At 40.8% G+C, this 72089-nt stretch overlaps 2 protein-coding genes and 1 pseudogene across 3 annotated transcripts; 1 reads left to right on the plus strand and 2 right to left on the minus strand.

Moving 5' to 3' along the window:
* Positions 1-3452: 3452 nt before the first annotated feature.
* Positions 3453-5988, minus strand: LOC120241438 (annotated as a pseudogene).
* On the plus strand, positions 5768-30896 carry WRNIP1 (WRN helicase interacting protein 1). Its single transcript, XM_039246549.1, has 7 exons — positions 5768-6802; positions 8857-9048; positions 10309-10550; positions 24449-24678; positions 28641-28796; positions 29491-29570; positions 30165-30896. The coding sequence occupies exons 1-7, from the start codon at positions 5987-5989 to the stop codon at positions 30438-30440; spliced, it is 1992 nt and encodes a 663-aa protein (XP_039102480.1). The 5' UTR covers positions 5768-5986; the 3' UTR covers positions 30441-30896.
* A 32426-nt stretch (positions 30897-63322) lies between these two features.
* On the minus strand, positions 63323-71884 carry SERPINB1 (serpin family B member 1). 2 transcript variants are annotated; one of them, XM_039246552.1, is made up of 7 exons: positions 71774-71884; positions 70411-70586; positions 68512-68649; positions 67401-67518; positions 66534-66676; positions 66279-66446; positions 63323-64585 (listed from the first exon to the last, which is right to left on the minus strand). In XM_039246552.1, the coding sequence occupies exons 2-7, from the start codon at positions 70576-70578 to the stop codon at positions 64184-64186; spliced, it is 1137 nt and encodes a 378-aa protein (XP_039102483.1). In that variant the 5' UTR covers positions 70579-70586; positions 71774-71884; the 3' UTR covers positions 63323-64183. The 2 variants fall into 2 exon arrangements, with proteins under 2 accessions (XP_039102483.1, XP_039102484.1); XM_039246553.1 differs by lacking the exon at positions 71774-71884 and adding an exon at positions 71453-71528.
* Positions 71885-72089: the final 205 nt, after the last annotated feature.

Raw genomic sequence — 72089 nt, forward strand, 5'->3', positions numbered from 1 at the left:
GGTTCAATAATACTTGTGGCTACTGAATAGAGGGCTTATTTGAGTCCCATACTGTCTCTGGGGAAGGGGGACAGGGAAAGATGTTTACACTGCTTAAAGTAAACTGTCAGCACCAGTTGAAAACAATTAAGCAGTGGATTATTCAAAGAGAAAAATCTAAGCCTTGATTTTATTGCTTTACAATGCTCTCATTTCCTGCAACCTTATAATACAGTTCAAATCTACTTGTATCTATGCTGATTTTAAAAGAAAGTTTAAATTCAGTTAGAAAAGTTGGTATGGTATATTTCATTTTATTTTTCTACCATCACCATCTAGTGGAGAAAACTTTGAACTTCAGACAGAATGAGCTAGGGTTCAGGTAAAAAAACAATAGAGGCATTGTGTGTCAGGCACTACACTACTCACTTTACATTTATAAGGTCATCTAATTCTCAGAGCAGGTCATGTTAGCCTCACGGAGGTAGGCATTGTTGATCCTCTTTTAGATTTGGAAACTCAGTCTGAGAAGTTGAGCATCTTGCCCAATATCACACTGTGGCCAGCTCAAATCCACATTCCTGAAGTCCAAGTCAAGTGCCATTGTCACCTCACAGTACATCCAAATAGCATGGTTTTATTCATGGCTAGGACCATGGAAGTAAAATATACATACACATATAGAGAATTTTGCCTTTTCTTTATATTTTTCCCTCTTTATTTCTTATATACATATATATGTCAATATATTATATATATGAGAAATGTAAATATATTTAAAGAAAATTAAATTATACTGTAGAGTTTTGTATCTTCTAATTTTTAATCCATACTACAGATTTTCCCATTGCAATAAATACTTTTGATTTACATACATATTATTAGGTAACAATAAAGACAGATATAGAATTATATTTATATGTAAATATAAGTGTAATCTTGAAATGTATTTCAAAGGCTGGTAGAAGCTGCTAAAATATTAATAATGCTGATCTATGAGTAGATTTTTCTATAATAACATGTATTATTTCTTAAAAAAAATTTTAAGCCTTACAGTTACCAAAAGGAAAGAGATTCAAGAAACTTCACAGTTGTCGTTTATTGTCATTAAGAATAATTTGCCTGTGTTAGGGGTGACCATATGTCCCTATCTTTCTGTGATTGTTTAAAATTAATGTACCATATTGCATTTTCATATTTAGTAATACTTTTCTCACAGTCTGTTTTGAGGGCAGCCCTAGAACCTGAAAGTAGCAGAATTTGCCACACTAAAATATACCACTTTAGCATAAGGTTTACAGTTGACCCTTGAACAACAAGGTTTGAACTGGGCAAGTCCATTTACACACGAATTTTTATTAAAAAAAAAAACAGTACTGGCATGTGGAATTTAAGAAGCAAAACAAACAAACAAGGAGGGGGGAGAGAGAGAGAGAAGCAAACCAAGAAACAGAGCCTTAACTCTAGAGAACAAACTGATGGTTACCAGAGTGGAGGTGGGTGAAAGATATGTTAAATAAGGTGATTGGGATTAATAAGGGCACTTGTGATAAGCACAGGGTGTTGTATGGAAGTGTTGAATCACAATATTGTACACTTGAAACATTCCACTGTATGTTTTTTTTAAGAAAGATGTTAATTTACTTATTTTAATGTTTTATTTATTTCTGAGACAGAGAGAGTATGAGTAGGGGACGGTCAGAAAGAGAGGGAGACACAGATTCTGAAATATGCTCCAGGCTCTGAGTTAGCTGTCAGCACAAAGCCCGACGTGGGGCTGGAACCCAAAAGCCGTGAGATCATGACCTGAGCCGAAGTCGGATGCTTAACCAACTGAGCCAACTAGGCGCCCCGTATTCCACTGTATGTTAACTGAAATTTAAATAAAAACTTTAAAATATTAGAAATGGCTAAAAAATAAAAACTACTATACTATAAATGAATTTTCTCTTCCTTATGATTTTCTCAATAACATTTTCTTTCCTCTAGCTAACTTTATTGCAAGAATACAGTATGTAATATATACCACATATAAAATGTATGCAAATCCACTGTTTATGTTATTGGTAAGGCTTCCTGTCAACAGTAGGACAACAGGAGTCAAATCTTATAAACATGGATTTTAGACTGAGGCGGGGGTGGAGGGCTCCACTGCCCCTAACACCGCAATTGTTCAAGGGTCAACTAACTATATTTTGAGGTGAAGGCAACTAAGAAGCAGCAGATACAAGAAAAGCTCTCTACTCTCCCCACTATTTGTCTAACAGCAGAACATAAATTTGTAAAGGTGCCCCTCCTTCCCTCTTTATGTATGGTAACATACAGTTACCATAGATAACTCTAGACCCTTATCAGCCCACAGATGGCATGAGAGGAATCTACATACCAAACCTTACTTACTGGTCCTTATCTTCCATTAGTTTCCCTTATATTGACCTCCCCACAATTTGCCACTCTCGAAACTCAATCCTTTTGCTTTGTCTTGTCACTCTTCTACAAATTTATTATTCTTTTGTTAAGATGCTACATAAGCCCAAGTTCATCACTAAGTACTTCCATGTGTATGAGCGCTGTACATGTTAATACATTTGTTTTTCTCTCTTTTTTAAACTGGAATATGAACGTGTTTCTTATTTAGGATGCTCACAAGAATGGCACACTAGCACTGTCCTTCTGATGTGATAAAGAATACATACATCTGACCCATATTGTGGCAGGGAACAGGGGTAAGGGTTCTCAGAGCTGGTGCCAACTATCCACTGAGGACATCTCCATTCACCAGAGAAGATGTTTCCTTGACTCCCAACACCTCTGCTGTAGCTTCCAGTCAGGTCTCCATGACTTGCCCAGACTTCAGTCCAGCATCAGCTGACCCTCTTTATTCTTGCCACCCTGGACTTCTTCAAGACCTAGGTCAACTGCTCCATGTCTAACTGCCCCAGGCACAGCCTCTGGAATACTGCAGCACATCTTTGGTATGCTGCTGCCTTGGCGCCCTCAGAGACATGTTTAGGAGGGAAAACACATTACCAAAGCAAACAGGGCAGATTAGCAAATGACACTTGGACATACCCCTAACAACCTCACAGGATACATGCTTTGTCCCCCAAATGATACATAATCCCCATAGAGAGCCAATGTGTATGGAATGATTTTATAATTCAGGTACAAGGGATTCAAGTGAATGGTGTTTACATTCGTCATGTCCTACACACATGGGAAATTAGTGCCTGAAAGCTGGAACCAGATCTCTATCCTGGCTCTTCCCTGCCTTTGAATGTTGTCACCACTATGTTTCCACCTGTTCTTGGCACTAGTTCATTTTTCAAAAGGGAGGGTAAGATGGCAGATGGAGTAGAATGGGAGATTGGGCTGGGGTGGGCGATTAATACATGGATAACAACCCGTAAAACAAAAATAATACAGAAATGCAAAAACCAGATTTAGTACTATAATGCACAAGAGAAGGTAGCTAGAGGTACTACATGCTAACACAGACAATATGACACACAACCCCAGGGGGAAGACTCAGTGTAGAGGGGGCAGAGGCCACCAGTTTAGACTAAGAGGCTTTCAATGGATAGCTGAATGGACTAGATCTGCTGCTTCAGCTGTGAGCCTTCTTTGATGGTGACAGAACAGACGCCAGGCCTGGAGATCCCACAGGCCTACCCCAGGACACGATTAGAGCGCACAAACACGTATGGCACATTCTTATCCTCACAAAGCAGCGGAAGGTGCAGAATCATCTCCGGTGGCTCAGTGTCTGCAGCCGGCACGATGAACCAAGATGCCTCTGCTGAGGGTTCTGGTGGCTTCATTAGCTCCTTTCGGAAGCTGCTTGTAGTTACATGACTGCTGAACAAAGTCCAGTAGTTTCTTGGTGATGTGGGCGTCTGTGAGGGGGTAGGCCCTTGGATTTACTTCAGCCTTAGTCACAGCTGCAACTCCCAGGTCCTGCCACCCTTCTGGGAGACCAGCCATGTCAGAGCCGGGAGCACGAGCTTGGTGCTGTTTTTCTCTTTTTAATCTGCTTTTTGTAAATTTAATTTACAGGGGCCAATAAACATAGATGGGTAAGGGGAAAGACGTTTTCTCTCCCCTAGAATCTTCTTCTCTAAGTACTTGGCTTGTGATGTTCCTCTTATGGTTGCTCTGAGGGATAGGTAAATTTCAGATTATGATCACCAAAGAATAAAGCTTCTTAACTCATTTTTGCATACCTTTTCTTTTAATGTTACTTTTGAGTCTAATCTAGTTGGAAAAACCATGAAAAATCAGATTTCACACCTTTTCACAATTACCAGGAGGTTGGGCCACTACACCCTTTACATCCAGAATCAACTGAAACAATGCTTCCTTTACTCTCTTTTTTGATTACTATCCTCTAATTCTGGTTCTTTTCTTTTTTTAATTTCTTTTAATGTTTATTTATTTCTGAGAGAGAGAGAGAGAGTGCTGAGCAGGGGAGAGTCAGAGAGAAAGGGAGACAAAGAGGAGGGTCAGAGAGAGAGGGAGACAGAATCCAGAATCAGAAGCAAGCTCCAGGCTCTGAGCTGTCAGCACAGAGCCCAACGCGGGGCTTGAACCCACGAACCGCGAGATCATGACCTGAGCTGAAGTCGGACGCTCAACCCACTGAGCCACCCAGGTGCCCCCTAATTCTGGTTCTTTGTGAGTCATTCCTCTTTTTGTAAAATCGTCTTATATAAAAGACTTTTAAAATCCTTAGGTGTTTGCTTTGAGACAAGTTTCATGGGGATGTTCTTGTGCAGATTAAATAAAAATCTCATATTTGTCAACTCTTGGAAAAGTTCCTTTCCTACAATTCATTGATTTTTCATTTTCCCTCAATTTATTCTTTCAAAATACAAAAAAAAAAAAAGGATGCTTATGATACATTTTTGAAAGAGAGCTTTACAGAAAGTAGAAAATAAAATCACAGAAAGTGGTAATCCTATCATTCAAAGATATACAATACCACACTTGGATGTTTTAATCTCTTTTTTTCATTTATGGTGGGCATTTTCTGTCACTGCCTATAACGTAACTTTAATCGGTTGCCTAACATTTTATTGCTGTGGGGGTAAATATGCCTAACTTGACTAACCCTCATTTAGAACTAAGTCTAATTCTTAACTATTAAATAGAAGACTGGAGACAAGCATCTAAGTATGTGCTTCAACTAAAAGGCTAGTGGGTAAAAAGGTCAAAAATCTAAAAGGGTGGAGGATGTTCACCTTATTTTCATTTCTCTGAGGTAAACTTTTTTTTTCCAGACGTGTAGTTGTTGCGTTGTTTTCTTTTGTTCAGATCCTTTGTCCAGTTTTCTTCTAGAGCGGTTTGGGATTTTCTCCATTTCCCTTTAATTACCAACAACCTGAGGGGCCTCCTCTTCTACCCGCGCCCGCCCCATACGCCCGCTCAGTTTTCTGGGTGTGAAAAGCCGCTTTCCCAGGCGCAATCTCTGCGCGTTTTCACCGACTCCTCCCCGATTTCACCCGCCTCGAAAGGCGCGGAGGGGTGCCGTTTTCGCCACCGCACACTTCTGCGCAGGCGCAGTCCTCCAGCCCCCCCGGCCCCTCACAAAGGTGGCCCTCGCGGCCGGCCGGAAGTGGACGCTCAGCTCCCGGGGAGGGGCGCTGAGTACTACATTTCCCGAAAGGCTGCGGAATACGATGCCAGCGGCGGCTTGGTTGAACTGCCGCGGACTACACTTCCCGACGCGCCGCGCGAGACGTTTCCAGCGGCAGCTGAGGTAAACGACTGCGGACTACTCTTCCCGACGCGCCGCGCGAGGTACCGCCGGCGGGCTGCCGAGGGCGGGTCGACGCGGGAAGCTCCGGACGTGAGGCATGAGCGGCGCCCTCCCTCGGCCCGCGCGCGTCCTGCTACCTCCCCGAGCGAGGGTCGCGCGGCGCGGGGCCTAGCGGCGGGCATCTCGAGCCCTCGGCGTGCGCAGGGGCTGCTGCGGGCGCGCCGGGTGCCGGCGAGGGCGGCGGCCACCATGGAGGTGAGCGGGCCGGAAGACGACCCCTTCCTGTCGCAGCTGCACCAGGTGCAGTGCCCCGTGTGCCAGCAGATGATGCCCGCCGCGCACATCAACTCGCACCTGGACCGCTGTCTGCTGCTCAACCCCGCCGGGCACGCGGAGCCCACGGCCGGGCCGCACCGCGCCGGGGAGCGGGCCAAGGGGCTCTCGCCGCCCAGCGCCAAGAGGCGGCGGCTCTCTGAGAGCTCCGCGCTGAAGCAGCCGGCCACCCCGACGGCGGCCGAGAGCAGCGAGGGCGAAGGCGAGGAGGGCGACGACGGAGGCGAGACCGAGAGTCGGGAGAGCTACGACGCGCCGCCCACGCCCAGCGGTGCCCGCCTCATTCCCGACTTCCCGGTGGCCCGCTCCAGCAGTCCCGGGAGGAAGGGCTCGGGAAAGAGGCCGGCGGCAGCGGCCGCCGCGGCGGGCAGCGCATCTCCGCGGAGCTGGGACGAGGCGGAGGCGCAAGAAGAGGAAGAGGCGGTGGGCGATGGCGACGGGGACGCCGATGCAGATGGCGAGGACGACCCGGGCCACTGGGATGCGGACGCAGCCGACGCCGCTGCCTTCGGGGCCAGCGGTGCTGGCCGCCCGCACGCCCGGTCTCTGGCGGCGGAGGAGATTCGGCAGATGCTGGAGGGCAAGCCTCTGGCGGACAAGATGCGTCCCGACACGCTGCTGGACTACATCGGGCAGAGCAGAGCCGTGGGGCAGGAGACCCTGCTCCGGTCCCTCCTGGAGACCAACGAAATCCCCTCTCTCATCCTGTGGGGACCGCCGGGCTGCGGCAAGGTGAGTGCCGCCTTAACAGAAGGGTTCCGAGTATTGATCTTTATGGGGTCTGGCGTGGATCTGAGGGTCAGAGAGCCCTGGCGGAAGCCGTCGCCGAAGAATCCGCCCGTCCGTCCTGCATATGGAGGCCTGAGTGCAGGGCCTCAGGTACCATCTGAGCCCGGGCAGTGCCTGGCCCACAGGTGGAGTCAGTGATCGGTACAAAAAACGACACACCCCGCCAGATTTATGAGACACATTTTCTGGTCATTTTCAAAATGAAGATTTCTGAATCCGTAGTTTTACAAAAATATTTGGACTCTTAGATTTGATCTTTGTGTTCAGCGTGCACACCCACCCTCCCATTAATGATCCAGTTCTCAAGGAAACGACATGTTACAAATTGCAGGTTGTATATTCAGTTTGTAGGTATATGGGTTCAACTTTGGGTGGGGGGGAGTCAAAATTTGTTTTTGTTTGTTTCAGTTGTGTTTCCTTCCCCTCTTTGTAGCTATTGGTTTATTTTAACTTTTTTTTTTATCTTTGAGGATATATTTATTTAACAAGACTAATATGAAGACTCTTTTCCTTTTGCAAATTGTTTTCATCTACTATTTCCATAACTGTCTTCACAATGCTTTCTACCTTAGAGAAGAAACATCAATACATTTCTGTGTCCACCTTGTTAGGAATTAGCACATGTCCAGAGGAAGGCAGTTAGGATATTTGGGGTCTGGAAGACATGTCATTAAAAGAATACTTAAGAACAGTGGCAGAGTTAAGCAAGATAGAGAAGTCTAAGAGATGTTTAAGTATTTTTTTTTCTATCCACAGAGAGAGGAGGATGGTTTTTTCCCAGTTTTTCTTTCCAGCTTCATCTCCAACTCAATCACACCTTCCTTTGCCCTAGTTCCTAGAATGCATCTTGCTCATTTTGTGTATTCTTCACACTAATACTTTCCATTTGTCCAGGAATAAATCAGGTCTATCACAGATAACATTTTATCATGGTGGTATATTTAGTTGTTAACCCCATTTAGGAGATTGAGCAGGAGTATTATTAGTAGTTGTTCATGAACTCTATACATAAGATCATGAGAATGGCTAATCAGCCATTGGTGGACCAGATGGCAAGAAAAAACTCCCTAGAAAATGAGTAGGGTGAACTAATAGAAGATGCCAGGCAAGAGATGTAATGGGCTACCCAGTGTAGTGGTTGGTGATCAGTCACAAGCCTAGGCATATGTGATGTGAGCCCATAGGCTAGGGTTTGATGAAGAAAGAGCCACAGTATCTAATGGTACTATATAAGTTTTAAAAAATAAAGTGCCACCTTTCCATTCCTTCAAGACCAAATTTGTTCTCATTAAACACAGTTTTTCTTTATTCCCATTCTTAACTCTTACACTTTACTGTTAACAATAATAATAATGTTAATAACAGCATATGCACATTTATGGGGCACCTGGTTAAGTGCCAGTCACTGATCTCACCATCATTTTCTCATGACTGCTAACATGATCAAAGTGCTATTGTTTCATCTACTTCCAAAGTAGACATTCAGAGGTGGCAGCATGCAGTCCTCTTAAATGCTAGGGAGTTTTCATTGGTCTTTCAGTGCAAAGCCTCACTCCTTTTCTAGGCTGCACTGATAAGCTTCCAGTTGTAGAACTGATTGATTCTGTGGTTCTGCACTCCATTTCTATACCTAGTCCTTCAGCAGTAACGCTTTCTTGGCTGCAAGAGGTCACAGCTGTCACTCAGGCTCTGCTAAATCAAGACAGCCACTCTTTATGAGATTTCCAGAGATCTTAGAGTCCCCAAAAACAGAATTAAACAGGGTTAGGTATAAAGGAGAAAAGGTCAGGATTAGCCTAAGTTTTAGCTACTTCCCTCTTTTATTTTTAACATTTAAAAAATTTTTTTGAAAATGTGGTATGGTATTTTGGATTGTATCTGTGCTGCTGAGCATTCTTTAGAGTTCAAGTTGCTTGGTAAATAGTGCTGATGCTGCTTGTGTTAGTACCCATGGGTGTCTGATCAGCTTTCCAAACTCTGTGTGTCATATTTTCTAGACTACTCTGGCTCACATCATAGCCAACAACAGCAAGAAACATAGCATAAGATTTGTGACATTGTCTGCAACAAATGCCAAGACAAATGATGTGCGAGATGTCATAAAACAAGCTCAAAATGAAAAGAGCTTTTTCAAAAGGAAAACCATCCTTTTTATTGATGAGATTCATCGGTTCAATAAATCTCAGCAGGTATATTAACTCCTTTTCTACCTTTGGTCATTGTGAACATTAAAGTGAACTTAAAGTACGTGAGATCACTTTGAAAAGCGTAAAAATGCAAATGCTAAGGACTATTGCTATCATTAAGTTTTCTGTCTATAGATAGGTTTAGACTATCAGTCCATCTCCTTTAAGCCTGTTTCCCACTTTTTCTTAGTGTTTTTTTGGTGACAAGAAAATGCTTTCTCTATATGATAAATGAAAGTATTAGTATGGCCCTGAGCTATACATATCAGAAAAGCAGCTTGGGATCAAGTTTCTCATTTTTACAGATTTTGAATCTAAATACTAGGAGTCATAGTAAGCAGTTTACCATGATTGTAAGATCATTATTTTAAAATATTTAAACTTGTCTCCTATACAGTGTTACTTTTTCATTTTCAAAATGAAGAAGAGTGGTTTTCTGTGACCTCAGGTTCTCATCAAGGTGAATGTTAACAAAATCTAATCATTACTATCATTTAAATGGCTTTCTGAAAAAAGTAGAAAGACAATTTATTTATTTTTATAAACAAAGCCAAGCCATTTTTGTATTTTTCCTAAGTAAGCATTAACTTTTTTCTTCAAATATACTTTTTTCTTTGATAGATTTATTACAGCTTTTAATCAGAGAAAGAAATATTTTACAAAACCCTACTAAGCTTTTGTTCCTGATCTGAATCTCTTTTTAAGTGGATCCTTCAGAGTTCTGATAGGATGTTATTGCTCTAGGTTTCATTAGAACATTGACTCATCTTAGCATTTCTTCCCTGTAAAGCAACATCCAGTGTTTACATAGTCACCAATATATATTTACCAGGTTTGTTAGGAAGAGTAACTATTATGATTAAGTACTCATAAAAGAATAAGGTTTTAGAAACCCTAATGTTTTTTGTGTTTTCTTAGACTTCTACAAATAAATAGCTGCTATATTTAAGCTGTCTGTCAGTTAGGATAGAAGATAACTTTTCTAAGTTAAAAAAAAAGAAATGATTTATGTGAAAACTACAATAGAATTCTACCTTGAGTTATTAGTGTACCAGCAAATGGCCAGGCTTAGTCATTCACATTCCAAAAGATATGTTTTCAGCTTAAAACTGAGTTGCATTCTCCAAACAGTGCATCCATATCCAATGAGTATAAAGCTGTTCCAGAATTCAAAATTAGGAGAAGGAAAGAATAGCCAACTTACGTAGGATTCTGCAAGTTGTTGACTGGAATCAATTTCTTCTGTTTTCCTCCCATGATTAGGACACTTTCCTTCCTCACGTGGAATGTGGGACGATCACTCTGATTGGGGCAACCACGGAAAACCCTTCCTTCCAGGTCAATGCTGCTCTCCTAAGCCGCTGTCGGGTTATTGTTCTTGAGAAGCTTCCCGTAGAGGCAATGGTGACTATTCTAATGCGAGCAATCAACTCACTGGGAATCCACGTCTTAGACTCCAGTCGTCCTACTGACCCTCTGAGCCACGGCAGCAACAGCAGTTCAGAGTAAGTTGACTGTGGACAGTATCTTGGGGGCACACACCTCTCAAAGAATCCCCTGGCAAAGGGCCAGAAAGGGCCTGACAGCAGTAAGGAGAAGGTGGGAACAGAGAAGAAATGGTGATCTAGTAGTGAAAACAAAAGTAGGGGGAAGTAGTCAATTATACCAACAAGTATATCTCTGCAAGCCTTTCTTTTAAGATGCACCCTATATGGGGTGCATCTAATTTTTCAAACTTTAACATCATTTTGCCTGTTGTTTTAGTTTTTGGGTATTTGCTTTTGTGCTTAAGGATTTTGTTGTTTTCCTAACACTATTTTTAAAAGCCTTGGAACACTATGAGAAGGCTTACTCATTAGTTTGTTTCATGAAATAGATATAACTTACAAATGTTTTGAAATTTGTATTCAGATTCCAGTTTCTTTTTTTCTTCAGTTCACTCCTCTTTTTTAGAAATACTAAATAAAAATTAATGTGTTATCAAAAAAATTTAAATATTTTTAGAATTTTTTGTACACTTTAAAAGCCAAGCTCAATGCTATGAAAGTAAAGAAATTTTAACTGAAAATAACACATTAAAAGCCCTCTCTTCCCTTTTGGCAATCTATTCCTGTATCATGAGCACTGCATAAGTTCATTAATACACAGAGTATATATGGTGAATAATCAATTAGATTACTTGGGTCAGAGGTTTTCTTTATATTCCAATATATTCTTCAGATGTTATTCATGTGTCAACTGAAATAACACAGTGGAACATAATCTGGTCTGATGAGAGACTAATGCCTGCCTCTTCATGCTCTGGACCCCACAGCTGCTGGTGCCTGCCCTGAGGCCAAGTTCTGGAGCCACCCTTCTGTGAGGATTAAAGTACAAGACATAGTTTTAGGTTCAGGGTTTAGGTTTCAAAAGTCTCTCCCTGTGTGTCTGGCCTCTCCCATTTGCCCCTGTCTCTTGGATGAAGAATTATGTCGTGCCTCATGAAAGCCTTGAAACATGGCCAAGGACCCCCAGGCGCAACAAAGTCACATCATTTTAGGGTGGAATTGTGATGGCATAGCCATCAAAATTGTGGCTAAAAAGACATATGGAATCTGCTGGTATCAGTTAAATGTATTCATACTTAGGAGCCCTTTGTATGCTGGGCACTTATCAGGGTCAAAAGGGGCTACACACAGTCAACTTCTCACATCTAGTATAGCTTTCCTTTAAAACAACATCTTCATGGGCTGCCTGGATGGTTCAGTCCGTTAGGTGTCCGACTTCAGCTCAGGTCATGATCTCAACAGTTCGTGGGTTTAAGCCCCACGTCGGGCTCTGTGCTGACAGCTCAGAGCCTGGAGCCTGCTTCTAATTCTGTGTCTCCCCCTCTCTCTGACCCTCCCCTGCTTGCACGGTCTCTATCTCTCTCTCAAAAATAAATAAAACATTTAAAAAAAAACATCTTTACTATAAAACACATATAACCAAGTGATAAACATGGAAAGAAAGCGGGGGGAGGGATATCCCTACATATTTCTGTGTATTTTTCTTTCTGTATACTGGTTATCGTAATATATCTACAACTTTTTATCCTGCATTTTTATTAATCTAGGATAATTTTATTGATTTCATTCATGTCATGATTTCATGGAATTGTTACTCAGATACCCTCAGGTTTTTTCTCTCTCCAATCACTGCCATGCCATAATTAGGTGAGATGAGAAGGACAGTGGAAGAACCATGCAGCTCATTTTAAAAAGGATTTTTGCATCTTAACAGGATCTCCGAATCATTTGCATGCACATTAAAATTTGAGAGGATCAAGTGAAGGAATTAAAATTTCTCTTATTATTGAAACTGGGAGAATGATACAAAAGTGAGCCAATGATTCTTAATCTGCTAAAATTGCATTTCAGTCAGAGAAGACCTACTATGTCCTGTAGGTTGTTTACTTTTTTTTGCAGAGTGTAGCATAAGGGACGATTGCTCTGTTGCCCAGGTATCAAGAACCTTTTTCTTTAATACTATTGTCTAAGCAAACAGTGAAGTTAAAGATTATTAAATTTAAATGATGGGTCTACTTGTTAGCAGTTCTGACAAGTTAGAAGATGTCATAGGCCATAGAAAACTCTCTTAAGTGACTTTGTAACAGAAGCACCTGACCACCTCAGTTACCATGGAGAATTAAAAATGGATTTTTTTTCTTTCAATTTTAAGTGAAATTATACTTTCATATCTGTTGACTGGCTTTAAATATATATACATTCTCTTGGACATAAATTAAATTTGATTACACTAATCTAGCTAGAAAAACTTTTAACCCCAAATAATTACTTTCTCTGGGAAGCCATGAGTGCATTTGTAGTCTTATATTTTGGTGTCCTAGTTTAGAGCGAAATCTAGACTGTTTAAGGTTGTGCATGAGATGAGATGAGCAGGTACCAGTCTGAAAAATGAATCGTGCTGATGCTTAACACCATTCTTGATTTTTCTTGAGGAATTGTGAATTCTCATCTAGTATACCTTTGTACATGACAGATTCCCATTAGAGTGAAATAAGTGTTCTTTTTAAGCTTTTCCCTCTGTATTTATTTATGCAGCATAAACTGAAGGCCCTGCATATGCTAGGCATTGGCTGAGTGTTGAAAAGCATATTCCTGTGCCTTTAGAAAGTGTAGTATGTGATAAGGAGATAGACGAGTAAATTGGTTTCCTGGGGACATACTACGATTGCGATATGACCAAAGAGCAGTGGGGGATAGAGAAGAGGCCTCTAGAGTATGTGAAATCAAATATTTCACCTGCTGGATGAGGGAAATGCTGAGTTGAAGTTTGGACGATAAGCAGAACTTAACTAGATGAAATGGAAAACTCATTTTGGCAAGGGATAACAGTATGTGAAAGGCAAGGTGGTAGTAAATTGTATGATACATTCGTTATGGCTGAGTGGAAGAGTGGGTGTGAGGAAGTGATGGTCAGTGAAGCCAGAGAGGGAGGCAGAGCCAGATTATGAAAGATCTGTATTCTAAGGTCAGGTGAGCGATGTGGAGAGCTGTGGGAACCATAGAAAGTTTTTGAGCAAGAGAGTAAGTGACATGCTTAGCTCTATATTTTAGGAAGATAAGTATAGCATTAGAGAGGGTGGGTTGAAGGGAGTCAAGTCCCATCTTCCCCACCCCTCACCAGGCACCAGGAAGACCAGTTAGGAAGCTCTTGCAGTGATGCTAAAGACAAATGACAAATGCAGGTGACTTGAACAATGACGGCAGGGTCTACTCTGTAAAATTGCAAAATGAGGTCTGTATAGGCTTCAGTGTGAGGAGGGAGGAAAAAGGAGTGTCCAGGATGACTTTGATACCCAGTGACTGGGAAAGTAGTTGCATGCTTGAAAAGAAAGATAAAAGGAAGATGAGGTGTGGAGTTCAGTTTAGGACTTGTTCAGTTTGTGGGGCCTCAGGATGATTCATATGGAGAGGTTTGCAGTTAGATAAAGAAATCAGGAGAGCAGGAGAGATGTGTGATCCCAGAGATTTGGGAGCCACCAACACTTCAAGGATCATATATCCCACGTGTTTGAATAGGAGAACTGAAGAGGGCCAGGAAATAAGGATAGTGAGTTGAGGACTTGTCAGCATTTATTTTGTGAGGAGACAAAGTCCAGAAAGAGGAAAACCATAAGGATGCTTCAGCAAGAAGGAAGTACTCAACATTACTGAACCACTTAGGATTAGGTTAAGTTGCATATAACAGGGAAAAGGTCACATTAACTGGCATAACGAAGATAGAACTTTCCTTTTCATGTAAAAGAGTCTGAAGATAGACAGGTATAAAAAATGCAGTTCCTAGTCAGCGTCATGGTATCCTTAGGGACCTGGGCCCTTATCTTTTTGCTCTACTACCTTCAGCACATGACTTCAACCTCATGCCCCAAGGAGCTCTAGCCATCATACCTGCATTCCAGGCAACAAGGTGGAAGAAGGGCCAAAGAACAGCATCTTCCCTATACTCCCCCATGTTTACCACCTCACAGCTTTTGTGAGACATCTGCAAAATGGTACTCTGTATTCAGTCGTGATTTGATCGTGAAGAGAAAGATAGAGGCTGGTGATTTATGTTGAATTATCTGTACTGTAGCTCTTTTGGTTTGTATGGGTAATCAGTAGTGTTCATGTATTTTGCTAAGCATTTTGGTCACGTGATACAGTCAAGCATGTTATCTGTTTACTGGGTTGATTTTGGAGACCAGGAGAAAAAAAAATCCATGGTCTATCATCTGTTGAGCTTGTGATGCTGAAGATGAGAAAGTGAACGATAGTTTAGTCACTCCGAGAACTTGCAGCTTTGAAGGATTATAGATTCCACATAGTAGGACACATGCATATTCAAAAACACCCCTAAAGAATCCATTGTTTGTAGGCCAGATAACATGCATTCGTTTGTGGATATGAAGAGAGTAAAGTGAGGAGCCTTGATTGCCTTGTCACTAAGTAGGCAAAGTTCCAACAGTTGGTTGGAAGGATTAATGTAGCTCTGTCCTTCTGACATGAGGGTGCTGTGACATGAGACTGAGCCTTTTCTCTGATCACAAAGATGGCTGTAGGTTCATTTGGTTTGTTTTTATTAATTAATATACTATTAATATTATTGGCTGCCTTTCAGAAATAGCCTTTTCTAACACTTCAGTTAGAGAGAAAAAGAAAAGTAATGGATCACTAGAATAGGAAGTATCAATCAGGAGTTACAGGTTTAGTTAGAGTGGATTTTAATAATTCTCCTTAAAAATGATTTTATATAAAGAAAGAAAGGTACATTAGCATAAGTTATGAAAATTCTGACAAAAATAATGGCAACCAGGAACATCAGCCAGTCTCGTTGACATTCTTTCCTATTCCTGCCATCACAAATTATGGGTATCCCTTACTTTTTGGAAGTTCACATTATACCACTTCACATTCATAAAAGACCTACGTTAATACCTATTGCCACTAAATGGAAGAAATTTGAAGAGGATTTTTACTCTTACCTCAAAAAAAGGCAAAAGGCAAAAACAGCATTCAGCACTTGTTTTGCAATGAGTCATAGAGGCAGTACCCACCTAGCAGGATGAGTGGCAACACCAGGCTGCTTCCTTGGCAACTACACTTAGCATCTTGGCATCCTGCCACCATAGTTTTGTACTATGTCTGTGAGCATCTGCTTTATCTCAGTCTGTTTTGTACATCTGTTAGCTAGATGTGTCCTAAGATATCAGAAAAGCCTAAGAAAGGTCACTTTTTAGGTCTGAGAACACTAAAAACAATTTAATTGTAAATTAATGGTATTTGCCTCTTCAGTGCCATTTTGCCTTGCAAAAGGTTTCAAGGGAACACTATTCCTTTGGATAGTGGAGAAAACCTGTACCACAAACTGGGTGGGGTGGCCTACAACAATATTTTTATTGTTTTATTCTCTCACTGTTATAAAGACTGTCTGAAATCCAGCTGTTGGTAGGCCACATTCCCTCTGAAGGCTCTAGGATAGTCTTTCCTTCTAGCTTCTGGTGGCTTCTGGCATTCCTTGGCTTGTGGCAGGATCACTCCAGTTCTGTCTCCATCTTCACATGGCAGTCTTTGTCCCTCTGCCTTCTCTTTTATTGTCTCCTTTGAGGACATTTGCGACTTAGGGCCCATGCTAAATCCAGGATGATCTCATCTTGAGATCCTTAATATAGTTAAATTCACAGGTTCAGGGATTTGGATTTAGCCACATCTTTGGAGGTCACTATTCACCTCACTATTCCCTACCAGATATAAGGTATAGTGTAATTAGGAAAGATGTGTGCCTCCATGGATTTAAACACAAAAGAGATTTATATCTGTAAAGTTTATGTTCTCTCTTTTTGGAGAAAGTAGTTTTGTTTTGTTTTGTTTTGTTTTGTTTTATTTTTAGTCTTGTTTTCCTGGAAGCAGTAGAGTTGAGGGCTCTGCCTTGAAGATTTGCAATTCTAGAGAGAATGCTACTGAACAGGTTAAAATGATTCTTAAAATTCTAGTTAAAATGATTCTTAAAATAAAAATAGCTAACATATTGAGTGTTCGTGATATGTTAGGTATCGCTCTAAGATTTAATGTCTTATTTAATCCTATTTGATGTAGATGTTATCTCCTTTTATTAGAGGAGGAAGCTGAGGCACATTGCTTGAATGCGATGGAGCCAGCTTCTGAAGGCATGTTTCTAACTACAGGTGTGCCTCAGACATAACTAGAGTTTGGTTTCAGACCACTTCAGTAAAGCTAGTGAGATGAATTTTTGGCTCTCCATTGAATACAAAAGCTATGTTTACACTACACTAGAATGTGCTAAATGTGCAACAGCATTATGTCTAAAAAAGCAACATACCTTCCTTAATTTAAAAATTACTGCTGAGGGGCATCTGGGTGGCTTAGTCGGTTAAGCGTCCAACTTTCGCTTAGGTCATGATCTCGCGGTTCGTGGGTTCGAGCCCCGCATCGGTCTCTGTGCTGACTGCCAACTCAGAGCCTGGAGCCTATTTCAGAGTCTGTGTCTCCCTCTCTCTCTGACCCTCCCCTGCTCACGCTGTCTCTCTCTCTCTCTCTCTCTCTCCTAGAAATAAATAAAAATATTTTAAAAAATAAAATAAATAAAATAAAATAAAAATTACTGCTGAAAAATGCTGTCCATCATTTGAAATTTCAGCATGTCTTAATCTTTTTGCTGGTAGAAGATTTTGCCTTGATGTTGATGGCTCATAACTAACTGATCAGGGTGATGGTTGCTTAAGGTGGGATGACTGTGGCAGTTTGATAAAATAAGACAACAGTGAAGTTTGTTTCATTTGCATCAGTTGACTGTTCCTTTCACAGTTTCTTGGTAGCTTGTGATGTTGTTTGATAGCATTTTACCCATAGTAGAACTTCTTCTAAAGTGGGAGTCCATCCTCTCAAATTTGCCACTGCTTTACCAACTAAATTATCTAATATTCTAAATCCTTGTCATTTCAACAGTCTTCACAGCATCATCACCAGGAGTAGATGCCATCTCAGGAAACTATTTTCTTTGCTCATCTCTAGGAAGCAGTTCCTCATCCACTCAAATTTTGTCATCAGATGGCAGCAGCTCAGTCACATCTTCAGGTTCCACTTCTAGATCTAGTTTTCTGGCTATTTCCAGCCCATCTGCAATTACTTCCTTCTCTGAAGTCCTGAACCCATCAAAGTCATCCATGAGGATTGGAATCAACTTTTTCCAAACTCCTGCTCATGTTGATATTTTGACCTCTTCCCATGAATCACAAATGTTCTTAAAGGACATCTGGAATGGTGAATCCTTTCCAGAAAGTTTTCAATTGACTTTGATCCATCAGACGAATCTCTATGACAGTTCTAGCCTTACAGAATATTCCCTGAATAGTAAGACTTGAAAGTTGAAATCACTCCTTGATCCATTAGCCACAGAATGGATGTTGTGTTAGTAGGCATGGAAACAACATCTCCATCAGAGCTTTAGGATGACTAGGTGCATTGTCAATGAACAGTAGTAATATTTTGAAAGGAACCTTTATTTTCTGAGCAGTAGGTCTCCACAGTGGGCTTAAAATATTCGGTAAGCCATGTTGTCAGCAGATGTGCTGTCATCTAAGCTTTGTTGTTCCACGTATAAAGCACAAGCAGAGTAGATTTAGTATAATTCTTAAAGGCCTAGGATTTTCAGAATAATAAATGAGCATTGGCTTCTATTTCAAGTCACCAGCAGCATTAGCCCCTACCAGGAGAGTCAGACTGTCCTTTTAGGCTTTGAAGGCAGCCTTTGGCTTCTCCTTTCTAGCTAGGAAAGTCCCTAGGTGGCATCTTCTTTTATTAGAAGACTGTTTTGTCTACAATGAAAATCTGTTATTTAGTGCGACCACCTTCATTAGCTAGGTCTTTTGGATAACTTGCTGCAGTTTCTACATCAGCACTTGCTGCTTCACATTGAACTTACGAAGATGGCTTCTTGCCTTAAACCTCATGAATCAACCTCTGCTAGTTTCAGACTTTCTCTTGCCAACTTCCTCACCTCTCTTAGCTGTCACAGAATTGAAGAGAGGGCCTCCCTCTGTTAATTTCCTTCAAGAACTTCTCCTTTGCATTCATAAATTGGCTGTTTGGGTCAAGAGGCCTAGCTTTTGGCCTGTGTTGGCTTTCACCATGCCTTCCTCACTAACCTCAATTGTTTCTAGTTGGTTGTTTTTTTTTTTTTTTTTTAATGTTTTGTTTATTTCTAGGAGAGAGAGAGAGAGAGACAGCGTGAGCAGGGGAGGGTCAGAGAGAGAGGAAGTCACAGACTCTGAAACAGGCTCCAGGCTCTGAGCTGGCAGTCAGCACAGAGCCTGACGCGGGGCTCAAACCCACGAACCGCGAGATCATGACCTAAGCGAAAGTCGGACGCTTAACCGACTAAGCCACCCAGGCGCCCCAATCGTTTCTAGTTTTTAAAGTGAGAGGCATGCAACTCTTCCTTTCACTTGAACACTAAGTCGCCACTATAGGGTTATTAACTGGCCTGATTTCATTATCGTGAACCTGAGGAGGAGACATACAGGAATGACAGGTTGATGGAGCAGTCAGAACTCAAATATTTATCAGTAATAAATTCTCTGTCTTATGTGGGTGTGGTTTGTGGCACCCCAAAACAGTTATAGAATAGTAATATCACAGATCACTGATCACATATCATCATAACAAATAATAATGAAAAAGTTGAAATATTGCAAGGATTATCAGAATCTGACCTAGAGACATGAAGTGATCAATTGCTGTTGGAAAAATGACACTAATAGATGTGCTTAATGCAGGCTGGCCACAAACCTTCAATTTGTAAAAATAAAAAAAAAATGTCTGAAGTGCGGCCAGAAGCACTGTAAGGGAGCTGTGCCTGTACTCAGTTTAGAAGGATCTAGGAATAAGTGAAGCGAGTTACTTTTACTTAGTACCACGTTAAAATGCTCCTGGTGAGAGGCACCTGGGTGGCTCAGTCAATTAAGCATTCAACATCAGCTTAGGTATGATCTCATGGTTCATGAGTTCGAGCCCCGCCTCGATCTCTATGCTGACAGCTCACAGCCTGGACCCTGCTTCAGATTCTGTGTCTCCCTCCCTCTCCCTCTCTCTCTCTATCCCTCCTTTGCTCACTCTCACTCTCTCTATCATTCTCTCAAGAATAAATAAACATGAAAAAAACTTTTAATGCTTCTGGTGAGTATTAACATTCTAATCTTTCTCTGTGTTCCTTTGTATGATAACAGTTTTAATTTGTAAAGGATTAGGAAAAAAAAGATTCTCATCTATAATTTAGCAGTAGTGCCTTTAAAATTTTTTTTTTATTGTTTATTTATTTTTGAGAGAAAGAGAACACAAGCTGAGCTGTCAGCACAGAGCCTGACATGGAGCTTGAAGTCATGAGCCGTGAGATCATGACCTGAACCAAAGTTGGATGCTTAACTGACTGAGCCACCCAGGCGCCCCAGCAGTAGTGCCTTTTAACCAGATATACATACCACATTTATCAGGAATACATTTTGAAAATATAGTTGACCCGTGAACAACATGAGTTGGAACTACATGGGCCCACTTATACACAGATTTCTTAAAGTACAGTACTGCAAATGGATTTTCTGAATAACCTTTCCTCTAACTTACCTTATTGTAAGAATACAGTATATAATACCCATAACATAAAATATGTGTTAATTGATTGTTTTTGTTATTGGTAAGGCTTTTGTCAACAGAAGGCTATCAGTAGTTATATTTTGGGAGAGTCCAAAGTCTTATGTGAATTTTTTTTTGTTTTGGGGGTCATTGCCCCCTAACCCCCACATTGTTGAAAGGTCGGCTATTTCTGTGCTGGGGGTTGGGGGGTCTGTCCCTGGAGATTTTAGAATCAGCAAATCTGTGATTATATATACTACATCTTATTTTAGGATAGTTCTGTATAATCTGATGCACATCCCTGGTTGAGGACCACTGTTAGGTAATTGTTACCCTGACCATGGAATGTTCTTTTTCTTTAGTGAAAGAGATTCACACAGTATTGTTTTGTAACTTAGGAAGAGAGTTTAACTGAGCAATACTTTTTTGTTGTTGTTCTGCCATGAAATAACAGCTACATTTTCACTTATTTCACTCCTCCTCGAACTTAAACATCCTGCCATCTAAAAAGAATTCTCTGGGGTACCTGGATGGCTCAGTCGTTAAGTGTCCAACTTCGACTTGGGTCATGATCTCACAGTTTGCGAGTTTAAGCCAGGAGTCGGAATCTGTGCTAACAGCTCAGAGCCTCAAGCTGCTTCACATTCTGTGTGTGTGTCTCTCTCTCTGCCCCTCCCCTGCTCATGCTCTTGTCTCTCTCAAAAATAAATAATAAAACATTAAAAAACTTAAAAAAAAATAAAATAAAAAGAATTCTCCAAATCCCAGTATCAACCACCAGAAAAACAGTGTGCAGAAAGGTTCAGGCCCTTGGAAGGAAAAATGAAAGGGGGAAGTCATCCTTGGCGGTGTGCTTCCCATGTTCCTCCTAAGACTGAAGCATTTTTCTTCAGTTAGCGAAATGAGGCAAAGTCTTTATTTCTACATCTGTAAACTGGAGATACGATCTTTTCCAGTGCACCTATTTTAACCATTTTTTAAATTATGGAACAGTTTTTTACAATATAATTTATTATCTATTTCTTAGGAGGATATGATGCAAGTTCAAATGCTCTATCCCCAAAGTAGATATCCCCAAAGATTTTGCCTTATTAATTCTGTTCTAACTTGGAAAGTTACTTCCAAAATTTTAAGTTTATGCTTAAGTTTTAAAATAATGTCTCTGGACTAGGAGCACTCTTTCATAATAATTTATGCAATAGTTAACTGTTGTCTGAAGAGTTTTGCAAATCTCAATATAAATATTGCTTAGTTCATTGTTCTTGGCATGAGTACTCATGTGTTTCCTCTTCTAGGATCACAAGATATTTTAACACATTTTATTACTCTTCATAATCAAGGTGGTGTAAATTGGGGTTCAGGATATATTGGAAGATAGATAGAACTTTTTGAACATCTGTAGTGTTCTTAATAGCAAATTTCCATTAGGTAATTTGCTTCTGTGACCATTGTGAGTGCTGTCAGCAGTTGCCTTTTATTACTTGAACAGAGTTGCTGACAGATTCATTTGTGTTTAAAAATACTCATCGTTTTGGACAGGGGTGAACTTTGGAATGTAGAAAGTAACAAGGGAGAGAAAGAATAGAGCAGTAGGAGCCTGGGTGAAAGCTCTTAGCTCTGGTTTTATTGTGGCAGCTCTCTCACTCCCCGTGATGCCAAGCCTGATTTTAAAAAATAGCAATAATATAACTCAGACTTTAGTTAAGAGTTTAAAAATTTAAGGAAGGATCCTGTTTTCCAACCACATAAAATACCCATTTAAAGGCCTGTTCACATTATGCTATTTATAAATCTATGGAGCAGTCTGCTAGTTGGCTTCTTTCGTAAATAAGGCCTACTTGCTGACTGTATGAGGATCAGTGGAAATGGGGCAGTATAGTCAATACTAGAGAATATAAGGATACCCATCTTTTTTCTGTTCCCCAAAGCACTTTGTGCTGCTAAATATATACAGTGGATAAATTCATAGAAAGAGGATATATACCAAAATATTAATACTAAGGTAGTACAGCAATAGGTGACTTTTACTCTTTGTCTCTCTTTTTCAATACATTTTGTAAAAAAATAAAATAATATTCAGAGTTCTGAATGCTTGATTTTCAAAATATTTAATTGTTAAAGATGTAAACTATAGTATGATCTCAATTTTGTTTCAAAATTTAGTTGTAAAGTTGATGGTTGCATGGGTGGATGGATCATAAAGGAAATACAACATAATACCTAGTAGCTATTATCTCTAGGTGGCACAGAAAAGGGTTTTGTTGTTGATGTTTTAATGTTTTTTCATATGTTATTATTTTTAAAAAATAAACATTTCACTTTGAGATTGTGGGAAAAAATTGAAATTAGTCCATTCATCGTGCAGATATTGAATGCCTATTCTCTACCAAGCACTAGGAATGTAAAAAAAGAATAAAACATAATTCCTGTCCTTGAGGCCTCAACGTTTAGTGGATATGGAGAGATGACAAATGTGATCAACAAATGGCCTGACTTCTGGTGATGGCTCAGTCAGGATTGATTAGGGCTCCTGCTGTACTCTTTTTCCTTCCTACAAATGATCCTGTGGGCTCTTTGTTGCTAGGAAACTTTCCAGAGGTGGAAGGCTTTGCTTTTATTAGTTCTGAGGCTGAAATGAGATGTTCAGGCAATTTTGGTTTTCCCTTCCCACCTCTCTCCCCTCCCCCCTCACATGCACACATGTGTGCACACACACAAAAACTGTGTGCTGTAACCAGGCCCCAAGGGTGCCCTTCCCTTTAAGGCACTTCGAATGCTACCACACTCCCTTTAATGTTAGTCCCTCATAACACATTTTCTTTAGTATGTAATGTCTGTTGCCTTCTTCCAAATCATCTAGAGTCTGCTAAACAATGTCTGTCTGAGAAATGTTTCCTTGGCTTTACAAAGTGCCAGTGATGTAGGCCTTGAGTATGTTTTGAGTATCTGTCTGGTCAGGAAGGGAGGGAGTTGGGCTTCTAACTGTAACCATCTCTCTGGGGCCTAGGCAACTAGCTGTCAGGAGTCTGATGAGAGAGTCATTCATTATCAAGCTAAGACAAAACAGGTGCCTTATGGGTGGTGAGAGATGAGAAAGTTAGTCTTGGCTTTGATAAATAAAGGGTGAGATGAGGCAGTCTTTAAGATGTTAGAAACATCTTTTAGTGAATGAAATGCAAATTGCTGTTATTTAGGCTATTCACCAAAGTGAAGTAGTAGGTGAGGGGGTGTATGGTAAGGAATTATGCATGGACCTTCATAGATAAGCTGGGTCCTCTTTCACGGACTGAACCTCCCCTCCCCACCATCCCTCGTTGGCTCAGCTCAGTTGATGCCTGTGCGTGGTTTTCCAAGTAGCTGATTTGGACAGTCCTAATTGGCTTATTAATTACTAAAAACATTTTCAGCTGAAAGTTGGCAATGACATGGGTGAGCTGTAACTGAAAAATTATTTTTGCTTTGCAAATGTGCAGCTAACAGCTAGCCAAGAATTAGTTAGGACTCCTTTAAGTAACTAAATACGTGAAATATTTTGTCTCACTAGAATAGAAATAGAAAAGTTTACTGAATTAGACTTGGGAACAAATCCTAATTAGAACTGTATGAAGGTCCACATTTAGAAATGTGATGGTAGGTGCCTGACCTAAGGTCTTACAGCCAAGTTCTGTCAGTCTTTTGTTAGATACACAGGCTAGTGACCTCTCTGCTACTCTGTGCAGGCTTTAGGTGATTAATACCTACCCTCTTGGAAGCATGCCCCAGGCCAAAATCCCAGAGGCCTGCTTCTAGTTCTTGTGGTTTGTTTGTAAAATTGAGGGAATTGAACTGCATGATATGATTCTGACCCTGCCCTGTTTGGGAAGTAGTCTGAGCACACCTGTCTCGTCAGGATGGGGACTGTTTGAAGTATGTTTTCTGTACACTATAGTGAAGTCTTGGTGTTCCTGTGGTTTTTACTCTTCTCAAGGATAGAACCACATATCTTTTCATGTCTCCATCATACATGGCTTCTGCATGTGTGCTTACACAGTAAAATAATCTCGTGACTCAAGGTCAGTTCTCCATCTAGATAATGCTTAACAATGTTGACAACATGAATTAGGGAGAGAGGGCAGAAGCCTTGAACCTAAGGTAGCTTTTAGTGACCTTGCTAAGACATAGCAGTTCTGTAAGAAGTGCTACAGAATAAGTGCAGAGCATGAAAGTGGTAGTAACTAACCTTGCTTGTGTTGCAGACCGTCCGTGTTCATAGAGGATAAAGCAGTAGACACTCTGGCTTATCTTAGCGACGGCGACGCCCGAGCTGGATTGAACGGACTGCAGCTGGCAGTGCTGGCCAGGTTAAGCTCTAGGAAGATGTTTTGTAAGAAGAGTGGGCAGACCTATTCTCCTAGTAGAGTTCTGATCACTGAAAATGATGTGAAGGAAGGCCTCCAGCGATCTCATATTTTATATGACCGAGCAGGTAAGTAAACGAAATGTGAAAAGAGGGTAACTTTAATGAAGTAAGGTGTGTCCTTATACTCACATCCCAAGCTTCTGACTTTCAGCTGAGTTCAAAACATGAACTTGATTCTCAGCTGGATCTCCATATTGGTAATTGAATTAGACCTCCAACTCAGAGCCTGATTTCAAAGACCTAGCTTCCTAACCTTTCTTTTGAGAGGCACAGAGCAGAAGCTGTCCTGATAAGAATTGAGAGCTATCATGTTTGAAATTGCAGGCTTTAAACTTTCCTTGTAAGATAGGTTTGTATTTTTCCGTTACTCTCTGATATAGTGCTTTTTAGAATATAAGTATTTTTGAAAGCCCCTCTGTTTACAATTGATAGTAATTTTTGTGATCATTTGTAATGGCAGTAAATAACAGGACTTTTGCAATAAGTGACTTATTTCTCTGAGTTTAATGAGAATTAAAATGCTTAATTTCTAGCTAAAAATGAAGTTTACATGGATCATGATGTGATGCTTTTAGTTTAATAGCTTTTTAAAAATATTAATTTTGCTGTGTATACTTATCTGTTTTTTGTAGCACTGCATTTACAGATATCAGATTTGAAACAATATTAAATGTCATAAGCACAGCACAGTCGTATCTTTTTATAAGATAAAGATAGCATACGGTAGATTAGGCTGGACTCTGGGGCTTGGATATTTGTGTGATTCTGGATAGAGTCATTGTAGTAACTGGAATAATTACCTTTAAAAGCTATGCCAGAAGAGGAAGCTGATCATTGAATATTCCAGATATCATGTAGGCAGTAGTACCTTGCCTAGAGTATTTCCAAATGTTTTTTGATGATGGAGAATACTTCTTACTGGTTAGAGAAGGAGGGTGGAAGAGCTTAAGAATGACTTTGGGTTCCAGGCACTGCCCCCTGATGAGTTGAACAGAAAACTGTGTGACTTTGGGGAAATGACAGAAGCTCTTTCAGCCTTAGTGTGCCTCAGTGATTGGGGTCAGAAATGGGGGTTGCTAATCGGCACTATGGATGCATTAGTAAGGACTTCTTAGAGACATTTAACAAAAGCCCTTTCTACTTTCTAATGCGGACATGCCTCTCAGCAGGACCTCTCCTAGCAGAGCCCAGAGATCCTAGGTGGCCAGCTATCTGTGCTCCTGAATGTCATATGAATGCTTGGAAAATCTGAAAAGTAAAGCATTCTGGTCTTGGAACTTTGCTTTACTTTTGACCAAATATAGGAATTGGAGATATGAATAAAAGTTTAAATTTTAAGAGGTAAAAAAAGTATTTCCACATACTGGACTCTCCATTGTTTCTGGGGGTTCCAACAACGGGGTCCCTCTCCTTCTTGTACGTGTCCTAAAGGAAGTTCTTCACTTTGACTGGATGGATTGGAACTGTTTTTTCACATTTTGTCAGACTCTGATTTAAAAACCAAAAAGCTACCATTTAACATAACATTAGCATTGAATACTTGAGTATCTTATACACATTGATTTTTTTTTAATTCTCAAAATTACCATAGGAGGTAGTTATTATATTCCCATTTTGCAGTTAACAAAGCTTGCCCTAGTTCCCAAACAAGTAGTAAAGCATCCTCAACTCAAGGTGCCAGACTGTTTCCTAGGACTGTGTCCTTCCCCACTATTGGTGCTGCCTCCATACCAGCCCATCCTGAGGTCCCCAGTTTCCCACTAGAGCACGCTCACTCACACACAATAACACACACTCACGTGAGTACACACACACACACACCCATACACACACAGTGGATGTCAGACATGTCTAGTCATAGGGTTTCTACTTCTTAGGGCTCATATTCCGTCCAGGGGAGCCATACACAATGGGGACAACTTTCTCTGTGGCTCTTGTGTTGCCCCCGGAAGGTCTGGGGACAATAGGAGGCTGCCTGGGGTCAGGTCTCGAGAAACCACACATTCTACAAGTCTTACACTTAATGTGACCCCCACCCCACCCCCCGCCGCTGTCTCCAGCATACCCCACTGTAGAGTAGCAGCACAATCGTCGATCTGTAGACGCTCATGAATATAGTTCGGATCCTAGAGAATTGTCCTCTTCCAAGCTGTGTTCCATAAATAGGGATGATCGAAGCATTGCCCTGGAAACCTGCTAGCTTATACTCTTAGGCCTTTTTATAACTCTGGTGAGACAAAAATCCCCACCCCCACAATTTTAATTATTTCTTTTAATGTTATCTAGTGTATAGCTACTCACTTGTAGGTTCCAGTAACTAGCTCAGATATTTCTGCATCAGAGTAAAGACATTTCTAAATGAGAACAAATTCTCTGCCTTGCATTAAGGTCAGGATTCTACATAAATAATGTGAAATTTTAGGTTAAAAAGTGGTATATGATGAAGCAAAACTGAAAGCTAGCATAGAGTAGTATCTAATGCTTATATGTTTCTACAGTGCTTACTCCATACCAGGCATACATTAAGACTCAGTCCAGTGAGCCTTGTAGTCTTCTAATCCCCACATTACAACTGAGAAGCCCAAGGCATAGAGATGATAGTAACTTGCTCATGGTCATGGCTAGTAAGTGTGGCACTCAAACCCAGACTGCCTGGCTTAAGAGCTCATGTTCTTAACTGTATTTACTTTCAACGTTGACCTGCAGTAAAGGTATGAGAAAGTGAGTAATGCTTGTGTCAGGGAGATTCATTGCCATCTTCTCATTTACATTTGACAGAAAGAGAGGCAGAGGTGGCTTCTTTCATGGCCAGGCCTGTGAATATGGGGTGTGCCAGAACCTTGTGGAGTTCACCCAGAACACTCTCCTAACCAGCCACCGTGACATTGTGACTTAGCTTAGGAAGCCGTGAACTAGAGGACAACTCCACTTGTCCACAGAAATCTGGTGGCTGAGCTGAAGCCATTGATCTCCCTTCTTCCTGAACAGGAGATGCTCAGGTCCCTGCAGTTAGCCTCCTGGGTCTTTCCTCCTTGGCAGGCCAGCATCTTGTCCCATGAAGGCCAAGTATTGTCTTACCAGCATTGTCAGCTGCTGGGACTTGTTCCCAGAGCCCAAATGGTATGCAGAGCAGGTCATGGTCTCACCGTCCACATTGGTGCTTGCATGGAAGGAATATAAGAATAGCTCCCCTGCTCTTGGCTCAGGAAGAGGCTTCCCTCTCCTGGAACTTAAGGAAGATAGGATGGTCAGAAAATCGTGAAATGTGTGCAAATACAAATGTTTAATTATAATTTTCTCTTCTTATATGTTTTTTAAAAGCACATTTCACTGATTTTTTTACATGTGAATCCTGGGTGGAAAGTGGGAGGAGACCAAGTGGTGAGGGCGAGGGGCTACAGTGCTTTCCTTGTGAGAGCTGTCAGTCCATGTGTCTGCCCTTCTCGGATCCGGCCACGTGGGTGTCCTACACCAGATTTAAGTGACCACAGCCTTGAGATACTGGAAAGGACACTGAGGAACAGAGGGGCTATAACAACTGTCCTTGCCACTTGACTCTCCATCCTAATGGCTACAAACAGACCCAGGGTCAGTTTTCCTTAGGGGGGCATACAGTAGAACCTGAACATCAGAATCCCTCTCCTTCCTCACTTGGCTATGGCAGTCCAGCAGGGCCCCAGAGAACTGCTTCTCCTCATCTGGTCTGTGTTCATTCGCCGCATGGGCAGCACAGGTTCTGTGGCAGCCTCCTTCTCTGAAGGGAACCAGGTTACCAGACACCCCCACGGGCCGCATGGAGAACTGCATAGGTCTGCTCCACGCTCATGGCATTGTGCCCTCCCGCTGAGCAGCTGAGGACAGCTGTTAGACCCCACTCTCCCCAGGCTTTCCTGGGTCCCTTATCTAAATCTAAGCCTCCTTAAAATCAACCAAGTGAAGCAAACCTATGGCTCGGATGACCCTCCTGTGAGCTTTGTGTGTTCCCACTTCTGACCCACAGTTGAGCAAGTACTTTTTGTGGTGTCTAGGAGAAGAGCATTACAACTGCATCTCTGCACTTCATAAGTCAATGAGGGGCTCAGACCAGAGTGCCTCTCTCTACTGGCTTGCACGCATGCTTGAAGGAGGAGAGGACCCGCTATACGTGGCAAGGAGGCTTGTGAGGTTTGCCAGTGAGGACATAGGTGAGTGTTCTCGGAAGGACCCGAACCTTGGTGTTCACGGAGGATGGGGTTGCGTGGTGTTGGGGGCAGGAATGCTGCTGCTTTTTGGCCTAAGAATTTCTTGGTGGCATGTGGACAGGTAAGGAGAAGATAAGACAAGTGTAGACTCACTGGTTTATTTTTTGGCATTGAATGTGTACTTTTGAGTGTCTGTGTTCCTAAAGTCATCACTGTTTACTCTTCAGTAGTGATTTTCCTAACGTGAGTATTGAAATAAAATATTTTAAATGCTTTGCAGTCATGGGTTCAGGTTTTCAGTGGGACAGCTCCTGAAATAGAAATGGAAGATTCTAGACACTAAAGAAGATTAGAAAAACTTTACTTTTCTTTGGTGTTAATAGATGTTTTGTTTTTCATGTGTCTGTCCTTGTGACTGTATGGCCTTTGTTTCTCATGTTTGTCGTTTATACTCTCTTACTTTTCTTACCAGAGGTAGTTTTTATCCATGAGGAAACAATTTACCACTCAGTAAATATTTCTTGAATAAGCTAATGAGATCAGAGGAAAGTCTATCCAGTTTGCTAAATGGGATTTTTTTGGTCAACTGAAGTCCACAGGCAGTGATGGTCTCTAGTAGCAGCAGCTTGTTGACAGGCCTGGGTGGGAGTGTGCACTGTGACTAAAACGTTCCTGTGTCTTTCTGTGTGTGTGACAGGTCTGGCAGACCCATCTGCGCTAACACAAGCAGTTGCTGCTTACCAAGGCTGTCATTTTATAGGCATGCCCGAATGTGAGGTAAAGTAATCAGCTCACTTCTTTGTTAATCACTTCCTTTTTCTTGTGCTGGTTCTTCATGGATTTGAACATCTATCCTACCATCAGCTTTAATGTGCGGGGCCAGCGAAGAAGCTGCTTGGCTTTTTAACTCTCAATTTAGAATCTTAGACTCTAGAGAGAGAGGAGACCTTAGGTGTCAACAGCAAGATCATGTTTTAAAACTTTTTAGTAGTCCTGGTTTCGGAGGAAGTGCTCAGGCTTTCCTGGGGCCAGAAATGTCGAAACTGCTGAACAGGAAGTTTCTATAAGTTCACCCACAAACAGCAGCTTCATACTTACCTGTTTTCTATGTTGGGATTTTAGGGGGAAAAAATCACTTGGTAGAAAGTTCTGTTTAACAAAAAATGTAAGTCATTGGTCTAGTTCGCCCCCTTGCCTCCTGTAGGAATTTCTTCTTCCCATCACACGTGGTTATGGAGGCTGTAGGCACAAAAGGGGGTAATAAAAGCATGGTGGGAATCTTTTCAGAATTAACTAGAGATGTCATCAAATATTCCACAAGACAGAAACTTTCTGGCACCTTCATAGTAAAATGTTTCCTTTTTGTCCTAGGTGCTTCTGGCCCAGTGTGTAGTCTATTTTGCCAGAGCCCCAAAGTCCATCGAGGTGTACAGCGCCTACAACAATGTCAAAGCATGCCTGCGAAACCACCAGGGGCCTCTGCCCCCCGTGCCGCTGCACCTGAGGAACGCGCCCACCAGGCTGATGAAGGATTTGGGCTACGGCAAGGGCTACAAGTACAACCCCATGTACAGCGAGCCTGTGGATCAGGAGTACCTGCCGGAAGAATTGAGAGGAGTTGATTTCTTTAAGCAAAGGCGATGCTGACTCTTGTAGGTTTTGACAGCAGAAGGATGGGTCTGTTTTTTAGGGAGAGAAAGAGTAACTGGATTGTGAAGTTGGTTGCCTGGTGAAGTTCAAAGAGACCAACATTTTGTGCCAGAAATGTCAGAGTTCTTAGGTGGAGGCACATGTACTTCAACTAAATGTGTAACATTGAAATTGTGTTCATTTGCACTCTGTGCAATGGTTATGCTTATGAAAATATCTGGCAGCTTTGTGCAATGAATTAATGTTATAAGGAATTATCTATTTTGTCATAGTATTTAAGTCATAATGTCATTTCAGAATTCAGTTCTGTAGGATTTTTTTCCTTTAAAAGATGTATATTCAGGGTAGTTTGAATTGGTAAAAAAACGTAATTGTGATTTAATACTGCATAGTGTTTTGGGTATTTTTTTTATATGCAAAGGTCTTATGAGCCAATAAAACTATTTCAAAGTACTCTTCAGTTCTTTTGTGTCTTTGCCCCCTGGGATCCTAGCTACCAACATCTGTTACCATCACATTTTGGGAGGTAAATACTGTGAAAGGAAAATTCCCATAGGTCAGAAGGTTGGAAAGCTTAGTGAGAAGTCAGTGTATCTTTTTGAAATTCAATTTTAATTTTTAAAAGAATACATAGAACTTTAAATGCTTATAAAAGAATGTAATAGTCTGTTCATGGCTCCAGTTTCTTCTCAAAGCTCCATGTTTATAAAAGATACATTTCTGTTTTACTTTTGTGTTTCCTAAACTTAAATACCACATACACACACAGCTTAGTTGCCTTTGTACCTACTGCTCATTCTTTCCAAACTACTTACTAGCCATCCACAAGGATGAGCCATCAACCAGTCTGTAAGTCTGTTCCCATCTCCCCCAGCTCCACCTAGGTGTGATCCCTCCAGGGCAGTGCCACTGCTCTCTGTCTGGAAGGCTGAACGGCTCATGTCCTGGCACTTCCTCTGCCTTCTAATTGAGAATTCCTGTTTCCTCTATAGTATACCCTGCCTTCTCAGTTTATTCCATCATTTCTGCACAACACGTCCGTTGCTAGTTCTACCTGGCTACGGAGACTGCGATTCCATTGGGCAGGCCTGGTATGCGAAACCCCTTAGACTGGGCTGATTGTGCTTTAGTGCACAGCTGTCATCCCAGAATCTCCCTTTCTTGTGACCCTGGACATCTCCTTTGTACCTGCCTCACGTGTTCTGGTTGCAGAATTCTATGCTTTCCTTTTTCTGCTTCAGTGATCCACATGCTTTAGTAGCTTTATGGAGCAAGGATGCATGAGAGGCAAATTATCCTTAGATCTTAGGAACCAGAAAATGCTTTTATTCCACCTTCAGACTTGTCTGTCAGTTGGGGAATAAATTTTAGGTTGGGAATTATTTGTCCATTGTCTTGCTCTTTACCATGTTACTATTGAGAAATTTGAAAACATTCTGCTTTGTGACCTCAGCAAGTTGAAAGAATCTTTATTCCTAGTGCTTGGAAAGTTCACAGTGATTTTACTGGGTGTTTGGTGGACCTTTCAGTCTGGAAACTCATTGTGAGTTAAGTTCTGGGAAAATTTCTTATATTTTAAGACGTCAGTTAATGATAAGTGCTATGGAGAAAATAGGGAACAAAGGGTGGGGACATGTACTCATGATTTTATTTGGAGTAGCCAACGTAGACCTCATCAAGAAGGAAATATTTGCGTCAGGAATGAGAGGAAGTAACGAGTGACTGCGTGGCTCAGTAAGCTAGTTAAGTGTCTGACTTTAGCTCAAGTCATGATCTCACAGGCTCGGGAGTTCGAGCCCTGCATCAGGCTCTGTGTCAACAGCTCAGCCTGGAGCCTGCTTCAAATTCTGTGTCTCCCTCTCTCTGCCTGTCCTTCACTCAAAGTTAAAAATTAAAAAGGAATGAGAGGAAAAGATTATGCCATTCATGTATGTGAGAGATCATTCCAGGCAAAGGGAACAGCAAGTACAGAGGCCCTTGAAGAAAGATGCCTGAGCAGACTCAGTGCCAGTAAGGAGGTCAGTCTGATTAGAGGGGAGGAAAAGAAGCAGAAGTTGAGAACAGGAGATGATGGGGTTTGGAGAGGTGGAAACTGGTCATGGGGAAAGTTTTCTAGCAAAGAAGTGTCACAATGGGACTTAAACTTCTTTAGGATCACCTTTGCTGCACTGTTGGTGGGAGGCAAGGCAAAGCGAGGAGAGTGGAAATCAGAATTTGCAGTACTCTAGTAGAGATGATGGTAGATGATTGCTGGTGGTGGACATGGTAAGAAGTGGTTTGATTAGGAATATATTTGAAGGGTGAGTCTGCATTTTCTCCCCTCCATTTTCTCAGGTGTGTCAGAAACTCCTAGGAAGTTGGTTGCCCTCTTGAACTGGTTCCTGTCTCTGTCTTCCCTCCTTATTTCCCATCCTTTTGTCTTTCTGCTCTACCTTTTGGGAAATTCCTCAATTTTATTTTCATCCCTTCATTTTTACCATCATCATGTTTTAAATTTCCAAGAGCTCACTTTTAATGTTCCCTTTTTGTTTGGAGTAGCCTGTGTTTACTTGCTGACTCATTTGTTTGATGACTCCTTTCTCTCTAAAGGATATTAAATTTGGTTTTAATTTTCTCGCTATATAGTCTCTTTCCTTCCTTTTTTTTTTTTTTTTTTTTCTTCTGTTTTGGTCTTGGTCTTTCAGACTGGAAGCTCTGAGTCTGTGGTAGGAGTGGACTCTGATCCCTGCTGAGCCATCTGTTGGAAATCCTGGAAGTCTGTGTATTTAAGCTCTTCTTGGACTGTTAGGGCCCCTGAGAAACTCTTCTTTCCTCTTGCTGAGTAGGTGAAGGTCTGGCTCTACATGTTGTCAGTGCTGTGTTGGTAGTCATTTCACAGCAATTCGTATGCCTATGTCCCCCTGACCTCTGAATATGAAACGGTAGCCCCAACTCTATCCAGGGCGTAGTTAGGGATTCTCCAGTCGCCTGAAATAGGAGAGCATACTCATCACTGTCCAAGCCTTTGAGACACTGCCACATAGATCAGGTGAGTTCTTGGCTTTCCCCACTGGGATCTGCTGAATCAGTTATCACATATCTGCCGTCTTCCCATCCTCCAACGTTATGGCGCCATTATCACTTGTTCTCTCCATATCAAGGGTTGATGGTTTTTAAAGATTCCTTTCTATAGTTCTTTGTGGGGTGGGGTGCTTAAGAGAAAAAAATTAGATGTGGTTTCAATCCATCATCTTTATGGACATTTAGGATATTTAATTTAATGAAAATATTTATAGCTCCCAGCCACATGGAACAATCCCAACCCAAGACCTGAGGAGGCAAGGGGAGGGAGCTGAGAGGAAACCCTGGGACTGCCTTCTGACGAGGATTGGGACTATAAATAGAAGTGGGAGAGCTCAGGGGCGCCTGGGTGGCTTAGTCGGTTAAGCGTCCGACTTTCGCTTAGGTCATGATCTCGCGGTTCGTGGGTTCGAGCCCCGCGTTGGGCTCTGTGCTGACTGCCAGCTTAGAGCCTGGAACCTGTTTCAGTCTGTGACTCCCTCTCTGACCCTCCCCTGCTCATGCTGTCTCTCTCTCTCTCTCTCTCCTAGAAATAAAACATTAAAAAAAAAAAAAAAAAGAAGTGGGAGAGCTCAGGAACTACTACACATCTTGGCAGAAGTAGGGGGGCAAAGGGGCATCTGGGTACCACAGTGGAGCATCTGACTTCACCTCAGGTTATGATGTCACAGTATAGGCGTTGGAGCCCAGCGTCAGGCTCTGTACTGACAGCTCAGCCTGGAGCCTGCTTTGAATTCTGTCTCCCTCGCTCTCTGCCCCTCCCCCGCTCAAACTCTGTCTCTCTCTCTCTCAAAAATAAATAAGCATTAAAAGGGCACCTGAGTGGTTCAGTTGGTTAAATGTCCAATTTGGGCTCAGGTCATGATCTCACAGTTCGTGGGTTTGAGCCCCACATTGGACTCTGTGCTGACAGCTCAGAGCCTGGAATCTACTTTGAATTCTGTGTTTCCCTCTCTCTGCCCCTCCCCATGCTCATGCGTGCTCACTCTCTCTCTTTCAAAAATAAACATTTCTTTTTTAAATATTTTAAAAAACGAAATGGAGAGCAAAAGTTGGGGAAAGGAAATGAATAGCCTGTCTTCTCTCCTGCCCTCTAATCTCTTGCTTGGTACCTCCCATTGGCAGAGGCTACCAGGAATTTCCCTGATTGAAAAGGAACATGAGAAGGGTGGGAAGTGGATTTAAAGGAACAAGTGGTGAATACTAGAATGGACAGGTCTTCAAAGCAGAGGTATAACTACTATATTCTAGAAAATTCTGCATGACTATATACCTTGAGAACCAGAGGGAAAAGTCTGGAAAACTAATAGTATCATTCAGGAAAATGGTCTGATGTTAATACATGAAAATTGATAGATTCAGGACTACTAATTATAAACAGAAAATATACCAAGAAAAATATCCCATTCTTAGTAACAGCCTGGAAATAGACCATAGTCTCTGAGGAACAGGACCAGGGTGAAGAAACTGCCATACTAATGTGACGTAAAGAAAACTCCAACAAAAGGAAAAGCAAGTCATATTCCTTAACATAATTTTATTATAAACATAACTTGTAAACACTACTTAAACTTGTTTTTATATTCCCATCTTGCTTCACGTTTAGAATGTGATCAGTAGATACTTGTTGAATGATAAAATGAGTGAATAAATAAACTTCACCGAGCTATTTATGTAGAGGTCTCCAAATAGAGGTCTGTCCTTGACACTTGTGTCCACCAGGAGTCAGGCTTCAGCCATGACCGATGAGGCCATGCTTAAGTATCTCGTCAGAGTTCCCAGCTGGCACAGGTGGCCACACTTAGCCAAGTTCACTATTTGAGATTAACCTCATACACGAATAAACAGTTTTTAAAATAACTTATTTGATTACAAAAGCATGTGATCATTGCCAAAAAACTTACAGGAGAGGGTACGGCAAAAGCAAACAAACATGCACACATAGAAAAATAATAAAAATCAACTTTGATATTTCTTCTCAATGATGTCTACTGTTGACATTTTAGTATATGTTCTTTGGGTATTTTTCCAATGTGCGTGTGTGGGTGCGTGCATGAGTGTGTGTGTGTGTGTGTGAAAATTGGAAGCATGTGTCATCTGCTTTACAGCTTGCTTTTTCTCACCTCACCACATGATTTTTCACATCCTGAAATTAGTCTCTTAGCAATATGACATTTAATGGCTGCATACAGAGCCACCAGGGGGCCACACATTTTGTGTGTTGCACGACACCAGCTGGGCCATTCACACAGGGTATGATATGGTGCACACTGAAGAAGTGGATTCAATAACCATCAGAGAAACAGAGAAGGCATATTCTGTGTCTCGGACCACTTCCTTCTTCTCCTTTGCCAGCCCCCTGGACTTACTGCCCTCTTTCCTTAACTGGACCTTTCCACACTCCTTCTGCCTGCCCTCCAGCCTGCACGGTCCAGCCAGGCATAAAGGAGAGCTGTCTGATCTCCAACCATCAGCCCTTCCTACCTGCTGCTTAAAATCCTTACATGATGTTTCTCTGCTCTCAGTAAAAAAATAAGCCCATGATCAGATTCTGATCACTTCACTCCATACTCCTGCCCTCCAGCACCCTCTGCCCCTAGGTCTTTCAGCCCTTCACCAATTTATGGAGAGTGAAGAGCGTGTGCCCAGGGATCTGTCTGCTTGAGTTCAAATTCTATCTGTGACACATATGTACTATGTGACCTTGGTTATCACCTTTTTCACTTTCATCTGTAGAATAAGAAATCAAAATAGTATCTAATCAGGATGGGGATTACCTGATTTAAAATACATATTGCTGAGAGTAATGCCTGGAACATAGTAAGTACTCATCAAGAGTTAGGTATGACTGTCACTCATTCTGACCTCACCTGTAATATCACTTTCTTAGGAAAGCCTTCTCAGACCCATCAAGCCAACTTAAGTCCAGCACATGCTCCCACAGCCCCTGTGCTTTTGCTCGCAGCTCTGTGGGCACCTGCGATTTTCCAGGGCTGCAGCATGTTGGCTGGATGTTGCTCTGTTCCTCTGGACTGTGCTAGTGCCAGCCCACATCCTCTTTCATGTCCTTCCCTGAGGGGCCACACTGAAACGGGAGGCCAGCCTGGGGAGGTGGAGGGTTGCAATTTTCCAGGACAGTTGACACTTAATTTTGGCTGGTGTCAATAGTTGCAAACATATGTGTACTGACTGCTACATGTTGGGCACTATTCAAAGTGTTGTACACCTAAGATCTCAATTTCCAAAATAACTATCTGAGCTACTATTGTTATTATGTCTATTTTAAATATAGAAAAGGACTCTGGCTCTTAGGGAGGTTAAGTGATTGTCCTATGATGACAGAACCAGGCTTGAAACCCATGTGGTCTGCCCTGCTCGGCCATTTTCCCAGAGATTCTTGACTCTCCTGTGCTTCAGAAGCACCTGAAGTTCTTGTATAAACCCCAGAATTTCTAATTCTGTCAGTCTGCTATAGACCCTTAGAATTTGTGTTTCTAATAAGTTCCCAGATGATGCTGTCGCTGCTGGTCCATATGGACCACACTTTGGGAATCACTGCACTACACTATGCTACCTGCCATTAATGCTCTAGAAAAAGGTTTTCAGTGGCCAACAGACTCTTTTCAGACCAAAGGTAAAATTGCCAACCTGTATACTCATTTATCTTTCCTTTATTGCTACAGTCAATGACTTATGAAGCTGTGAGGAGGACTGTCCAAAGTCCCCATGCCACTTTTCCCTCCACTTCTGTCTCCACTTTTCCTTCAGCCCCTTCAAATAGTTGCTGCTAGTGTTATCCGAGTGCAGCTGGTTTAAGTCATCTGTACTTGAAATGGCTACATGAGAGGGAAACCAGAGCTGCTGCGCATGTGTCAGCCATGCGAGCCCAAGGGCAGGTCAGCTGAAACCCAGAGGGAAGGGTCTCTGTTTCTGATTCTCATGGAGACACCACATGGGCTGGTGGGTCCCAAGGGAAGATAGATTTGGCGGCAAGATGATTTCTTTGTGTCTTGCCTATCCCGATGAACTTTTAGCTTCTACTGAAAAGGCAGCTTTTCCCTGACGTGACTTCTTACTGAGGAATGAGATATATGGACCTCATCTTGCAAGCAGCAAATTCTATACCTGGATGGCCACCTCCTTACTATTACAATGAGAAGAAACAGGTATCGTGATCACAGAGAGTCTCTCAGTGGGTGGAGAGTGTAGAGAAAGTCAGACCTGACCGTGGATATAGGAAGCTTGAGTCACAAGTGTGCATGCAAGGAAGGTTCCTTGTTTTTCAAGAGGAGCTGTGCCCCAGTTAAAACCAGCTTTGAGGAAGCCAGAGTCCATACGGCCATCTGCTCGGGCAATCTGCAAAGTTATAGGTCTGGTATTTCTTTATTGTAAGTGGAAGTTACATAACCGGCCGCCTTGTGACACACATATTTTCTGAAGCAGAAAGCATTTCTTCCATTATCAATTTTTTGAAATCTTGCACCAAGATCAAACAAAAATGTGAAGTCTTCCTTGAACCAACCAGTTGGAATAAATTGCTCCTTTCTCTGCTTACATCACACTGGGAAGCCAGCATTGCATACAGTTCTGTCTTTTGGGATACAGATGACAAGCCTTCTGAGGGAGTGATAGCAATAATCATTTTAACTTCACAAGGTCTGGCTCTTAGTAGGTTTTCAGCAAGCATATGTTTAGTTGATATTACTTATAGAGAAGGTGGTGACATTCAAGAGTAAACGTCTTCCTTTTCTCAGTTGGTGCAAGTGTGAGCTTTCCCTGGCTCAGGTCAATGGGTCAGTCACGTCCTGAGCTGGTGTTTCTGGTCTGGCTTGCTGGACTCCTGTAGAATGACTGAGAATAATGGTGTAGTTTAAGATAAGGAATGAATTTTGTACTTCTGCACTAAAAAGTTTTTAAAAAATCGCAGGATCCATGTCCCTTTTGCAATATCTATATTTAAACAATAACCTGATTGCAATGTCAGTGTTTCTTTACCTTTCCATGCTGTTTTAATGCAGTACAATAAAAACTATATATAGTTAGCATGATTAAGGTGATAAGTCACAAAAGAGATTTGGACAACTTCTGGAATCACAGAATATTAATTAGCATCCTCTAAACCTCTGCCTCCTTATCTCTTGAAAGAGGGTAGATTATAATCATCCCTAAAAACTCATGCAGTTTGAAGATACATGCTTATTATTCACATCATAAAACCACTTAAAGGAAAGTCCCTCTTTCGATGATGAGTCATTCAATTAAAGTGTACATCATAGATCCTTCTAGCATTCTTCAGTGTTGGGAAAATAAGATTTTGAGACAAAGCCATTTTCCAATCTCTGGCAAGTCACAGAAATTCCTCAGGCCTCAGTCTTCTCAGCTTTAGAACGAGGATAACAGTGGCTTCCAGGCTCACTTTGACTTTGGAAGTTTCTTAATGAAAGTCAAGTAAGATAACACAGGTAGCAGGTACTTCATCGACTGTCAGCATAATCTAAAAATAAGGGACTGGTTTTTTTTTTTATTTTGGTCATTTATAGGTGAAAGTATTTAGAAATATTAGCAAGTTTCAGAGGTCTAATGCCATGGAAGTCAGATTTGTCTCATCAGCTTCCTTAAAAGTCATACAGGAATGGAAGACACTCCAGAGCATTGATACATATGGCCTCTACTCCCATCTCCCTGTCTTGGCATCACCCTGCAGTCCTAACTACTTCCTCCACTAATGGCCCTGGAGCAGCCTAAGACTGGAATGAATTTCTGCTGTTTGTCCTCCTTGGCGGCGTTAGCCAAATCTTCCATTGTCTATCTGCCTCCACCTTCCCATTCCCAGAATAGGTGTGGAAATCATGAAAGATCAAAGGAGAGGAGACCTCAGGCCAGTTCACATCAGGAACCTCTTTTCTAGTTTCTATTGTCATATGGGTGTCAGAGTAGCACAGAAGACAGAACAGGGAAGGCACCAGAGAAGGTGTTATAACACTGAGGATTGGGAAATCTTTGCAAACATTTTCCCAAGTCATGCTTGAACTGGGAGTGTCATCTGACTCCAGCGTGGACAATAAATTTTGTGGAATTCTACAGGACAGTCAGCTCTGTCTTCTCAGTCACCATTACCCAAACTGGGGTTTACCCAGCAGCAGCCTCAGAACTTGTGAGGACTGCAGGGTGTGAAGCTAAGGGCTAAGGTCCAGGAGGCTGTTTTAACAAAGTCTCAAGTGATTTCTGTGCCCACTGAATTTTTTTAAAAAAGTTTTTTTAGGTGTTTATTTTATTTGGAGAGACAAAGAGAGTGAGCAGGAGAGGGGCAGAGAGAGAGGGAGACAAAGAATCTGAAGCAGGTGTCAGGCTCTGAGCTGTCAGCACAGAGACCAATGCGGGGCTCGAACCCAGGGACCATGAGATCATGACTTGAGCCGAAGTCGGATGCTTAACCGACTGAGCCACCCAGGGACCCCTGTGCCCACTAAATTTTAAGAAACAATGTTCTAAGTTCTTCCTGGACATCTTGGTCCCATAATACGAGGAAAATGGATTGTAGTTCAGTAACAGTCAGAGAATATCAAATAGCTGATCAGGTTCTCCAGATGCTTCTCTATCTTCTCAGTAGCCTCACTAGGACTTCCCTTTCCATCTACCTAGAACCCAGAGATCTTGCTCATCTTCCCACAGTCCCAGAAAGTTTGCAGGGAAGCTCTGGATGTCCTGAAGTGCAGGGAGGAGGAGAAAACAGATGGCTCCATCCCCTACCCGACACCCATCTCCAATCACCAGCCAGAAACCTGGTATATCCACTCCTGTCTCTTTTCCTCAATTCCAAATCTCTTCCTAGAAAGAAATGTCTAGGCCACACCAAGGCTGGATGTTCCTCAATAGTGAAGACTCTTACTCAGATATTGATATGTCCAAAGCCCACACTATTACTTACTGTAATAATCCATTCCTTCTTAATTGGGGGGGGGAGACACTAGGGGGCCCTGGCAGTGCATGCTGGGCCCCACAGTGCTGGCATGGAGCTGGTGTGTCTATAGGACCCAGCACACAGAGCGAGCTGAGTCTGAGCCATTAGTGGTATTTGTGAATTGAGAAACAGGCCCTCAGAGGAAAATAAAGGAGGTGAAAGGAAGCGAGCCAAGTGTGACTCTGGGATTCTAAGGCCTAGAAGCCCAATGCTAAACCCATTCCTGCAACTCTGCAGAATTCACCCTGGTTTCACCCTGGGCCCCCCACCCATGAGTTCAGATTCTAGGTGAGAGAGCCCCTGAAGCTCCCTATGCTGGTTAGGGTGGGAGAGAGGGAGTAGCCCTCAGTGACGGAGTGAGCCAAAACGTGTCCCCAGAACCTTATGTTAGGTCCAAGATGGAATGTGTTCTCCATTCTTCCCTTCCATCCTCTGCACTCTGTCCTCCCCACCCCAAGCAGCACACAGGCCGAGGCAGAGGGTGCTCCCAGGCAACCTCTCTGTATTCAGTCCCCAGCGTGCATGGGAAGCAGGGGACAATGGAAGCACAAGGGATCAGGGATGGATTCACTCAGATTTATACAAAGAAGCCATCAACCTGAAGGAATGGTGCATGATTCAGTCTTCACCTGGATTCATCAAAGGTTGGATGTTGTCTTCTAGTCCTTCCCCAAATTGCTTTAAGCGATTCTGGGAGGAAACGCAGAGGGAGCCGTTTTCCACTTTAATATCAGATTCCACTGTGATGGCAAGCTCATGAGTCCCACTTTCTTCAAATGCTTCCCTTCTCTGCATCCAGATTTGTTTAAAGGCCATAGTCAACTTCCTTCAGCATCAAAATGATACTTTTAAGTAAAATATATGTTAAGATTTAAAGATACACTTGTAAGACAATGAATAAGTAAATAATATTTTTAACATAAAATTCATGTAAAATCCTCTATTGGATTTTAATCCTTGAGTATAACATGTCACAACACAGATAGCCACTGGCTGAATTTCCACATGTCCTACTCCCTGGCATTGGCCAGGAATGCACTTACAGAGATTTTGTTGGGAGGTGATGGTGGACACTTAAAATTTTGTGGACACAGACCAACCATCCCTCTCTTTGGGGACATTATGCTTTCCCACTCTGAGCATGTAATTTGAAGGGAAGTTGTGCCTTCTGTAGGCCCAGCAAGCCCGAACCCCAGCCTGGGGAGCCAAGCTCCATGAATTTGGCTTTGTTGGGTGCCTGATCTTCAGGCCCCAGTTCCTTCCAGAAACCTGAGAGGCACGCCCCAGTTCTTCCTTGGTCATGACACTCAGATGTGAAAATGAGTTTCCTGCTTTGTGAAGAAAGCCAGTATGAGGAAATAAGACTGACACAGGGAAAGACACGAGCAGAGAGAAGCCTGGGAGCCTTAGAGGCCTCAGTGAATACGTTCCGAGGGCAGGCACACCCCTGGCATTTCTGTGGAAGTTTTGAGTTTCCAGTAATCTCTCCCCCTTTTTTTAAAATCCAGTTCATCATATTGGGCTTCTGTAACCTGTTGACTAATGAAAAGCATGAGCTCAAGAGCTGGGATGGGGAGAGTGTAGCAGGGAGTGGAGACCATTACTCAGCTGTGACTTAGGCACTGTCAGAAAGCGGTGGATAGCCCGCAGGTCGAGGGTGGCTCTCGAAATCTCACACCCATTTTTACTGGTATTGCAGATTTCCTATTGAAAAAGCTCCAACTTTATTTTGAAATGGGGGCAATGGAGGTCTTTGTCTCCAAGAACTACAAAAGTCTGGTAGAAACATCTTTCTTCCCTATAACTGTTTTAGATCAAAAGCAGCCAGAGTGTCTGTTGCTACCCTCTCCCTCTTATACCTGTCTCTCTTCCCTCCAGGACTATCTGTCTGTCCCTACCACATGCCCTGATACCAAAATTGTTCACCAAGAGGTACAGAAGGGTGGTGAGGAGAGCATGGGGTGTGGGGTCAAGCATGGTTCAAATCATGGCTCATTAGAGCTACACTTTGGACCTCGGTCTCTTCACTGGTGTAATTGAGTTAATGACACATACTTACAGGGCCAGAGAGAAGTCAAAATAATGACTATAAGATGCCTGGCATATAGAAGGTGTTTTCTTATCAATCTTTAAAGACTCCTATGTAATAACCCTTCCTGAAAGTAAAGATTTGTTTTCTGATCCTGGGTATTTTCAATAGTGGGCAATACTGTTTCCATGTGCTGGGATCATCCAGATACGATTTTCCCCTCAACCTGTGAAGCCAGGTTGATAGACATTCCTTCTGTGATTTACTTCTGGGGATCATTTCCCTTGTGTTGTTAAAACAAATAAACAGAGCTGGCTAGCGGTCTTTATTTCAGCCCTAAGAATAGATCCCTTATAGATAATCAATGCTGTCTCATATAGCATCATAGGACTGTTAAGGAACTTCTGAGTCATTTGATCCAGACCCTACGGTATCACCCACTGCCCATGTGACACTTGACTATGGTAGTAAAAGAAAAGATCAAAATCACAGTTATTTTGACAGATCATTTGTTCAGTCATAACTTTTCCATTAGTAAACCTAGTAAACACCATTCCACATTAATCATCTTGATAACAGTTGTGCCTGCAAACAAAATATAGCACATTAAAAAAATAATAAGAGTAGGCTTTTACTAGAGACCTTTTACTTGAGAGAGTTTTACTTGAGATCTGATTCCTCTCAGTAAATATGTGATTAATAAGCAAAGTTAACTCCCCTACTGGCTCTGTGCACTTAAACAAATGCCCATGACCTAATGTAGTTCCCTCAGTGTCTCGGGATATTCCAGGTATTCTGGAGAACGGTCTACAAAGGTTTCCTTTAAATTGAATGTAAAAGGAAGAAGTAGGAGATCAGCATGCCATTTCAGAATCTCCACCTGACATGACAGCGCAGCATCTCAATTTATTTTATTTCATTTCTTGAGGGAGAGAGAATATGCACATGTGAGCTGGGGAGAGGGACAGAGGGAGAGAGAGAGAGAGAGAGAGAATTCCAAGCAGGCTCTGTGCTCAGCATGAAGTCAAATGCTGGACTTGATCTCATGACCCTGGGGTCACAACCTAAGCTGAAATCAAGAGTCGGACTCTCAACCTACTGAGCCACCCAGGAGCCCCTATTATCTCAATATAAATCCCTATCTGGTCATTGGACATGGTTACCTAATTGCATGCATTCATTCATTCATTCACCCACTCATTCATTCATTTCCTCCCTCACTCATTTAACAAAGATTCCATGTTGGGAATATAAAAATCAGCAAGAGAACTTCCAAGTTAAGATGGCAGAATAGGGGTACCTGGGTGGCTCAGTTGGTTAAGCATCCAACTTCAGCTCAGGTTATAATCCCATGGTTCGTTAGTTCAAGCCCCACATTGGGCTCTGTGCTGACAGCTCAGAGCCTGGAGCCTGCTTTAGATTTTGTCTCCATAACTCTCTGCCCCTCTCTCTCCCTGCTCACACTCTGTCTCCCTCTCTTTCTCTCAAGAATAAACATTAAAAAAAAAAGATGGCAGAATAAATACACACATAATTAAATTACTTTCACATATCATTGCAAAAGAGTTGGTACTTCGTTTCAGACAGTAAATTTGCTAGTAACAGCCATGTTTGGTTTGATGCCATCTCCTCAAAACCTCTCAATCAGAATTCATCTTTCTCTTCTTTACAGTCAAACAAGACTGGTACAGCATCTTTGATACAATAGTACTGTTTTCTCTTTTAGTTAAATTACTATGATATGAAGAAGGTAAAAAAATAAGTAAGAAGTGGGTCTTTGCTCTCAAGGAGTTTACAGTCTATTAGCAACTTTAAGACAGACACCAGTGATCATTCAAAGAAGTATCTGGTAAGTGTTAAAGGAGGTCTGTGCAAAAAGCAACAGAGGGTCAAGGATACAAGCAAGAACACTGACATAGGGAAGAGATTCAGGTGGAAGAGGTGGAGGTGACAGGGGTCTTGATGACTAAGTCATTTTTCAACAGGTGCAGAGGGTAGAAATCCGCATTCCATAAAGAGGAAAGGGCACACCCAATTCTACTTCAGTGTAGAAAAAAATTTCTCAACCACAGTGCTACTGACATTTGGGGTCAGATAATTCTTCATTGTGGGGAGTGTCCTGGGCATTATGGGATGTTTAGCAGCCTCCCTGGCCTCCACCGTCTAGACGCCAGTAGCACCTCCCCCCAGTAACGACAACCAAGAATGTGTCCAGATATTGCTGCACATCTTTGGGGTTGGAAGGCAAAATCGCCTCAGTTGAGAACCCTGGTATAGAATATACACACACATGTAGACACACACATATGTACATACACAGTTTTCGTCCTGTGCTGCTGTTTGAACTGGGTCATGTACTTCAACTTGTTTGAAAGTAGGAATGAAGGTAATAATGCTTAAAAAATTATTGTAGAGATTAAATAATGTACCTAAAGTCTTCGGCACATACAGTTATTATTGTTCCTTAAGCCAGGGGATTGTAAGAATTGTTGAAGATTTTGGAGCAGGATTGGTGTGTTCTTAGCTGGATTCTTCTTCATCTTTTGGCATCAAAGAATGTGTTGATTGGGGACTATTAAGCAGGGAGAACTCTAAAGGGGTAACTGTTGAGCAGACAAAATATAATAAGGGCCTGAACATAGATGGTGTTCGTGGGGATGGAAAAGAAGGAATGGCTGTGGGAGAGGGATTTTAGCAGCTTTCTTGAGCTATATTGGCATAAAATAAACTGCACATGTTTAAAGCATATAATTTGCTGAGTTTGACATACATATACACCCAGGAAATCCCTATTACCATCTAGATAGTGAATATATCCATTAGCCCCCCAAATTTCCTCATTCTCTTTTGCAATCTCTCTCTCTCCCTACCCCCAGTCCTGTCCCCACACAACCACTGGTCTGCTTTCTGTCACTTTAGATCAGTTTACAATTACTAGAATGTTAAATAAATGGAATCATGCACTATGTACTTTTATCTTGGTCTGGCTACTTTAATTCAATGTAGTCATTTTGAGACTCATCCATGTTGTTGAGTATATCAATGTGGCCCACCTGTTAGTTAAGTAACAGGCAGCAAGACCTTGGTCTACACTCAAGTAGAAAACTTCTGCCCAGCAAAAGAAACAACAAAATGAAAGGCAATCTAGAGAGTGGAAGAAAATGTTTGAAAAATCATATATCTGATAAGCAGTTAATATCCAAAAATATAGAGGAGATCCAACATGCCAGAGAAGTAGGGAACCCAAAGTTCCCTCAAACACAGCAGTGTTGAGGCCATAGAACTTTGAATTCCAAGAGTCTGGGCTGAAGAATGGCAGAGATGTCTCCAGGGACCCACGAAGACAATCTGGCAGGCATAGATGATTGATCGCCAACTGGGAAAGATAAAATGGGCTGCGTAGGCATGGAGGGGAGGGATCATCTTCTGTGGAGAGACAAAGGGAAAAGAAAGAGAGTCTGGGGAAGCATAGGACTGTATCTGGACAAGAGAAAAACCACAGACCTGGATGTAGAAAGATCCAATCTCTAACTGCGGGGCTTTCTCCGGACTGGGGAAGTGGGGAGACAGCCCCAGATTCGGTAACTAGTTCAGAGATGCTCTGTGGTGGGAGAAAGCAATCCCCTCCCTGGAGTGCTACAGGAAGAAAATATATAGCTTTTCAAAGAACAAAGACTGCCTGAGCCTGCCAGCCAGAGACCATATATCGGAGGTACAGAGCGGCACTTCAACGGAACTAGGCAGAACTGGGAGCATGGAGTGGGATCCTTCAAAACATCAGGGTTTAAATCCCAGATGAGTGCCAGAGAGGCATGGGAGTCGGCAGAGTGGGACAAACTGCCTCGTACATACCTGCGACACTATGAGGAAGGCCTGAACAGAGTGCTTTGGGACACACGGTCTGTGGAGGAGAGACTGGGGGGTTGCCATTTTTTCCCCATCACCAATAAGGTGGGGCTTCAGGGAATGGACAGCGCCCACAGTGGAAGCCGGACCTTCCTACACCAAACCACACACCCCACGCCTGGTAACTGCCAATCTATAGGAGCGGGATAGACGTTGATGAACCAGACAGTCTCTCCTCCAGACCAGCGCTGTTGCATTGCCTGGTTCAATTCTCGGACAATTCTTATTATATAGATATATTCTTCCTTCTTTTTCTCCTTCTTATCTCTTCCCTCCTCTGGTCTGGTTACTCTGGTTGTTGGTTTGTTTAAGCAGATATATTTAATCTATTCTCTTTATACCTGTTCTACGTCTCCTTTATTTTCCTCTCTCTCTGAAAAAGCCATATAGTTACTCTGTCTGGTCGATTTTCTTTTCTTTTCTTTTTCCCTGCCCCTGTCATCTCTCTCTTTGTATAGGATAAGGCCTCTTCCATCAACACTGCCCACACCCCATTGTTTTGCTGTAGCTGGTGTTTTCGTGTTTTTTTCTGTTTTTTGCTTGTTTGTTTCTTTGTTTTCTTTTCCAAGACTACTTCAGTGAACAAATCAAAGCAAATCTGGTGGAAGGTCCAAAACATCACTATGAGTAAGGAGATAAAGCAACCAGAGTCACAACAATAAAGAACAAGTAACACACTCCAAAAAACAGCTCCTGAAGGTCCAGGCGATGGAGAGTGTATGACCCTCTTTGATATAGTAGTGCTCACAGGTACAGGACACATAACAAAGTTTTAAAACACGTAAGGGACAGAAAACTAGCCAAAATGATGAAAAGGAAGAATTCTTCTGAAAAGAAATTCTAGGAAGAAATGACAGCCAAAGAATTGCTCAAAACAGATATAAACAATATAACTGAACAAGAATTTACAATAATAGTCATAAGATTAATCACTGGGCTTGAAAAAAGCATAGAAGACAGCAGAGAATCTATTGCTGCAAAGATCAAGGAAACTAAAAAAGTCAATGAATTTTAAAATGCTGTAATGAGGTGCAAAATAAACTAGAGACAGTGACAGTGAGAACTGAAGAGGCAGGGGGAGAATAGGTGAAATAGAAGATAAAATTATGGGAAAAGATGAAGTTGAGGAAAAGAGATAAAAAATATTCTGGACCATGAGGGGAGAATTAGAGAACTAAGTGATTCAACCAAACAGAATAATATCTGTATCATAGGAGTTCCAGAAGAAGAAGAAGAGAGAGAAAGGGGTGGAAGATGAATAAATCATAGCTGAGAAGTTCCCCAATTTTGGGAAGGAAACAGACATTGCAATCCAGGAGGTACAGAGGACTCCCTTCAGACATACCTTGAATCAATCTGCACGACATGTCATAGTGAAGCTGGCAAAACAAAGATAAAGAGAGAATTCTGAAAGCAGCTAGGAATAAAAAGGCCTTAACCTACAAGCGTAGACACATAAGGGTAGTAGCAGACCTATTTACTGAAACTTGGCAGGCCAGAAAGAAGTGGCAGGAAATTTTCAATGTGATGAACAGGAAAAATATGCAGCCAGGAATTTTTTATCCAATAAGCCTGTCATTCAGAATAGAGGGAGAGATAAAGTTTTTCCCAGACAAACAAAAACTGAAGGAGTTCATCACCACTAAACCAGCCCTACAAGAGATCCTAAGGGGGACTCTGTGAGAGGAATGTTGCAAAGACCACAAAGGATCAGAGACATCACTACAAGCATGAAAACTACAGATAACACAATGACACTGAATCCATATCTTTCAATAATGACATTGAATGTAAATGGACTTAATGCTCCAATCAAAAGACATAGGGTATCAGAATTGATTAAAAAAACAACAACAAGACTCATCTATTTGCTGTCTACAAGAGACCCATTTTAGACCTGAGGACACCTTCCGACTGAAAGTGAGGGAATGGAAAATCATCTATCATACTACTGGAAGTTAAAAGAAAGCTGGAGTAACAATACTTCTATCAGATAAACTAGAATTTAAACTAAAGATTGTAACAAGAGATGAAGAAAGGCATTATATCATAATGATGGGATCTATCCATCAAGAACAGCTAACAACTATAAATGTTTATGAACCCAATTTGTACCACTAAAATATATACAACAATTAATCACAAACATAAGCAATCTTATTGGTAATAATGTGGTGATTGCAGGGGACTTTAATACTCCGCTTACATCAATGGACGATCATCTAGACAGAAAATCAATAAAGAAACAATGGCCCTAGATATGATACACTAGACCAGATGGACTTGACCAATACTTTCAGAACGTTCCATCTTAAAGCAGCAGAATACACATTCTTCTTGAATGCATATGAAGCATTCTCCAGGACAGATCACATATCCAATAAATATAAAACAGCCCTCAATAAACATAAAAGAATTAATAGCATACACATGCACACTTTCAGATCACAATGCTATGAAACTTGAAATCAACCACAGGAAAAAGTTTGGAAAATTTCCAAATGCATGGAGGTTAAAGAACATCCTCTTAAAGAATGAATGGGTCAATCAGGCAATTAAAGATGAAATTTAAAAATATATGGAAACAAATAAAAACGAAAATAAAACAGTCCCAACCCTTTGGGATGCAGCAAAGGCAGTCCTAAGAGGAAAATACTTTGCAATCCAGGCATATTTTAAGACACACAAAAAAAATCCCAAATATAAAATCTAACAGCACATCTAAAGGAACTAGAGGCAGAACAATAAATAAAACCCAAAGCCAGCAGAAGAAGAGAAATAATAAAGATCAGAGCAGAAATAAACAGTATAAACTCCCCCCCCCAAAAAAAAAACAGTAGAGCAGATCAATGAAACTAAGAGTGACTTTTTGAAAAAATAAATAAAATTGATAAACCCCTAGCAGACTCCTCAAAAAGAAGGAGAAGACCCAAATAGATAAAATCACGAATGAATATGGATTTATCACAACTGATCCCTCAAAATACAAGCAATTATCAGAGAATACTATAAAAATTATATGCCAACAACCTTGGAAAACCTGGGAGAAATGGACAAATTCCTAGACACCCACATGGTACCAAAACTCGAAGGGGAAGAAATAAAAAATTTGAATAGGTCCATAACTAGTGAAAAAATTGAATCAGTTATCCAAAATCTCCCAACAAATAAGAGTCATAGGCCAGATGGCTTCTCAAGAGAATTCTACCACACATTTAAAGCAGAGTTAACACCTATCCTTCTCAAGCTGTTCCACAAAATAGGAATGGAAGGAAAGCTTCTGGACTCATTCTATGAAGCCAGCATTATCTTGATTCCCAAACCAGAGACCCCATGAAAAAGGAGAATGACAGGCCAATATCCCTGATGAACATGGATGTAAAAATTTTCAACAAGATACTAGCAACTCAAATTCAACAGCATATGAGAAGAATTATTCACCATGATCAAATGGGATTTATTCCTGGGCTATGGGGTTGGTTCAATATTCACAAGTAAATCAATGTGATACATCACATTAATAAAAGAAAGGATACAAACCATATCATCCTGTCAATAGATGCAGAAAAAAGCATTTGATAAAATATAGCATCATTTCTTAATTTAAAAAAAACTCAAGAAAGTCGGGATAGAAGGAACATACATAAATATCATAAATGCCATATATGAAAATCCCACAGCTACTATCATCCTCAATGGGGAAAAACTGAGAGCTTTACCCCTGAGATCAGGAACACGACAGGGATGTCCACTCTTACCACTGTTGTTTAACGTAGTGTTGGAAGTCCTAGTATCAGCAATCAGAAAATAAAACGAAATAAAAAGCATCAAAAATGGCAAATAAGAAGTCTAACTTTCACTTTTTGTAGATGACATGATACTCTACATGGAAACCCAAAGACACTATCAAAAGGCTGCTAGAACTGATACATGAATTTAGCAAAACTGCAAGATACAAAATCAATGTACAGAAGTTAGTTGCATTTCTTTACATCAATAATGAAGCAACAGAGAGAGAAATCAAGAACCGATCCCATTTACAATTGCACCAAGAACCGTAAAATACCCAGGAATAAAACTAACCAAAGATATAAAAGATCTGTATGTTGAAAACTATAGAAAACTTATGAAAGAAATTGAAGAAGACACAAAGAAATGGAAAAACATTCCATGCTCATGGATTGGAAGAACAAATATTGTTAAAATGTCAATACCACCCAGAGCCATCTACACATTCAATGTAATCCCAATCAAAATTGCACTAGCATTCTTCTCAAAGCTAGAACAAACAATCCTGACATTTGTATGGAACCATAAGAGATCCCAAATAGCCAAAGAAATATGGAAGAAGAAAACCAAAGTGGGAAGCATTATCATCCCAGACTTTAGCCTCTACTACAAAACTATAATCATCAAGACAGTATGGTATTGGCACAAAAACAGACACATAGACCAATGGAACCCAGAATTGGACCCACAAATGTATAGCCAACTAATCTTTGACAGAGCAAGAAAGAGTATATAATAGAAAAAAGATAGTCTCTTTATCAAATGGTGCTGGGAGAACTGGACAGCAACATGCTGAATGAAACTAGACCACTTTCTTACATCATACACAAAAACAAACTCAAAATGGAGGAACAATCTAAATGTGAGACAGAAAACCATCAAACCCTAGAGGAGAAAGCAGGCAACAACCACTTTGACCTCAGCCACAGCAATTTCTTGCTTGACACATCTCCAAAGTCTAAGGAATTAAAACCAAAAATGAACTATTGGGACCTCATCAAGACAAAAAGTTTCTGCACTACAAAGGAAACAATCAACAAAACTAAAAGGCAACTGATGGAATGGGAAAAGATATTTGCAAATGACATGTCGGATAAAGGGTTAGTATCCAAAATCTATAAAGACCTTACCAAACTGTATACCCCAAAAACAAATAATCCAGTGAAGAAATGGGCAGAAGACATGAATAGACACTTTTCCAAAGATGACATCCAGATGGCCAACAGACACATGAAAAGATGCTCAACATCACTCATCATCAGGGAAATACAACTCAAAACCACTGAGATACCACCTCACACTGGTCAGACTGACTAAAATTAACAAACAAGAGATGTTGGCAAGGCTGTGGAGAAATGGGAACCTTCTTGCTCTGTTGGTGGGAACCCAAACTGGTATAGTCGCTCTGGAAAATACTGTGAAGGGTCCTCAAAAAATTAAAAATAGAAATACCTTACAACCCAGTTGTAGCACTACTAGGAATTTACCCAAAGGATACAGGAGTGCTGATTCATACAGACACATGTACCCTGATGTTTATAGCAGTGCTTTCAACAATAGCCCAGTTATGTAAAGAGCCTAAATGTCCATCAACTGATGAATGGATAAAGAAGATGTGGTTTATATATACAATGGAATACTACTTGCAATGAGAAAGAATATGCCATTTGTAGCAACGTGGATGGAACTGGAAGGTGTTATGCTAAGTGAAGTAAGTCAGAGAAAGACAGATATCATATGTTTTCACTCATATGTGGATCTCGAGAAACTTAACAAAAGACTATGGGAGAAAGGAAGGGGGAAAATAGTTACAAACAGAGGGAGGGAAGCAAACCATAAGAAACTCTTAAATATAGAGAACAATCTGAAAGTTGATGGGGGAGAGGGGAATATGGGTGATGGGCATTGAGGAGGGCACTGCTGGGATGAGCACTGGGTGTTGTATATAAGCAATGAACCACGGAAATCTACCCCAAAAACCAAGAGCACACTTTACACACTGTATGATAGCCAATTTGACAATAAATTGTGTTTAAAAAAATAAAGAGAAGCTGATCCCATTTAAGATCATTAAAACAAAAAAAAATTCCAAACATTAAAAAAATCCATTTCAATAGCAAAAAACAAGCAATCTGATTTAAAAATGGGCAGAGGAACTGAATAGACATTTTTCCAAAGAAGACATATAAAAGGCCAATAGATACATGAGAAGGTATTCTACATCACTTAATCATCAGGGAAATGCAAATCAAAGCCACAATGAGATAATCACCTCACACCTGTTAGAGTGGCTGTCATCAAAAAGACAAAAGATAACAAGTGTTGGGAAGGATGTGGAGGGGAAAAAAAAAACCCTTGTGCATGGTTAGTGGGAATGTAAACTGGTTCTACTATGAAAAACAGTATGGAGTTTCCTTAAATAGAACTACCCTACGATCCAGCAATCCCACTTCTGAGTATATATCCAAAGGAAGTGAAAACAAGATCTCAAAGAGATATCTGCATTCCAATGTTTATTGTAGCATTATTTCCAATAGCCAAGATAAGGAAACAGCCTAAGTGTCAGTCAAAAGATGAATGGATAAAGAAAACGTGGTGTGTGTGTGTGTGTGTGTGTGTGTGTGTGTGTGTACACACATACTATGAGATATTACTCATCCATGAGAAAGAAGGACATCCTGCCATTTAAGACAACATGGGTTGAACTTGAGGGCATTGGGTTAAGTGAAATAAGTCAGATAGAAAGACAAATACTGTACATTGCTTGTATTTGGAATCTAAAAAAGCTCAACTCATAGAAACAGAGAGTAGAGTAGTTGCTACCAGGGCCTGGTGTGGGGGGAGGGGGGGAGGTTGGGAGATGTTGGTTAAAGGGTACACACTTCTAGTTATAAGATAATTTCTGGGGATCAAATGAACAGCATGGTGATTAGAGTTAGTAATACTGTATGAAATACTTGAAAATTGCTAAGACAGTAGATCTTAAATGTTTTCACCACACAAAGGAAATGGTAATTATGTGATGTGATGGAGATGTTAACTAACCCTCCTATGGTAATCATTTTACAATGTGATCATCTCAATAGATCGTTAAGTGTATCACGTCAACACATTGTATACTTTAAACTTACACAATGTTATGTTCAATTACATCTCAATAAAGTTGGAAGAGTATATACAAGAAATAAGTGTTGAGATTAATATTTTTGAATATGGCTGTCAAATTGTTCCAGCACAATTTGTTGAAAAGATTGTACTTTTCCCATGGGGTGTCTTGGCACATTCATTGAAAATCAATCGATCATATATGCGTGTGTATTTGTGGACTCTATTCTGTTTCATATGTTCCTATGATATAGAGATATGATATAGCATATATCATCACATATTATTTATTTAGATGTATTAAATGCATACACACATGTATGATATATATATATTTTTTTTCCTCCTTGATCTCAATATCACACTCTCTGGAACTTCTGTCTTAAAATAAGGTAGTTTAAATTCTCCAATTTTGTACTTCTTTTTTTTTAATTTTTAAAATGTTTTTAGTTATTTCTGAGAGAGAGAGACAGCATGAGCAGGGGAGGGTCAGAGAGAGAGGGAGACACAGAATCCGAAGCAGGATCCAAGCTCTGAGCTAGCTGTTAGCACAGAGCCCAACACGGGGCTCAAACCCATGAACCTGAGAGAACCCGTGAGTTCATGACCTGAGCTGAAGTCGAACACTTAACTGACTGAGCCACCCAGGCACCCCTGTACTTCTTTTTCAAAGTTATTTGGCTATTTTAGGTCCCTTGCATCTCAACATAAATTTTTGCTAGCTTTTCAATTTCTACAAAGTAACCTGCTGGAGTTTTGACTGGGATTGTATTGAATCAGTAAACCAATATAGGGAGAATTGATGTGTTAACAATATTCAATCTTCCAATCCATAAGCATGTAGGTCTCCCATTTATTTTGGCTTTCTTTAATTTCTTTGAGCCATGTTTTGTAGTTTTCATTGCACAGGTCTTAACACATATTTTGTCATATTTATCCATAAATTACTATTTATATTGTTTATTATAAGTGGTTTTTAATTTTTTTCAATTTCTGATTGTTTTATGTGAGTATATAGAAATACAAGTGGGGTGTCTATGTGGCTCAGTCAGCTGAGCATCCAATTCTTGATTTTAGCTCAGATCATGATCCCAGGGAATCCACACTTAACATGGAGTCTATTTTAAGATTCTCTCTTTCCCTCTGCCCCTCTTCCCCACTTATGCTCTGTCTCTTCAAAAGAAAAAAAAAGAAATATGACTGATTTTTCCAGATTTCCTTTGTATCCTAAAACTTTGTTAAGTATTAGTTCCAAGTAGCTTTTGCATACTCCTTTGAATTTTCTATATAGATGGTTATATTGTCTATAAAGACAATTTTAATCCCTTATGCCTAACTTGGATGGCTTTATTTCTTTTTTTGCTTTATTGCATGGGTTAAAACCTCCAGTAAAATGTAGAATAGAAGTGATTAAAAACAGGCATCCTTGTCTTATTCTCAATGTTAAAGTGAAAGAACTCAGTTTTTCTCCATTAACTATATTAGTTGTAGAGGGTTTTTTTTTTTGTAGATATCCTTTATCAGATTGAAGAAGTTTTCTTCTATTTCTAGTATTCTGAAAGATGTATGTTATTAAGATTAGATATTTCACTTTCTAATACTTTTTCTCCATATATTTAGATGATCATATGGAGATGATCATGAACATAACATTTTGTTTTTAACCTGATAATATGGTGAATTACATTGATTTTTTTTATTGTGCATTGATCAATTTTTGAATGTTAAATCAACCTTACTTTTTTTGGATAAACCTTATTTTATCATGATGTATTATCTTTTTTTTTTTCCAATGGTCATTTCTTTATTTTGAGAGAGCATATGTGCAAGCAGGGAAAGGGGAGAAAGAGAGAGCGAGAGAGAGAATCTCAAGCAGACTCCACACTGCCAGCACAGAGCCAGACAAAGGGCTCAAACTCACAAACCATAACTCCATGACCTGAGTTGAAACCAAGAGTCAGACACAAAACCAATGAGCCACCCAGGTGCCTCATGATGTATTATCTTTTAAATATATTGCTGGATTTGGATTGCTAAAATTTGGTGAATAATTTTTGCATCTCTACATGACAGATCTTTTTGTCTAGTTTTCTTTTCTTGCAATGTTTTCTTCTAGTTTTGGTATCAGAGTTATTTTGGCCCCATATAATTAGTGGTAAGCGCTTTATTCTTTTCAATTTTCTGGGACAGTTTGTATAGAATTATTATTATTTGTTCCATAAATATTTGATGGAATTCAACAATGAAACCCATATGGGTCTAGAGATTTCTTAGTGAGAAAGTATTTAACTGCAAATTCAATTCCTTTCATTGGCAAAGTGTAGTCAAGTTATCAATTAGTTTTTGGTGAGTTTTGATAGTTTTAAAATGAATTCATCTCATCAAATTTGTTGAATGTTTTAATATAATATTTTCATATTTCCTTATTGTTTGTAGAGTTTGTGATGTGTTCTGCTTATTATTATTTATAATTTGCATCTTTTCTCTTTTTTTTTTTTTTCTGATCAGCCTGGCTAGAGGTTTCCCAATTTTATTTATATTCCCAAGAGAATTAGTTTTTGGCTGTATTGATTTTCTCTATTTTTGTTTCTATTTTCTGTTTGACTTCAGTTCTTAGATTTCTTTTCTTTTGCTTGCTTTGGGTTTATTTTGTTTTCCCTTTTCTTGTTTTTTAGGATAAAAGCTTAGGTCATCAATCTGAGGTCTTTCTTTTCTAAATAGGCATTTGATGCTATCAGTTTCCCTCTAAGCACCATATTAGTTGCAAACCAGAAATTTTAAAATATCACCTTTTCATATTCATAATAGAATTCAGTTCAACATGCTTTTTTATTTCCCTTTTTATTTCTTCTCTAACCCACAGATTACTTTCAAGTGCATTGTTTAGTTTCTAAATATTTAGAGATTTTTCCACATGCCTTTTTGTTATTGATTTCTAATTTAATTCTATTGTGATCTGGAAAAAACTACTTCATAAGATTTATATAATTTTAAACACACTGAGCCTTGTTTTATACTCCCAAATATGGTCTGTTTTGATCAATGTTTCCTGTGTCTTGAAAAGAATGTATATTCTACTGTTGTTGAATGGAGTGTTCTATAAATGTCAACTAGGTCAATTTGGTTCATAGTGTTATTCAAGTCTTTTTGCTATTCTCTGTGTATTTGTTCTATCATTTATGGGGCAATATATGCTACAGCCTCTAACTACAATAGTTTACTATTGCTCAATGTATTTTGCTCAATATATTTTGATGCTCTGTTATGTACACAAACAGAAATGGGTTTTGAGGGGAAATATGTAATTCTTTACAACTCTGTGGCTATTCAGGATAGGAATGCTGCTGGGTAGAAGGAAGAATCCAAATAAGCCTGTACTTGTCTGGTATCCATAAGTTTAGGTGTTTAGTTATGCTGCTGGACAAGGGCACTCAAGTCAGGACCAACCCCAGGCCAGTGTTTTTTGACTGTGATTCAGGTCTATTACCTTTTAATTTTACTCAGAGCCCAGTGTTCCCATGATCTCTCTCCAACTCCTATCTTGTTCTCAGGTCCTCAGTCCAACAAAGATGGAAATGACTGATCTTCATGAAGATGTAAATGGTAGCTAAAGACTATTATTCTTGTAGTGAGCATTTTTATTTTATAATTTTTTAATGTTTTATTTATTTCTGAGAGAGAGAGTGTGAGCAGGGGAGGGTCAGAAAGAGAGGGAGATACAGAATCTGAGCTAGCTGTCAGCACAGAGCCCGACGCGGGGCTCGAACCCACTAACCATGAGATCATGACCTGAGCCGAAGTCGGACGCTTAACCAACTGAGCCACCCAGGTGCCCCACCATTTTTATTTTAAAGAGGGCTTACATTTTTAAGGCAACAGGGTGTAGCTTAGTTGTGGAATTTCAGGCATAAATTAGAGGATAAGCAAAATCTCTGGAGGCAGAGCAGCTGGAAGCCTTGAAAAACAGCTGTAGACTATTGCATTTCTACTTGGCTTACACCAACCTGTTTCAGGTACAGCAAGTGCTTAGTGTTTTCCAAGTTTGAATTACAGCTCTTCCACCATTTTTACCACTAAAGAAAGGAAACATGCCTTGTTGTGTTGTGTTTGAAGTACCACACTCTTCCTGTTCTCCAGGAAAATCCAGTTCTAACCAAATTCTTTACAGCACATGAACCTGAATCTGAATATGAAGTTTTTCAACTTTGCATTCTCCCAATATAACCGTATGGTCTGCCACAGTCCTCACGGGTTGTATTTTTAAAATTCAACAGGAATTTGTCCCCTAATGCTTCAAATGCAAACCGAAGTTGAGATGCAATTACAGCAGTGAAACACCCAGCCTCTTATAATAAACCCTTAAGGATCTATCACTCTATTTCTGCTGCCTGGCAATTCATGAACCATAAAGGGACTTTATTCTGTGTAGGAGGGAACAAAATAGGAATTGATTTGCTGAAGTTATAGAAACAATGATAAGAGGGGGGGAAAAATCATGATAAGAGGATAAGAAATCAACAAGGAAATCGTTGCCAGGCAACATGCTTGGTTGTCAAAGAGATAGAACATTCTTCAATAATAATCCATGAGCAATCTTCAATTAAAGCTCATAAATCTCTGAGCTAGAAAATGTCTACATCGTGAGTGGGTTAAGGCAAACACTTTTCCAAAGAACCAAAGCATCCAGCTATCTCATTCCATTTCATACTATGAACTATGCTGTGAATATAAAGCCCTGGGGTTCTGCCCATTTGAGGAGTGTAGTGTCCTTGCTAGTGGAGCATTTTGTGGCTTTTTTCCTATGGTTGTATTCACAGCTGCATGTAATATTTTTACGCAGCACAATTAACTGAAGTAACAGGATGCACCAAAATTGTGCCCAATATCTTGTTTTGCAAGACTGGCAAAGTCTTTGCTGGTTTGATCACCAACATGTGGCCACTGAGTCCCATTCATACAAAAGACCATGACCAGGCATGAAGACTGCAGGATGTGAGGGTTTAAAGGAAACTTATGAGACATTGGGCCCACACTCGTCATTTTTCCCAGATGAGGAAAGCGGCTTCTAAGACTAATATACTGATGCCCAACCCCTTCTGCTTATTGAGTCTACCATTCCAAATAGAACCTGGTCTTTATGTTTGGAGTCCTCTGTAGCTGAGCTTCTCCTGTCATTTTCCTCCATTAAAGCACTCATTGACAAAGGTTCTGCTATACCCTTTCCTGGTCACCAGCCACTGGCACAGCACATTATCGCAGTTTCACAGGAGTATTAACACATCAACCTGAACAATGATCTTCAAGACAAAGAGTTAATCATAGTCAGCCAGAGGGCTTCTTGAACACATGCCCATCCCTGTATTCTACTGAATGCAATACTGTGGCTAAAAGCACGCAATCTGGAGCCAGACTGTCCAGTTTGAACCTTGGCTCTTTGTGACCCTTGACAACGTGCCTAGTATCTCTGTGTGTCACTTTGGCCATCTATTAAACAAGGTATTGGTTATACCTAAACTTTTCAGATTGTTGAGAGGAGTAAACAAGCTATAGTAAGCTTAGAAAACTTCCTGTCACATAAGCATTATGTAGCATGAGATATTATATTCCTTTTAGAGTTGCATTTATGTCTATATCATCGACCATTGTAAAGCAAATTTTCCCGGGGTGATGGATTGGAACTCAGAAGGGCTGTGCTCAAAACGATTGTCAATGGGCAGGGTGCAGGGTTGGGAGAGGTGGCAGTGGGAAAGCAAGCACCTTCTCTTTCCTTTGGGGTTTTTAATTTATTACATGAGCCATTTGATTGCTGGGTCAGTGATTCTTAGCAATACAAGTTAAGCAATCATCTGGATTTTCCACGCTGGATTTTCCACATCGGTGCTGCTTTTGATTTACTTTTGTTTCTTCTAAACAGTAGCCAGCAAAGATGTTTACCAAGATTTTTATTCATTGTTGTAACAGAACTGGTTGAACTGCTCCAAAAGAGAAAGATTTCCTACTTCACTGGTGGCAAGATTGCTCATACTTAGAAGGCTTTCTTAACATCTAGGAGAAAAGAGCAGACTAGAGAAAGAAAACCCAAATAAGTAGAGAATCCTTTATTATCACACAGACACATAAAGCCAAACATAGGGCTTTGGTCCTAAGGGATGTTGCTTTTTTCCCAAGATAAGTTGGTCATTCAAAATAGATTTGTCCACACATATGGACACACAAACTATAACACTGATAAAGTTCAGACAATATATAGACAAAACTCCTCTAGGAAAGCAGAGGACAAGCTACCCTGGCAGAGGTTTATGGCATCTAGAGTGCTGGGAGAATTCTGTTTCTTGATCTGGATGTTAAATACATGAGTGTGTTTATTTTGCAAAACATTTTTGAGCTGCACTATTTAAGGTATTGAGGGCACTATATAAAATACTAGTTAGTTCTTAGCAAATATCATTTATCAAAGTATTGACTTTTCAAAGAATTTTATAAGTTTTATAAAGTCAAATAAAGATGATCCCTAGTTAGCAAATTAATGAGTTTTAAAAGCATGTAAGTCCTTATCATAATACGTTATGTGAAAGAAATTGAAATTTTTAAATATCTCATTTTGCCTTGATAGAAAACACCTGGGATGAGGTACCTGGGTGGCTCAGTCCATTGAGCCTTCCAACTCTTGATTTGGGTTCAAGTCATGATTCCAGGGTCATGTGATGGAGCCCTGTGTTAGGCTCTGCACGGAGTGTGGAGCTTGCTTAAGATTCTCTCTTTCTCTCTCTCCCTCTATCCCCGCCCCTTCTTAAAAAAAGAAAATAAAAGAAAACACCTGGATTTACCAGAAAACCAGGTAGAAAATCTTACCCAATTTCCTGAATGTTTCAGCTAATGTATCAAATTTTGCATAGAATCTATGCAGTGCATGTTCCGTCTTTGAAAACTGACCTTTTAAAATATTTTACAGTGATAACACATTTAAGCTGTCAATTTATAGGGAAACTCTTACTTATCTGCAGGAAATAACATATCTTATTACCAAGATTTGTTACAACATAGTTACAAAAGGAAGGAAAAACTGGCGCAAGAACTCTTTGAAACCCTCGTTCAGTAACATCCTCTTGTTCTTGCTAGGTATTGCTTTTTTTTTTTTTTTTTTAATGGTCCTTCCTGTGTACTAGAAAACCACCTTTGTTCCATGGCACACATGTGATTTCACACTAGAAATTATTCTTCGCCTGTATAAATTTGAACTGATACATTCATTCCACATCACTCATGCTCTGTGGATGGGGTCCCATCACAGCAGCCACTGAGCGTCCAGTGTCAAATTCTGTGTATGTAATTAGAACCCTGAGCGTTTAGATGAAGGAATGCTTTTTAACTTTATAATCTGTGCATGTTTCTGAGCCACCCATCTCTCCAAGGTTGAAATGTAACAAATCCTTCTTTAGTCTTCTCAAATTCTTCCTCCAGTATATTTCTTAAGCCCAAGCTGATGTATCATTTTTTGCAGCGATCTCAGCTCTTGGCAGTGACATTGGAGGGGAACAGGGAGCTGAATCTGCACCATGGAAAAATGGCAACTCTGCAGGACCTTTACCTCCTGTTTCCAAGCAATTTCGGGTTATATTCTGCCTTTTCCCGAGCAAGTTTATGTGAGATTGTAAAATTATTGAAGATTTTATTTTCAATGGCTGATATTGACAGCTGGGAGTAGAAGTGTAACATTAATATAGAAGGGCAGAGTCTCTAAGACCTGCTTATAATGCATTTCTCATCTCTCTAGATGAGACTAGATGGTGATACTTAGGGACTTTTCAGCTCATGATGAAGCAGGGTGATCTCTGCACTATGGAGCTTTGAGCCATGATAACCATTCCTCTTCTTTTTTGTAGAATAAAGACAATAACACCCACTTCATGGGGTTGGTGTTAATACAAATGTCATATATGAAGCACCAGGGCTGCCCGGTGTCTTTCTCGTGAACTTTGAGTGAGTTTCTGCATGGTCTAAACTGGAAGATACTTGTGGTCAGATGAGAACTCTAGGTTACAATCTTATGATTTATTTCTGAGTGAGGAAGAATTTAAGATGGCAAGAACATGGCAGGATTCTTTTTAAAGAAACAGACCAACGCAGAATCACATAAGCAATTTGACTTTTGATGATGTGAAAAACCCTCTTAATTTGGTAATGTCTAATACATTCCCCTTCTTTTCTCTTTTGGATGGGCTGCCACCTCCTTTGGATATTCTCAGACAGGGTTTTGGACACATAAAAACTCTGAAGAGGGGCACCCGAGTGGCTCACTCAGCTAAGCATCCAACTTTGGCTCAGGTCATGATCTCATGACTCATGAGTTCGAGCCCTATGTCGGGTTCTGTGCTGACAGCTCAGACCCTGGAGCCTGCTTTGGATTCTTTCTTTCTCTCTTTCTCTCTCTGCCCCTCCCCGGTTCTGTCTCTCTCTCTCAAAGGCAAACATTTACAAAAATTTAAAAAACAAACAAACTCTGAAGGTATTTGGAAGCCAGTTCTCCAAAGCTGTGCCTTCACAGAGTCTCGCTGCCCTAACCATATATTTTTTCTAGTTCTAGCCTGGGAGATAAGGAGGGAAAGGCTTCAGACTTGGAACCCTACCTTTGGGGACATTCTCTCAGAGCACTACTTAGATGTGACCCTCCTAGGGCACTGGTCTATATCTACTATCCTGAGGCTTTCCTTCTCTCTCTCTTAATGGTGTGGGTTCTAGAACTAAAGCTCTTAATTTTCACTTGGCTCAATTTATCATAAAAAAATGAAATATAAATTTTTTTTTGAAGTGTGTGTGTCCTATAAAGAAATCACAAGTTCATGAAAATATATTTGTATGCTACTTTCTAAAAGCATTCTTGTTTTGCTTTCATAGTGAAGTCTAGCTGGTATTAATTTTTGAATCAAATTAAATTGTTCTCCATTGTTTTCCTAATATTCAGAACAATTTTTTGAGGAATCTCCCTTCTTTCCCAACTTTGAAGTGCTACATTTGTCATAAATATAATGACCATAGGACTTAGTGGCCAAATTTGTTCAATTTTGAGAGTAAAAGAAGGCATTGATAGTAATTAGAATAGGTCTTGATTCAATTAAGCATATCCTCTCACATTGTTTTTCTTCAAAATTGTCTTGGATATTCTTGGCTTCTTACATTGTCGGGTAAATATTATAGCCACTTGCCATGTTTCACCAAAAATATTTATAGCTACATCTACTTCTATAGTATTTGTACCATATATAACTTTTCCATTCATTTTCTTTCCAACTCTTTTTTTGAGAGAGAGAAAGAGAGAGAGAGAGAATCTTTAGTAGGCTCCATGCCCAGTGCAGAGCCCAATACAGGGCTCAATAACATGACTGAGATCATGCCCTGAGCCAAAATCAAGAGTCAGATGCTTAACCGACCAAGCCACCCAGGTGTCCCAAACTATATTTTTATGTTACACACATATTTTCTGTAAACACCATATGGTACTTTTCCAATCTAGCCTAACCATCTTTGTCTTGTAACTGGAACATTTTTAGCCAATTTTGCATTTTAAGTCATTACTTAAATACTTGGAGTTTATTATAACATCTTGGTATCTATCGTGCATGCTTTGCGTACCTTTCTCTCTTCTCTCTTTCCTCTGTTTTGGATTGATCATTTTGTGTTATTCCCTTTTTCTCTTTGGTTTATTTTAAAAGTTATAAACTCTTTTACTATTCTTCCAGTGGTCACCTCAGACTGTACAACATGCACCTTTAACTCATCAAAATAGACTGTAGTTATAATTGTACTTTTATTCTCTTCCCAGACAATGCACAGACTTTAGAGTTTTTACCTTACTTCCTTCTATAAGAAGAAATGAAGGAAGGAAATCTTGCTGACAACAGATTTGCTAAGATGCTGCTTTTATCCTATGTACTCACTTCTTGCCATCACAACATCAGTAGTGTCAGGCCAAGAGCTCTGCTTTATTCTTGGCTTGTCTAAGATCAGAGTGAACAAGCGAACTGAGATCAGTCTGGCTTGCAGAATCTTAAGAAAGTTTATTAACCAACCCACTGGTTTTGTGGGAGCAAGACAATGCAGCACCTCAAGCCTTATTCCAAGGAGAACACATATATTGATCAAAGCCCCCTCCAAGCTCCCCAACACAGAATTGCATAAAGCCACCTATTGTCATAAAAACGTATATCACATGATGGAAACCAATAATTTTTATCAGAAAACATGCGAAAGGATGGTTAACAAATGAGATCTTTGCACCCCCTCTTTGCTTAATAGTCTCTCCCACTACATTATTCTTTTTGTGATTTCTTGGAATCTTTTATGATAAGACACTCACTTCTAGACTCCATGTGATCCCACACAAACACCATATCAGGGAGGATAAAGGGAAATAAAAAAGGGAAGGCAGGCTATCACCAGGTGACTCTTTAATGGTTTGAAAGAATAAGAAAAACAAAAAAATACTAATCTTATAGAACAAGGGATTAGAAATCTTGCCAAGGCAAGTTTGTCTTTATAACCCCGGCTCTTAATTGGGGTGCCCTTCTATATTTCAATTGAATATGTTTTTAAGCCTTCCCTCTACAATCAGTGACTACTTCAACTTCCAAAATTCTGTCTGTAAACTAAATTATAGTATTACCATGTTTCCTTTGGCCATCAGGAGAGCATAGCAATTTTATAGACAACTACTATATTGTTAAGAATCTACATATTTCATGGGTGTATGTAAACAGCCAACAGAGCTGAACTTACAAAGGAAATTGAAGATCTGTTTTGGGATGGTAGCTTTATTGGTAAAGATATATGAAAACTGTCACCATTAAAAGTGCAGATAATAAAGCTCTAGGCTTGACCCTGTATTTATAGTCTCTAAGGGGAAGACAATCTTCCCAAGAACAGGATGTTATTGGAAGGATTATGCTTAATAAAGAAAATGAATGGATGGTCAGCAACAAATTCCTCCTCAGGCATCATCATAGCAAAGGTGGCAACGCCTGCTGTGGCAGCCGCTGCCTCTGTGCCCTCCTCATTCACTTCCACAAAGGACTTGTGGACGATTTTTGATATGAAAAGATCTCTGGCTCCTGATATGCCAGACAGATCAGCCTTCCTGCTAAAAAGATCTTTTACACCCAGGCGGGATAGGTGGGAGTTAAGATCATAGCTCTCTTCTAGCTTGAACCTGGGCAACTGGACATTGACTTCAATGCGATTCAGATTCTCAGCGTTGGTCCACTCACGCAGTTTTTCCAAAGTCAGTTGTTCCTCAATCTGGAATGGGAATGGTAAAAACAAGAGGTGAAAACAATTTTAGGTAAGTAAACTAATAAAGCATTATTAAAAAGAATGGATCCATTATATCAGCTGCTCATTAGTCTCCTCCATGTTGTGTGCTGAAACAGATTCCATTTGAACGATTTCATTTCTTTCCAGTGATTGGTGATAATGTAACAGAGTTGTGTTCCGGGCCATCAAGGGCCCAAGTACAGGAACTCTGGACATTGGGTCCATCAAGTATCCATCTATCTACCTACCCATACACTCACCTACCCACTCATCCATCCACCCAGGAATCACTAAGCCCCTACCACACCAGCTTACTGTAATAGGTCATGATGCCTGTATTATTCTATTTAGTCAAGTCATATAAGGGAAAATTTAAAAGCTTTCTTCTATTTATTCTGAATCCCACTGATCACAGTGGTTATCTGTGAACCTCACAGAGTTGAAGTAATCTCTAATAGATTTAGTTCTTAGGTAAAAATAGAAAAAGACCTAGTTCCTCGTTTAAAAAGGAGTAACAATAGTACCTATCTACAGCATTGTGTGAGTATTAAATTAGTTAACATACATAAAGTGCTTGGCACATAGTGCTATATAAATGACAACTATTTTCATTACTCTTATAATTACTACTATTGGGCTAGAACAGAACCATTACCCACTTGTTCTACTGATGCTGATTATTCCTTCCATGAGGCTAGAGACTTTTTTTTAATATAATCAGAGAAAGAGACAAATATGGAAACATAATTGAAAGAAAAAACATGTTGATTCTAATACATATTCTAAACCTGGAAATGGCTAATATTAGACCCCTTCCTGAAAGCAAGTTTGATCAGGGACAGGGTAGAGAAAAACCACACAGCAGCATACAGACACTGAAGAAAAACGATACTCTTCACAGTTTGCCTAGTCTGAGCCCTGGCAAGAGATGGCATAGGCTTTAAATGACACAGAAAAGTTCATATTAGGACACAGGCTTAGCGCTCAAGCCAACATGTCACATGAGTTTTTTTCTGCTGTGTAGCTATTGGAAATTTAATTGACAATCTATATGAACTGCAGTGAGAATGAGCAGTGTAATAGGGTTTTATAGCACATTAAATTAAAAAAATTAATGTTTATTTATTTTTTGAGAGACAGAGACAGCATGAGCAGGGGAGGGGAAGACAGAGAGGGAGTCACAGAATCCAAAGCAGACTCCAGGCTCTGAGCTGTCAGCACAGAGCCTGATGTGGGGCTCAGAATCAGGAACTGTGAGATTATGAACTGAGCCAAAGTCGGACACTTAACCAACTGAGCCACCCGGGGAACCCCTGGGGTTTTTAAGTTTTAAAACTTTGTTTTAATAAAACAACCCTCATCATATTGCACTTTCCCCTGAAGTTCTTTTAAGAGAGTTGCCATCAGCTGCCAGTGGCCCATATTAAATTTAATATAAACCTTTAGATGTCCTCCACCACATCTGTTCACTGACAGCTGAAAATTGAAACTTAGGGCTTCCAAGTAGTAATGTAGTAATGCCATAAGCTACTTTACAAAGGAATGACAAGAGTATTGGAAAGGAAAGTCACATCAGTAAACACATAACAAGCACCTACTGCCAGCAAAAGCACCCATGACCACAAAAGGCAGAATTGATACATCAGGACACGTGAAGCATGAAGCTGGGAGCAGTTACCTTCTTGAGACCCGTGGACTCATCCTCAATGTCATCAGGCAGCAGGATAATCATGCTGAGTTCCTTGCCTCGGTAAGGCAGTTCCAGCACACGGCACTTAAGGTCCTCGATGTAGCCATATGGGAATCTCTTCTTCTGATACATCATTTTCACCACTTTTGTGTCTTTCTGGACAGTTGGGAAAAAAAATGACTCACATTTTTATCTGCATTCTCTTAGAACAAAGAGGAATTTGAGCCAGTTACATCACCTCACCTTATTCAAGCGGAAGGGCTTATTGGCAGTGGCTTCCTTAATGAACTCCTCCTCCCAGTTCCCTTTGAAATAGATAGCATTCACCAGCACGAGCTTAGTCATGCTGTCGACCACACCTGCAGCCAACAGTTCCGGGATTTTCCCTAAAATGATAAAGTTGATCAATTCATCAGTTGATGGACATTTAGGCTGTTTCCATAATTTGGCTATTGTTGAAAGTGCTGCTATGAACATTGGGGTACATGTGCCCCTATACCTCAGCACTCCTGTATCCCTTGGGTAAATTCCTAGCACTGCTATTGCTTGACCACAGCATGTCTATGAACAGTTCTTTATATGGAAGACAAGTGTTCGGTGTCCTGGCTCCTTCCATGACTAGGCTAGAGAGAGCTGTACCGGACAGTCCTAGCTACCATCTCTGATTTCTTAGAAAAGGAGTTCACAAAAATTATTTATGACCACAGCAGTTGGTAAATATTCATTCACAAGTACGAGGATATTTCTTTCCATATGTCTATTAAATAATTTGGGCCAGGCTGGATTTTCCTCAAAACTTTTTATTCCTTCTATCCTGGGAATTTTATTCATATTTTATCCTACAATGTGAGTCTTAATTTTAAAATGTAGCTTTGGGAACGTATGGGGGAAAACGTATTTAGGTACTTCAGTTAAATCATGTTCAAGTTTCCTCTTGGAAGAATTTCTACACCCAGACGCTGTCCAACTAGGCAGCGCAGAGCTCATTCCCAGGATGAACTCTGAGATTTCCAGGTCCGGATGAGGGAACAGGAAAAAGGCAGGGGGAATCAGATGCAGGTGGGGAAGCTTGGCAGGAGAAGAATGATTAGGTTCTGCCTGGTCTCTTACCTTCCGTCTGCCCTTTGACCCACTCATTAATCACTTTCCTTGCTTCTTCAGAGGCTTGCTGAAAATCTACACTGGCCAATTCAGCACCATACAATTTCTGAGTCGAAGCTAAGAATTCCTGTTTAAAAAAAAGAAAAAAAGAAATGTTAGTTTCCCAAAATCCTTCAAAGCAGAAATGGTCCTAAAAGGTGTAAATTTCATTGTAAGAAAAAATATTATAACTTTATATTTTTTTATTATGGTAAAAAAACCACTTAACATTAAATTTACCATCTTAACTATTTTTTTTTTTACTGTTTTATTTTCCATCTTAACTATTTTTAAGTACTGTAGTTTTTAAGTACTATAGTACCTGTTGTTCAGTAGTTTCATTATTGTATAAAATTTATCAATTCTTTTCTAACTTTTGGCTAACATTTTCATAAATCAGCAAATACGGATTGGACTTAGAAATGAATTGTGGAATTCACTCTTGCTTTAGTAAAACAGCCAGGATCAATCTTTTCACTGTGAAGACTATAAAAAATGATGATTAATTGTCATATGTTTTTACCCTGTGCCATTTTTCTTAATTTTTATAATAATTAAAAATGACTTATATGAATTTGGTTATGCTAGAAAAAAAAAATCTGCATTTTCTAGTGACTTTTTTTTTAATTTTAGAGAGAGAGGGGCACCTGGGTGGCTTAGTCGGTTAAGCATCTGACTTCAACTTAGGTCATGATCTCACGGCTTGTGAGTTCCACCCCCACGTTGGGCTCTGTGCTGACAGCTCAGAGCCTGGCGCCTGCTTCAGACTCTGTTTCTCACTTTCTCTGCCCCTCCCCACTCATGCTCTCTAAGCAAACAAACAAACAAACATTTAAAATATATTTTTTAAAAATTTTAGAGTGTGCATTAACAGGGAAGAGTGAGGGAAAAGGGCAGAGAGAGAGAGAGAGAGAGGATCTTAAGCAGGTTCCACACTCAGCACAGAGCCTGACACGGGGCTTGATCTCACAACCCTGGGATCATGACCTGAGCCAAAATCAAGACTCGGATGCTCAACCAACTGAGCCACCCAGGTTCCCCTGTCTAGTAAGTTTTTGAACGTGAAGTGAAAAGTACTTACAGGGAGGAAATTATAGTTCTTGTCTCCATATAGCCTATTAGCAAGTTTCAGAATATAGGAGGCTCCACGTTTGTTGATATCAGCATTCAGACTCTGAAATCTTGAATGAATTTCCTCAACCTTATCAAAATGAAGAGCCTAAAATAAAGAAAATATTCTTTTTTATAACCACTTAGTTAGAAATTATAAAGTGATTCCTTGGCATTTGCTTCCATCATACTAAATTAATGTGTTTTTTTATTATTGATTATTCATGATCTCCAGCCCAATATTTTATTAATTTCTCATTGGAGACCAAATAATAGAGAATCCAAAGTGTATAGCTCTCTGAGACACAATAATTACAACATTAGAAACTGCTTTTACATCACATTTTGTTATAATTATAGCTCTGTAATATGAGAGGTTAATAAACTAAATATTTATATAAGTCTGCTTTTTATTCAAAGAAAATTCTAAACGGTGTGTTTATGTCTTATTCTGCATCTAATATAATTTCACTGAAATTTCTCAGAAATAAACAGTAAAAATAAGAATCCTTACCTATGCAGGAACACAAAGATATTACAGAGAGAGGGATTTTTTTTTCTTATACCATTAGCATCAGTAACTCACTTATTTACAAATAACTTCTTTAAACTTAACATTTGGCAAAAGTTTAATTCTCCACATATCAGGTACAAATCAAGAATCCCTTTATGGTTTTGTGAGGCCTGGGCTGGCTCCTTGCTTTTAAGACACAAAGAACAAATCTACACAGTGTACAAAGTCCATTCACTCACCAAGATATGGAATGTTTGCATAGTTCCTATGATCACTCTGCTTCAGTGGAAGTGGAGGGGGGGGTGCTTAAAACTATTATTTACTAAAGTCATAAAGTCCCTGGAAAGCTTCAAAATGAATCTGATATTACCCTGCGAGAGCAACTAACTATTAGTACCATGGGGTAAAAAATTTTTTGAAAAAATTTTCAAAGTGGATTTTTTGAAAAATTTTAAATGCTCTCATATCTGCATTGATGAAGATGACTGGTTCTCCATAAAGTACAGCAATAGAAGCTTTGCAGCTGGAACAGGTCCATCAGCTTGAATCCAGGGCTGGACCTTCCCTAGCTGCAGGCGCCGTGCACTTTGTGACTGGTATGTTAGAAAGACTACTTTTGGCACTTCTTTCCCCTAGATTCCAAGGAAAGCCAGAGTTCCCTTCTCAGAAGCAGAGAATTCCTAGTACAGAAGTGCCCTCCCCACCCACTAAGGACAGGAGGAAGGTAAGGCATTGCTGCTTCTCGTGCTGTGCTGGTGACCTGCCCTTAACAATTGCTACTCTCTCCCTGCGCAGCCCTCCCACTCACACAGCTACAGTGAGCCTCATCTGGTGCCAGGCACGGGGCTAGGCGGAGGGAATACAGAATCACACGGTTGCCTTGTCCCCGTAAAAGTTGGCCACTGCCAACTTCACTGTGGTGTGTTTCCTATGTATCATTATGCTCAAAAATAATGTTACATAATAGGCATTCCTGATGAGGAGCAAGCCATCACATGCGAGGCAGAAACTGGTAAATCCTAGTCCAGGAAGAGATGGACTTCCAAGCAAGCCCACCAGACTACAAGGGGCACACTGCAGGGGCTTTGTCAGCTTTCTTCGCTGCTGTTCCCTCAGCCAAACAAAAAAACAGTGCCTGGCACATAGCAGGTGCTCAGTAAGGACTTGATCATGAATGAAAGCCTACGTACAAATGGATTGTTCTTGGGGCTTCTTTTGGTATTCTGACCTCACAATGTATAACTGCGGAACACAGAAATACAGTTTTAAAAACACGCTGTAAGAGCTCAAAGGCACTTTTCAGTACAGACTAGACATTAGCAGGGAGATGGAAGGAAAGTTGTCTTTTCTGCTGACCTTGGACACCTGTGCTGCAGTAGCGCCTCGAGTCCCCAGAAAGATCATGGCCAATGCTGATGAAATACTGTAGGGGGAGAAGAATATATTCCCCGTAGGAGTGTTCTCATTCAAAGCACGGAACATGTCCACGGCGAACTGGGTGTTTGCTGTGCTCAGCTGCTCCATGGTGAAGGCTGCAACACAAAACAGAGGCCCCAAGCTGCTCACTGCCCACACCAGCAAGTTAGGCAAGTGCATTTCCGTGTCCTCCTCAGCTTGTACCAACCGCCATGAAACCTGCACTTTATCTCTCTATATTTTCAGGAAAGCAGTGTGCACAAATGCAGGACTTGGGGTGACTGGCCACGGATGCAGCAGTGACACAGCATACGGCCCAGAGTACCCTAAAGGCTCTGACCTTGCAGACAGGTCAGCCTGAAGAGGGGTCCACACTGGGCCTTTCCTAAATTTAGGAGCACAAACATTTCTGTGCTCCTTTGGTATAAGGCTCTCATTCCTTTGGGCAATGAATCCACTGCCCATATTTACCTGAAATAAGAATGTTTCTATTAGAAAATCATAACTACCTACCTATCCACTGAAGTAAATTCCACTAAAGGAGACATAATTGTTCTCATTATTGAGATTCAGTCTAACGTTTCCAGACTTTAAGAATCCCGAGTCTCATAGCTAGTGTAGGATGTGAGAGTTTAAAAAAAAAAAAAAAAAAAACCCAACGCAGGTCCCAGGGTTAGGTAAGGCAGAAAGGCAGACCGACAGGGAGAAGGTGAGCACAGGTAGGCGCACCTGGCCTGGGATCTAGGACCAGCCACCCACTTAACCATCATGACTTCTCTCAGAGCCTCAATGTTCTCACATGTAGGCAGGGAAGACTACTAGCTGGGCTGGCTGCTTAGCGTGTAAGTCATAAACTACATTTTTGTTGTTGATAAAGAATCTCTAGGACCGCACTGGCCTCCTTTCCTCTCCTCCAACTGCAGAAAGGAGAAGACAGAAGCAGGCACCCGCGCGGGCCCCCTGGAAACTGTCACAAACAGACCTGGGAAGAAGAGAGAACAGGAAGAGAAACATTCTGATCTCAGGCTACGGTTCTGCTGCCAAGCCCTGACCTCCGTCCCCCGCTGGCCTGCTTGGCCGAGAGCCCCAGCCTAGGTGCGGGGTGATCCGGGGAGCCCGGGGGCGGGGCGCACGGCTGGCGGCGGCGGCGTCCGGGGCGCAGAAGTGCAGCGCCAGCGGCAGTCGGCGCGGACGGGCGGGGGCTGCGGAGATCAGCCGTCCAGAGCTCCGGGCCCTTCCGAGCAGCGGGCTGGCCTGTCCCGCCCGGCCCACCTCCCCACTGCGCCTCTGGCCCTGGTCTTACCGGCTCCGCACTGGACGGGCTCCGGGAAGTGAGGCGCGAGATGTAGGAAGAAGGGCCTTGGCCAAAGGCCTTTATAGCTGCGGAAGGGGAGTGCCTCCGGGGCGGGCGGGCAGGGCGTTGGCTCTTCCCCCTGATGACTTCCTAGGAGTCTGTGCTTCCGTAGAGGGTGAGATGAGTGTGGGCTCCGCGCCTAGAGCAGTGTCCTTTTCACAGGGAAAATCAGCATCTCTCTGAAATCCCGGCAAACTCAGATCCCTGGCAAGGATCTGACGGACTATTTCTTACTAAAATCTGAATGACTGAGATAATTATAATG

This window comes from Hyaena hyaena, unplaced genomic scaffold (assembly GCF_003009895.1).
Source record: "Hyaena hyaena isolate Hyena2069 unplaced genomic scaffold, ASM300989v1 scaffold_282, whole genome shotgun sequence".
NCBI classification, from domain to species: domain Eukaryota; kingdom Metazoa; phylum Chordata; class Mammalia; order Carnivora; family Hyaenidae; genus Hyaena; species Hyaena hyaena.

Excerpts from the sequence above, each read along its gene's own strand:
- WRNIP1 (XM_039246549.1), top strand. The coding sequence starts at position 5,987 with ATGGAGGTGAGCGGGCCGGAAGACGACCCCTTCCTGTCGCAGCTGCAC. Across the intron at positions 6,803-8,856 it reads GACCGCCGGGCTGCGGCAAG|ACTACTCTGGCTCACATCAT; the intron begins GTGAGTGCCGCC and ends CATATTTTCTAG. Across the intron at positions 9,049-10,308 it reads GGTTCAATAAATCTCAGCAG|GACACTTTCCTTCCTCACGT; the intron begins GTATATTAACTC and ends TCCCATGATTAG.
- SERPINB1 (XM_039246552.1), bottom strand. The coding sequence starts at position 70,578 with ATGGAGCAGCTGAGCACAGCAAACACCCAGTTCGCCGTGGACATGTTC. Across the intron at positions 67,519-68,511 it reads AGAACTATAATTTCCTCCCT|GAATTCTTAGCTTCGACTCA; the intron begins GTAAGTACTTTT and ends TTTTTTAAACAG. Across the intron at positions 66,447-66,533 it reads AGCCCTTCCGCTTGAATAAG|AAAGACACAAAAGTGGTGAA; the intron begins GTGAGGTGATGT and ends CCAACTGTCCAG.